This window comes from Dermacentor andersoni, chromosome 1 (assembly GCF_023375885.2).
Source record: "Dermacentor andersoni chromosome 1, qqDerAnde1_hic_scaffold, whole genome shotgun sequence".
Classification (NCBI taxonomy): domain Eukaryota; kingdom Metazoa; phylum Arthropoda; class Arachnida; order Ixodida; family Ixodidae; genus Dermacentor; species Dermacentor andersoni.
The window spans coordinates 121,441,642-121,513,730 of NC_092814.1; the positions used below are offsets into that span (position 1 = coordinate 121,441,642).

A 72,089-nucleotide genomic window follows, 5' to 3' on the forward strand; every position below is an offset into this window, starting at 1 on the left:
GCACTGCCATGTAATTACGCGTAAAAGGCGTCCACTGCTGTTCACATTTCATGAGCAGCCGTACATCCAAGGAAGCCGAAGTGGTAAAAGTCTAGCCACAGCATACGAAGTCACTAAAGTAAAAATTATAACATTCATTGTTATATCTTAAAGGAACACTAAACACAAAATATTTTAACTGTACATGCCAGTATAGTTATACCCTTCTACGATAACAAAAAAGCAATCTTACTGCAACAAGACGTTTGGTAAGCCAGAAAAGACGCAAAATCTATATGGGTGGCGACGCCGCCTTAAAATTCCCTCACCAATTCGCAGTGACGTCATGGATTTTTTCGCCGCCTGCTCGGGTCTATTGAACTTCTTATCGATTAAAATTGACTACATTGTGTATTTCAAAGGAGCAAAAGCCAACACTCAGCAAGTTTAAAGAACATTTACTGAACCACAACGGCGCAAATGCAAAAAAAAAAAAAATAGTTTGAAATCCGTGACGCCACATTAACGTACCGGTACTGGACTGTAGGCGCGAAATTCGAAAAATGGAACTTTGACCTTTTCTTTTCTATTCTAATAATCGACCTATTAAAGTAATCAACGAAAGTAGAGTTCTTGAAGAATCATTTATCAATCTAAACTGATTTAGTGTTTCTCTTTAGTGTACCTTTAGTGTTTGAACCCCATATCATTGTTAGCATACGTCCCTCAACTGTCCACACTGTAGTAAGTGGTTTGAATTATATATACTAGCAGGCAGGAAGTGGTTGAAATCAGATGAAATTTTCTTATTAATATGCACGTTTCTACTGTACTTTATTTCTCAAAGGCCATAAGAGAAGAGGGATTCAATGAACTATGTTTATTACTAACGTTAACGTTATCAAACTTGAGGTAATTTATAGAGTCTTACCCGAGCTTTTCAAGACTGTCGTTTTTTTTTTTTTTTTCTTACTATGCTACACTTTTCGTTTACGCAGCACAAAGTAGCACAATGATGCCTTTCTTTTGCACACTTTCTTTCACATGTGCATTTAGCTGCAATTACTGGGTGTTCGAAAAGTAACTGTGCAGTGAAAATCGTGGTCTTAAAATTTGAAGTTTTACTTACGGCCGTGGAGTGATCACTACAAGATATGCTGAAAATGTCCACCACCGGCTCGAAAACATGTCTGCACACGACGCTGCATACTGTTAAGCACTCGGTGGAGGGTTGCTGGAGTTACCTATACAATGTGCTGGGTAAATGGCTGTCTGTACATCTACACATGTAGCTCCAGCAGTGTGCGAGGATAGTTGATGTACATCAGCGCTTTGAGTACACGCCACATATATTACCAGAGGAACTACAGGTCTTGGGATATCATAACTAGTGCACGGTGAAACTGTAATGTCATTCATAATTATTATCATATTTTGGTTTATCTCCTCACTGCACAGTTACTTTTCGAACACCCAGTGTATCGCAGTAACTTACTTTGAGTGCAATTAGCAATTTACAATGTGCCTGAAAAAGATATTTTAATAAAATTGACAATCCAGAATCAGATTCTTCTTGTGGGAAATGCTTGTCACTTTTTATGTGCACAACACAGGTGCAAATGCATGTAGACCAACGCACTTGCATATTGAAGAGTATATGGATGTAAAATTTCCTTATGATCTGATAAAATTAAATTGGCAAGAGAATGCCGGTAAAGTGTGAAAAGCAACTCGCATTGGAACACAAGGAACCCTACACCTGAATATCACGTGGAGCATGGAGACCAACACCCGAAAATGTACTTTTTCCAATCTTTTGTTAGGATACAAAATGAAGGGAAGCTACATCTAATAGCAGGTAAGTTACGCCATTTCTGTGACTAAGATTCAGTAGCAGCTGTTGCCTAGTGACAGTTGCTCAAGCACGGCCAAATTTGTAGTTTTTGAAGCCCTTCTGCACGACTGTGCTGGATTAGTTTATCAGGTTTAAATTCAACTTTAACCCGATATAATTTTCCTGGAAAACAAACAAGAAATTACATTTTAATTTTAGAAAAACGCATGTCTGTAGCATTACGTACCCTTAGAACTGGGAAGACACCATGGCATCGGGCAAAACATGTGTAAGCATTCAAGATACAGCTTTGTTCAAATTTTCACTGATATGCAAGGAGTCCGACGTAACTTCTGCAAAAATGTAAATATATGCGAGTGCTAGATAGCTGGACCGAATCAAGGTAACGTTGTTTCCCGTCGCTTGGAGAATATTTTTTTTTATTTTGACTAATTACGCAATCAGTGATTGTTAATAAATTTCTCAAATATTATATTCAGAGCAAAATTGACAGTCAGAAAATTGTAGGCCATCATGAAAAATTGGTGTTTCATTTTTTTGTTGCTCAATACATGCAACACAGTTTTTTTTTTTTTTTTTCGACTGCTAGGGAAGGCCCGCAAACACGAAAAAGTACCGCACGACTAGTACTTCTGCGTAAAGAAAACCTAATAAATGTCTTTTTTACATCTCCCTTTTGGTGCAGATATTTCAGCGCAACAGAAGTAGCAGACTTTCAGTTCTGTAGGTTACTTCTGTTAAGACGACCTTCTGATAAGACGAACACATTTTCATGATTCATTCGAGTTCATCTTATTGGAGGTCTACTGTATTTCAAGGACATGTGTCAGGTTCATTTGTCGTTTGACATTTCATTTTTATAAAGCGTTTCACATTTTGATTGAGCGCAATGTGTAATTAAAGTCATAAAGGAACTCAGTGCATGTGACGCGGACAGTTGGTGCTAACCTGCAAACAGCTGCATATAAAGGCCACAAATGGCTCCAAGTTTGCTATGCGGATCGAGAGCTTCGCAACAATCACTTCATAGAGAAGACTGATCTGGCAGACCTACGGTATATAATGTTCCAAATCAGCACATGCTGTTTAAGTGGGGAAAATGCACACAGTATTCAAAGCTAAGCCTACGTGCATGTCCTCCCCCCAAAAGATAATAAAATTAGCAAGCTTCGGTAAATTTCTCCAGCTCTGAGTTCAGTTGATGAGCGAGTAGTTACTACTTCAACTCGCGCCAACGCCCCCAACTTTGTGCAAAAACCTTCTGCAGTCCTGCGCAAATACCCCCAATGCAAAAAAAAAAAAAAAAATGACAAGCAATGACGCGAATATTATGTTATTATTAGAACGACGGCATGACGACGCCAGCAGCATATGACAAGTCGTTGAGACAGCCTCTATGACTACATGTAAACTGAACGTACAGCATGCCGCCACAGCATTAAAACACGCGCACTTGCTGGAGCGACCTCACCAGCAATTAAACCAGCATTTCCTTCCTCCCTTCTTTCTCTATCTTGTCTGTAGATGTTTTTACAATGCTTTATTATACTGACACAACCCTCGGTGTCAATTAAAACATTATTACCGAACAAAAAAAAGCGTCAGCGCAGTTGGTTTGGCTTGCATTGCGATTATATTGACGTCAAAAGCCCACTCTGTTTTTGTGGCAACGACCCTTCATTCGCAACAATGCCGTAGGTGCCGTAGGTTAGCGTACATCCGTGCTGTCAATCTGTCTTTTTTCCAAATGAACAGACAGTTCTCGCTGAGAGCATTGTTGGCACAGGCCCACATGGCATTTGAGCAATGAATTTATTGCTGCGACTTGGACAACCAAACGTTCATCTGCCTGCTCCATATCTGCGCATCTGTCACCACTCTCACCTGCGAGCTTCATTTCTTGCTCAATCGTAGAGACCCACGAATCACCAGCTGGCTACTATACAGCTAGCTTAATACAGCTTGCTAGGCTAGAAGCAGCTTAGCCTGAGTCAAGCTATAGTTTAGACATTTCCAGGATGGCTAACCCTTGATGTATCCAAGCCATACGCTTCTAGCCATTGTGAAGACATTTCGTTTAAAATAATGTGGCAAAATTTCCAAGTCATGGCTAGCATTTGACGTCTCCAAGCCATGCGCTTCTAGCCATCGTGAAGACGTTTAGTTAGAGAAAATATGTCCAAAATTCCGAAACCATGGCTAGCACTTGATGTCTCCTAGCCATATTCTTCTAGCCATTATGAAGACGTGTCGTTAGAAAAATATGGCAAAATTTCGAAAACTTCGAAGCCTTGCCATGGCAGATCCAGGGCAGCCTCGAGCATCATCGAGTGGCGTGTGTGTCTGTGTGTAGGAGGTGAGGTGGGAGGCTTACCAACCAATACAGTGAACGAGGGGGCGGCGTGCTGCACAATCAATTTGCTAAACGCGGAAGTTGTCGGCAGGACTCAGAAAGAGGGAGTGGATAAGCCCTCCCCCTCCCCCTTTATGTATACGCTAGTGGCAATTGCGTGCTCGACTGTGCCAGTCATCGGGTCGGCCCTCTGTGGCACCGTGTGGAGTGTCAGGCGCGCTACAGGTGCCTTACAACATATTCTGGTTATAGACCTTAATTTTTAGCCGAATAGCTTCCAAACTTTGGACCAAAACTAGGTTCGCCTACGGGCCAATAAATAGCATATCGATGAGCACTAATTGTTTTTAGAATACCTGTTTTCGATCATTTGACGACATGAATGTAATCGCCCAACAATCGTAAGCCGATCAGTGTCCTTTCAAACGGCACAAAGAGAATTACTGCTGCGTAGTCGCATAATTTCCGGCTGTAAAAATGCTGCACTAGAACGAATTAAACCAAAGAGAAGGAGGAATTGCGTTAATAGAGTATATCAAACGCCTTGTAGCGTAATCAGCATATATCTGTGCTGATTCTTCATAGCCTTTCACATGCACGCTTTGAAGCACGCACTTCCTCCTGTTAAAATCTGGCGCCACATCTATTACATGCTGTGACTTGCAGCTATGCTTGCAGTTCTCAAAGGAGCACGCAATTTAAAATGTACACAAAAAGCAAGTTAAAAAATAAAACACATACGGTTAAAAAGAAGATATGAGCAATAAAGCTGTTTCAACGGGAAAATATGTAAGCATGAGAAAATATTAGGTAGAGTTATTCTGCAGTAGAGTGGCGCAGTTGGCGCCACATGCAACGATTTCGCTTCGCGCTCAGGGTTGCCAGATTGGGCTATTAATAGCCAAATTGGGCTACCTTTAACAGCGGAGTTGTTTAAGCTTTTAGTTCCGTTGTGGAGCGTTACCAGAAAACTCAGCCCAGCTGTGCGCCGCCTCGCGTTGCCTAGCAACCACCTGCGAGAGCACCGAGTCACGTAACCTCCTCGCACCCCACGCGCGTAGGGCGGAGTCGTGACGTCACAGGCGAGCAAAAGCTCGGAACAGCCGGCGCGGCAACACACCTCTCGCCTCCTCTACTCCGTGCGTACGTGCTGCTGCCATACGAAGACCGACGAAAGTCCGGACGCCCGAAGAAGCGGCTTACCAGGAAGAGCGCCGTACTGCGAAGCGAGAAGCGATGCGTGGCCGCCGAGCTGATTTGGAACACCGCATCGAAGCTGCGGCCGAGAAGAGGCGACGCCGAGTCGAGGATCCCGAGTTTCAGTCCAGGGAAAGCGAGAGTCGGCGCCTGTACGCTCGACGTCGCCGAGAAAGCGACCCCAGCCTGTGACTGCTCGAAAACTTCCAGCGTCAAGCCCGCCGAGGCAACAACTTAGCAAAACCTAGCATAACCTCGCAAAACCTAGAAACAACTGAGCCAAGTCTACCATAACCTCGCAAAACCTAGAAACGACATAGCCAAGCCTACCAACAACTTAGCGAAACCTAGCACAACCTCGCAAAACCTACAAGCAACTTAGGCAAGCCACGTAAAAGCTAGGTGATCACAAGCTCCGCTGTTGACTGCCGCCTTGCACCACCAGTGCTGCGCACGCTTCTTTTATGCGGGTTGGCGTCGAAAATTCCGAGTGGGCTACATGGCTCTATTTGGGCTATTTTAGGCTTAAGGACTTCCGAGTCCCAAGGACACGTCAACACAGACAAAATTCGGGAACGCCAGTTTATGAAAACTTCAGAAAAGTTCATTGCTGCTACAAAAACATGTACACAATCTCGAAGGCTGTATTTTTAGCTCTCTTCTTTTGTTTAGGTTTCGGCGCCATCTGCTGCCGCCTCACGTGTGGTTGAGTAAGAAAAACGGTGGGGCTGACAGCTGTAGAGTACATGTTCCTTGCCCGCTGCTATACTGCAAACTATTACGTGGACTTAACAGCTCAAGTATTCGCACGCATGTCGTAGCGAGTCATTTTCACCCGTGGTCCTTCGATGTTTATCAAGGGTTCTTCGAAGCCTATTGCTTGGTTTTCCCACAAATCACCGCGTTATTTATTTACCCATTAAATTTACGAAAAATCCGCAAATCGCTTTAAACGAGAGACGCGATGGTTCGAGTCTTTATGTACATGCTAAGCGAAGCGCAGTAGTCTCGACTGTCGATCAAAACGAAATATTCTGCCCTAGTGCCACCAAGCATCAGGAATGCAAAAAAGATTGCCGGAAATCCAATGTTCCCCCTGCTGTCTGAGCTTGCTTCGTGCCTACTTTCGCAGCCTTTTTCAAATGCACCAGTCCAACGCTTGTTCAGCCAGGTTACAGTGTACTAGATAGGGGTTGTAGCCAGGTTTCGTTCACAAAGAATGAGTCGAGAAACCGCATGTAGGATGAGACACTGCAAGCTCTCCTTCAGGTTAAGTTTGGTCTGGCATAGAATGAAGACTGCTGCAAAGGTTTTCAGCTAGATGAACAGTTTCTGTCACGTTTCAACTCTGCAGTTCTATAGGGTCCAAGTTGCAGTAGAAGTTAATTCAAATGGGGCCAGATTGTATATTTAATCCATTGGCGTAAATCCCCAGCCTGAGAAGTATCAAATAGGACTATACGCAATGTTTTTTTTTCGTTCTTTGTTTTAGACAAGCAACTACGCATTACCTGAAATTTTCTATTGTTTCGTGGTACTTCTTGAACGTTGGATGTAATTACAATGATAAGCTCTGTAAATATATGAAAAACGATGTTCGTCCACCAGTGGCGTAGCTAGGCCGTCTGGCACCCGAGGCCCGTAGGTCTTCAGTCATCCCCCCCCCCCTCCCCGGGTGTAGTCAGGAAGGCGAGGATATTCGAGAAAATTTTCCGGGGAGGGGGTTGCTGTTTCAGCGCCAGCACAGCTGTCTTGGATACACCTGGTCTTCTGCCGTCCTCGACTGCGCTTCCCTTCTCTTGGTACCCATTCTGTAACCCTAATGGTCCAGCGGTTATCTGACCTGCGCATTACATGACCTGCCCAGCTCCCTTTCTTTCTCTTACTGTCAATTAGAATATCGGTTATCCCTGTTTCATCTATGATCCACACCGCTCTCTTCCTGTCCCTTAACGCTATGCTATAACATTCTTCGTTCCGTCGCTCTTTGCGCGTACCTCAACTTGTTTTCGAGCTTCTTTGTCACTATCCAAGTTTCTGCCCCGTATGTCAGCATCAGTAGAATGCATTGATTGTACACCTTTCTTTTTAATGATAATGGTAAGCTTCCAGTAGGGATCTGACAATGTCTGCTGAATGCGCTTCAACCCATTTTTATTCTTCTGTAAATTTCATTTCCATGATCAGGGTCCCCTGTGAGTAATTAACCTAGGTAAACATACTCCTTCACAGACTCTAGAGGCTGACTGGCGATCCTGAACTCTTGTTTCCGTGCCTGGCTATTGATTATTATCTTTGTCTTCTGCATATTAATCTTCAACCCCACTCTTACACTCTCTCTGTTAAGGTCCTCAATCATTTGTTGTAACTCATCTGCATTGTTGCTGAATAGAACAATGTCACCGGCAAAGCGAAGGTTGCTGAGATATTCGCCGTCGATCCTTACTCTTAAGCCTTCCCAGTTTAATAGCTCGAATACTTCTTCCAAGCACGCAGTGAATAGCATTGGAGATTGTGTCTCCCTGTCTGATCCCTTTCTTTATAGGTATCTTCCTGCTTTTATTCTGTAGAATTAAGGTAGCTGTATAACCTCTGTAGATATTTTCCAAGGTATCTACGTAAGCGTTCTGTAACCTTTGATTACGTAATGCTTCTATGACTGCTGGCATCTCTACTGAATAAAATGCCTTTTCGTAATCTATGAAAGCCATATAGAGAAGCTTATTGTACTCTGCAGATTTCTCGATAACCTGATTGATGTCATGGATGTGATTTTCTTATAGTGTACACTCTTAGGCAAAGTTACACCCTTTGGGTGCCCCTTCTGCCACACAACGATAATCGTCATCTGCCTTGATGCGTTTCCTTTCTTTAACGCTGCGAGCCCGGTACTTTCCAGTAACGAACGGCATGTGCGTTATCAGCATGATAGCATTCCCGACAGGAAAGTAGCGGGCGCGGCGTTTTCAAGAAAGGAAAGGCATCAAGGCAGATTGTAACTTTGCCTAAGAGTGTACGACTCAAAGGGTGCAAACTTTTCTTAGGCATTGCTTAGAGTGTATTTTAGGGCTAGATATTAAGATCATTTGGCTATTTTTGTTGGTGCCATCTGGCAACCCTGTGAATCGCGCTTTTCTGTCGTCAAATCTGAAACTTCCGCTGGCGGTTCGTTCGTGGTTTGTGGTGTGAGTATTCGAGTAGAGAAGTTCTTTATTCTATGGTGGAGAACTTTGGATCGTGTTAGGAGGAACGGCAGCAACAACTTCAGTAAGTGCTTTTATTAAAGCAAAGCTTTCTTTGCCTTTTCCTTCGTCTTTCCCACTGCTGCTGTCCGGCACACCGCGTCGGGGAGTGGTTCAGAGCTTGTGCACGTATACATGGAAGGAGCGTGGCAGAGAAGAAAAGAGACGCGAAGGACTCGTTTGGACCGCACCGCGTCGAATGTGCACAATGCCCCCTGGAGCTCCCGGGTCGTTGCCATTTAGCCTCTTCGACAGCTGTAATTATCCGTGACCCCCCGCAAGCGCTTACCTTTCTACAACGAGCAAGTCCAGAGGGAAGGAAGTTAGAATGGAAGAGAGGAGGGGGGAGAAGAGGCAGAGAATGGGTAGAACCAGTAGAACCGATGCAGTCGCGAAACAAGTGTCTTTCTTTGTTCACAGTTCCCATATACAAAATGTGTTGGGGGGTGGGGGGGTAGGTGACGTGAGAACGCAAGGAAACGCTGGATAAACATAAGTTCAAGGTACGGTACGGTGCGTTTCTGCTATTTCTAAAAAGTAAAACCATGCAAATATGTCTAGTGGACAACTTATGCAGGGCGTGCAGAAGCAGAGCCGTATTAATTAAAGCGCACCACACGGTCTAGGCGACACAATGGAAGCGGTCGCACGTCAAATCAACACTTCAGTCCTATGGCATTGCTCAAGGTCGCAGATTTGACCGAGGCAGCTGCATTTCTACGAGGGCGAAATAAAAAACGCCCTCGTACTTTGATTTAGGGACATGTTAAAAACACCACGGTGCCAAAATGAATCCGGGGTGCGCCCCTATGGCCTGCCTCATAATCCGATTGTAGTTTTGGCACGTACAGCCCCATAATCCAATTCATGTTTAATGCATCTGCCACGATGCGATGTGCCATGTGAGGCAATGACAATGCTCAACCCTCTCAAAGGCTATGAAATATGGCGCACAACAACGTCTCAAGCAAACACCTCTCCCTTTGTGTTTTGTGTGCTATGCAGGCAAACAGCAGTGGTGCACGCAAGGTAACGTTTAACATCAACTCACCACTCTTGTGTTGGACAAAACATTGAAGAAATTAAACATTCGCCGGCAACATCACACTAATTATCGTCAATCAAAACAAACAGCACAGAAAGCTTCGCTTACATCGATTCCCACAGTGCGAGGGATCTGCATAATTTTTATGTCTGAAGTGTTTCTATTTTGCTGAAAACCATGTTGCACGATTTGAACGGACGTCAGTTAATGTTTTGGGTTGTTGTGTTCATGCAGTTATTGACGCAACCTGTTTCAGAGTGCAAGTTTATTAAGTTTGTTAGGATGATATTTTATAAATACCTTTTTGGCGACGTGATTGTAGTACTGGCTTTGAGGCTGCTATGAGAACTGTGTATTCAGACTGTATATGCGGTGGTCGATCATCAGCCATGTCGTGATGTTAAACCGTTGTATTCTTCATCACTATGCACTCTAGTAAAACATGATCGCATAACCATCACATGCAGGCTGCAGCTACTGACGAAAAATACGCGTAAGCACAATTTCTCATGCAAGTCTCCTCAACACCTTACGTTATCCTTTGCAAATCGAGAAAAAAAGATCCTGCTAATGGCCTCACATTTAGCTCATGGAAGTAAAGTGTATCCACTCCACTTTCGGGCATGAAGCTAATGCAAATAAAACCAACGGTCGCCTACAGCTGAGCCCCTCCCCCCGTTTTTTTTTTTATAATGATGCCAGTAAAGAGGAAAGTTTGCGATGCTGTTTCAAGGGCAGCTGCAAGGTAGTAAAACAAAATCCTCAGCAGCTCAGGCTGTAGCTTCACATAACAAGAGTGGTGCACGAGACAGCAAACACAATGATTAATATTGTAAGGTTTTGGGAAGAAGATCCCCCACGTGCTATGAAGACACATTAAACTCTTAGCCACTTTCTTGTGCTGAACATACTTCTAAGTCCTTCAATAGGTTCCTTTCAAATGTCATGTATGTTGAACAGAGACAACAAAGAGCACAGTGAGTGAACCATATGAAAGGTAAACAGACCCAGAGAAAGGCTCTCAAAGTTTCTGATAAGACAAATGATAATGGAATGACGAACTTTATGCTGCCTTGAGAGACATGGCTGGTGTAAGCAATAGTGTTAAATCTCGGCTAGGGCCAGACCAAATATTTCAGGTTCGTCTAAGTGTCAAGCACACCAAACAGTTTTGGCTTTTCAGTTGCACAATTCACATGCAACTTTCATGAAAAAAGCAGTAGTTCAAAAATCTGTCAGGCACTGCTGTTCTGAGTGCACAATAACCTTTCTGCATTAGCTAAATGAGACTACGAGCTTAAGAAATTTAGTACTGTCTGGCCTTTCTCAGTGTTCCAGTGTGAAATATAAAATGCTTATCTGGAAATCATGGTAAACTTTAAATTACTTTTGCGTGTATAGCTTCTGTAGAATGCATACAATTAAAATTTTTTTTAATAAATCCTAGTCTTCAGTTAGTCTTGATTCTATTTTTACTTATAGTTTATGTACTGCACTAACCTGTGTGGCTGTCAAGACAGCTGTATCACTTGCAGTGTTATGTCACTAAGTAATGTTTAATGAAAGTGAATGTAGCCTGTATCGTTAATTTTTGTTGTTCTCAGCATATGAATTTCTCCCTCTCTCTTTCAGAGCACCTGTCTTCACCTGGCAGGTCGCATTTGAAACTCTGTGCAAGCTGTCTTTGTTTAAATCACAATCTGTGCCAAATAGTAAAGAAAGTCTGGTGCCCTTTCTCACTTCAGGAGAAATTGAATGCGAGTCATTCAATGTCAGCTTGAAGGTATGTATGCAGAATTCATTTGGCTGCACAGAAAAGGCAATGACAATTTTTTTCCAGCATGAACAAGGCTAACGCAAGGTGCATTTTCTTTGTAGAATAATGAGCTATCACATTTGCACTGTTCCTTTCAGATTATGCCATTCTAATTTATGTAATCATGTGTACTACCTGCGTGTGTTGATTAGTGTTGTCTGAATTTCAGAGGCTGCTAGGAACGACCCCGCTTGAGCCAGTGTGCTGTCACATTCTGCTATCACAACAGTAGCAGCACGGCTAACAAAACTGCTGCTTGAGTATCATCTGCAACTCAGAGATAAATGTGATGCATTTTATGACCTTAATTACATAGAATGCTTGCTCTCAGCACTGGATTAGGGGGGGGGGGGGCTAAGGGGGCTGCAGCCCAGGGCCTCACCTCGGACAGTAGGAGAAGGGGGCCCATTTATTCTAACCTGCTTAGTATATGGAACCATGGGAAATGGAACTTCGAGTGACATGTATGAAGCGAGAAAACCAGAACGAGCAGACGGGGGCCCCCCGCCTAATGTAACAGCATGCGTTTAGCCTGATCATTTGGGGAGAGCTTGTCGAGCTGCAAAAACAGAAATCCCTCGACACCCCAGCGGGGCCCTCTTTCTTACGAAGCGAAGTGCATTTGCTTCGAAGAGTTTTCGTAGTTTCCTGTCAGTCCATCTGTCTAGTGCTGTCTGGAGAGGAGGGGCAAGGGGGAAACACCTAAAACATGTAATGTGGGATGAGGACCTAAATCTCCCTTGCCCCTCGTCAGCACCACGCCACCCTCCACCTCTCAAATAGTTCCTTTGCTGTCCTTCTCATAGAAAGGATGTGCTGCAGTACCCAACAGTGCCTCCCATTTGACTTTTCTTTACCATGATGGTAATTTGGGCGGGGGAGGATGAGTCCGATAGCGGATGATGATGAGTCTGATGGCAGAGTCTAGGCAAGAAAGGAAAGAAGACGTCACATGTGCTTTTGTCTGCATGCCGTGGGGCATGGAATGTTCACTGTTCGAGCTAGGGTTGTGGAAGAGTGAAGGGGTAAGTTGGAGAGCTGGACACAAAGGCCTGTCTCCAGGGCCCATTCTTGTCTAGTGGCTGCGCACCCTCACGCGCGCTTCACGGAAAAAGTAGGTCAGACTGGCCGCCAAACTTTCCAGAAAGTAGAAAAAAATGACTCAGAGGCAACAAAGAGCGCGTAACTTCGCCCGCGCTAGGAGTCACCCTCTCCCCTTCGTTCTCGCGCTCGGCGTCGACGGGGTGAAAGAAAAATCTAGAACCTCCCAGAACAGACGCTCCCAGAAAAGACGAGACCGGAACGGGAGAAGGAGTGAGTTTGTATGGAGAAGGAGAGAATTTGTACTAGGAACTATATGCATATGTGAACGCCTGCTTTGGCGCTAGTAACAGACAGACGCGGCGCGTGTCTATAAAAGGAAGTTGATCGCGAGCTGCGATTCAGACCCGAGCCGCCGGTTAAGCTTGCATAAGCCCGCCCGCTGAAGAGCTCCCGGGGGACGCACCACTCTCGGCCAGCCACGGACCATCCAGGCAGCGTGCGCCAGTCATCGGGACGGCCACTGTTGGACACCTGCGGTCGCGTCGGACTGACGAAGTGCCCGGTGAACAATTAGCATCCATTCATGCGAAAATGCTCGATCGGAAGCATCAAAGTGGTGCGTCTAAACGAAAGGTGAAGTTAGAAATAGAAGAGCGTGAAAAGAAGCTACTAAAGGTGACAAAGTGCCTACTGAATGCAGCTTCCGCGGAGCAGTATGATCGCTCTACCCAGAGTCCGTGTCAAACTCCCAATAGTACCGACTGTGCTTCTGTGGAAGACTTGCCAACACCATCACCACAGCTTCCTGGCAAGAAGCAAGGTTTGACTCATCTTGGTTGTCTGGATCCTGTGAAAACAATGCCAACCTCGGTCGTCCATATTTCTGAGCAACCGACGCTAACCGAGCCCTGTCCTGTTCCTGAGTCAGCAACGTCTGTGCTACTCGGCCGGGCTCCTGCCACAGAGCTCCAGGTGTCCGGTCCGCCACGCCCGATTTCTACTACTGCTGATCAACAGGTGCCAAATCTCCCCGATGAGCCTCCTTCTACTGACGAGCACCAGGAAACAACACTCCAAGAGCCGACTCACTTGTTTCCTGTTAGTTTGGCTTCAAATAATCATGTTCCCACCCACAAAGTGTGCCTCGAGAGGACGAATGAGACTGCTTCTCATTGCGGCAACAGAGAAGTACAGACACCCCCGCAGCAAGAGGTACATTGCGAGATTCTCTGAAGTGACCCTGCTAAGTGGCCGGATGTTATTACTGACAGCTTTCGGAGTGTATGCCTTGAGAAAGGGCCATTGTATTTTCAAAATCGGGCAGAAAATTTTCCATCTTCCGAAAGGCAATACAAAACTCAGAAACGCTATATGTCACCTCATCTTTTCGTGTGAAAGGCTGTAAATGGGGAGGCGTACGAGCGACACTGGTTAATGTACTCGGAGTCCGATGGTTCCGTTTACTGTTTCATGTGCAAACTACTTTCGATTTCAAGCAACCCCAGTGCTTTCACCACGCACGGCTTTTCTGATTGGAAAAAAGCAGAAGAAAAGGTTTGCGCACATGAAAATTGCGTCGAGCACCGGAACTACGTGGCAGCATGGCTCGCCCGCTCTAACTCTGGCAGCACAATTGACAAGGAGCTGGTTAAGCATCTTGTCACTGAGACCGCTTACTGGACAGAGGTGTTGAAGCACGTAGTCGTTGTAGTTAAGCATCTAGCTGAGTGCAACCTAGCGTTTAGGGGCAGTGAGGAGATTTTTGATTCACCGAGAAATGGCAATTATATGGGCGTGCCTGAAGCCATTGCCAAGTTTGATTCCTTTCTAGAGGAGCACATCAAACGCTACGGGAACAAAGGAAAAGGTCACCCATCGCATCTGTCAAAAGCCATTTGTGATGAATTTATCGAGCATATGGCAAAGGCTGTCAAGGAACATCTCGTTGACGAAGTGAAACACGCAAAATACTTCTCTTTAATTGTTGATTCGACTCCAGACCTTACTCACGTTGATCAGCTGTCAGTTGTTTTACGGTACTATTTAAATGGGAAAGTGTACGAACGCTTTCTTGGATTTGTTCCAATTGAATCGCATACCAGCGTGTATCTTTTCGATACCGTGATGTCCCTCTTGACGACCAATGGCATCTCAATTGATGATTGTAGGGGCCAAGCTTATGATAATGCGAGTAATGTGTCAGGAAAATACAAAGGACTGCAAGCTCAAATCAAACACCTGAATGAATTGGCAGTCTACGTCCCGTGTGCTGGTCATTCACTGAACTTAGTTGGCGCGTGTAGCGTTGACAGTTGCCTTGAGGCAGTCAAATTTTTCACCGTAATTCAGAGACTGTATGTGTTCTTTGCTGCCTCACCTAAGCGGTGGAGGTATCTTTTGGACAGCATGGGTGGAACTGGCCAGCAGCTTGTTTTGAAAAGTCTCTCTGAGACGAGGTGGTCAAGACACGCTGAATCATGTAAGGCCATTCTGAAAAATTTCAATGCATTCTTGTGTTGCCTTGAAGCTATATCAAAGAACGAGGAAGAAAACGGTGACACTAGGAACGAAGCGCACTCTCGGTTCAAGAAAATGACAAAACTAGAGACTGCATTCATGGCGATTTTCTGGAGTGAAATCTTGGAGCGCTTTGACAAAACGAGCGTAGCACTTCAGAAACCAGGCCTAGACATTTGAACTGCTGTAGACCTGCTGAGCTCTCTAGAAGGCTTTGTTAATTCTTTGCGACTTTCTCTTTGATACCTTCGAAAAGAGAGCACGCACACTAAGTACCAATCAATGTTATCAGGATGAGGGCAAACGCATTGTTTTGAGTAAGCACCCGGACGGAAAAAGCGATAGTGCGCTACAAGGTAGAAAAATGTTTATCGTAGAGACCTACAATGTTGTACTTGACAGTCTAGGCTCTGCTTTGCGAGTGCGAAAGGCTGCCTACGCTGAACTCTGCAAAAGATTCGGATTCTTAAAATTGCTGACAGAAGTTGGGAGCGAGGCCTCTCTGGCACAGCAGGCTGAGAAGTTGGTGAAAACCTACAAAAATGATTTGGAGCCAGCATTTTCCGCTGAAATTGTTCAGTTTGCAAACTTTCTGCACAACTCTGTATGCCTGGACACGAGTCCCCTGGGAATGATGAAGTTGCTGCACAAAAGAAAGCTTATTGATGTGTTTCCGAGCCTTTCTATTGCTTTGCGAATGTACTTAAGCATACCCATGGCAAACTGTGAGACCGAATGATCATTTTCCAAGTTGTCGCTGATAAAAAATCACCTTCGTTCGAGCCTCCTTGATGACAAGGTGAACTCGCTTGCTATCATGTCCATTGAAAGTGACCTCTGTGATCTATCCTTCGAACAGACTATATCTGATTTTGCCAAAGCGAAGGCGCGAAAGATGCCATTTTAAAAGAGGACTGTTTGCGCTATACATGAATAGTTCCAATAAGTTCGTTGTGTCGCCTCCTAGCCTCCACGTTGCCAATGAAACGCTGAGCTGTGTAATTCAAGATATCTCAATCTTCGTTGTTCGTCTCATGTTTGTTCTTGGTATATTTAGCATGCTTATAAAGAACTGTATATTTGTTGTTTTTTATAGTGCCACGTTTATTTGGTGTCATCCTTGCTTGTCTTACCTTTAACGAAAATATTTTCAAATAATGTTTTGTTATTACAGTTGGTAATTTTCATCTGTATTCTAGTGCATTTTTATGGTGTTTGTATTGCCTTAAGTATCGTATACATCTATTGCATATTTATAGAGTAACATGTATAATGATTGCTGCAGTCTGGGATGCTTGAATTTTAATAAAGAATGGTTTGGATACAACCACGCGTCTCCTCACGGGATTAAACTTAGTGATGCAAACAAAGCCTAGCTTCAGAAGAATCGACATCTGAGCTGTGTTGTCTTTTCTACATTATTGTTTGTCTTAAGTGCACTAAACTTTTCCTTAAAGCCTAGCTTTTGCTGAAAACAGAATGCAGATTAATCACAAAGTGAACATATGTGTTGGTGTTTACAACAGCACGTGTTTCAAGCAAGTTTTGTTGTTTTCCTTATAATAATAACAATAACGATCCTGTTGATCGCACTTGTTCTTTTTAATTTGGTGAAATTAAAATGAAACGGCATATTTTCAGTAGCGTAGCAGGCGACAGGGGGCGGGGAGGGGTATCAGTATAGGGAAAAGGGGCACGCATGCGCATTAGCCCAGGGCCCCCATTTTTATTAATCCGGCCCTGCTTGCTCTGTTTTTTTACACATAGGGAAGTGAACAATACTTGAATTTATTGAAATAGAGCCTTCCAGCTTTTGATTTAGATGTAAGTACACCTGAATTCTACCTTGCCAAATTGCAATGTTGTCTCTTGAACTGTTATTAAATGCTGTGTCAGCTTCAGGAAAGGAACTTTTGTGTTGTGCTACTTGTTAGTAAGGAAAATGGCCTTTCTTTGTTGAAATTTACCATATCCAATGTGAATATGATATCCAAACAACAATGATGAGCTCATTTGTCATTGTTCTGACAAGAGTACTTAGTTGTTTTCTTTTCTCTTAAAGGGTATGTTGCACAATTTTTGTTATGTTTTATACCAATAATGAGTAGCTGTGAACCCAGGAAATATGCTATGGAACTACAGGAGAGTACGCATTTGAGCTGGTTGGTTCATGATTACGAGCAGAAAATAGCACTAAACAACAGGCCAAAAAGAGGGATGCAGACCACAACGCTGTGGTCGGTGTTTTTTTTTTTTTTTTTTTTTTCGTTTCTTTTTCTCCTAGACAGTCGTGTTCTTGTAGGGCAACTTGGTGGTTCATCTGCTTAGGAGAAGACGTCGGAATCCAGGTTAAGGTCAAGAGGTCATGATACTCAGAGACGCCTCAATCCCAAAGAATGTGGCTGATTCACTGGAGCTCGACCCTAAATTTTGTGAGCATCCTGTTCTGGACAAGACGGAACTGCTCAGCCTCGTCAGGACAGCTGCTGGTAGAGCAAGAACAGATGAAGCTGACAGATGTATCAGAGAAAGTGTTGACTGCCTGCCCCAGCAAGTTAAGAAAGGCAACATAGTTCGGCTCCGCACAGCAGTGACTGTCCTTCGAGAAGCTGGGCTTAAGCTGCTCCTGTCTGACAAAGAAGGTGGATTTGTCGTGATGCTTAGTGGTTTGCACAAGAACAAAGCAGATTTGGCCATTCTAGGCAACTTCAAGGAAGTGCAAGGAGTGGTTCCTGTGAAGGTGAAAACAAGGGCTGTTCAGCTTTGCAAAAAAAGCCAGACTCTCAAAACTGGCCTCCTCTGTAAAGTCCTGCAAAGAAACCAGCCTTTCTGTGTTTTTCAGTGCCAAGACTCACAAGGAACTGTGCCCTTTCTGGGCCATTGTTTCTGAGTGCGAAACCTGGCAATGACAAGTGACAAGTTCCTGCAAAAGTTTTTGTGCCTCCTCGACATCGATGACCCCTTCCTCATAAAGACGCCAGGTACTGTCTCCACCTTTCTCTGTGAAGAATGTCCAAAGGCTGTCCAAGCCTTTTCTGTGGACATCAAAGACTTGTATTACTTATTGCCTCAAGAAGATGTGTGCATCAAAGTTGGCCATTGCATTGACAAATATGGTGTTCTTAAGTTTCAGAATGCATGTGGCATCAATGTCGGCAGGTTTTTAGAACTCTTAAAGTTCTATATGCTTTCCACTTTCATCAGCATGAAGGATAAGCTTTTTATACAAAAGAAAGGTGTGTGCACGGTTCATGTGTTGCCCCTGTTCAAAGTGATATTTTATTGGCCTGCTATGACCGCAATCTTAAAGCTAAACTCAGCCAAACGAACACTGTAAAAGTGATGCGATATGTTGATGACTGTTTAATTTTTCATAATAATAACACTGCTGATGCGCAGCCTGCTCCTGCTATAATATATGATGTGTTCCGCTCAGTATTAGGTGTCTTTGAGTTGACCACGGAGCATCCGTCAGACAATAAGCTGCATTTCTTAGACTTGGAGCTCTTGTTCTTAAACAACCATGTATGTTAAGGTTATTCTCCTCGGTCTCATAAGAGACTTGTCCCCTTTTTCTCAGCGTACTCAAAGATAAGCAAGCGCGATAATAGCAAGATCTTGTATGAAGGTGGCCCTCATCAGATCCTGTGACCACCAAGTAAATGCAAGCTTCGAATCGCAAGTAGCCAGGCTGAAGCTCGCATGTTTCCCATTACCGCTTTTAAACTAGCATCACTGAAAGCCTCGCAACAGGCCTTAAAAGAAAGCAATCGGCAGCCGCTCAATCTGCGAATCACTCACGGCAAATAGTTGCGGTTATCCCATATTTGCACCAGGTTATGCATAATCTCAAAAAGGTTGTCAACAGGGCAGGCATTACGTTGTTCACTGCCCAAAATAAGTTAGATAGCCTTAGCCACCAAGTCATTCGGGTGACCGAGAATTAAAAAAGCAGCACAGGGAGAGGTTTGTTGTTGACTGTTGTGACTGTGTTGTTTATAAGATTCCTCTTTCATGCAAGTGTTTCTATATTGGTCAAACAAGGTGGTGCATCAATGACCGCATGCGCAAACACTCGAACAAGGACCAAAACAAGCTAGAGATAGTCAGTTGTCACTTCACTGCAATGAATGCGGCTGCAAGCCATCTTTTAAGGCTAAACCCCATTGGCGCGATTTTGTGCGCGACAGTGACGAGCGACGGCTTCGCGCGACGGATCGGGCCGTCGCTTGAACAGATCGCTCGGTCTTGTCGCGCGATCGCTCGGTTTTGCAAATCTAGAATCCGTCGCTCGTCGCCCGGAAGTGCTATGAGCGACTAGCCAATAGCGCAAAGCCGGAACTGGACGTACATAACTCCAGCACTTCCGATTGTCGCACGGAACGAGCAAACAATTGAATTTTTATACGTGCAAGGATAAGAATCTACTGCAAGACTTTCAGAAATAGTTATGCTGCTTTTTACAGTAAAATACATCAACTTAAGTTAATAAAGCACGCGTCACGCTAGTTTCGGCGCCTATATTGCTGCCCTCATACCGGCAACACTGGGGAGACGTCGCTTGAAGTCATCGCTCGCATGGGGTGCAACTTGTAGGCGACGAGCGAACGCGACAGCCATCTCCATCGCGTCGCTTGTCGCTGTCGCGTGCAAGATCGCTTGCATGGGGTTTATACTTAAAAGATGTGACCTACTTGTCAAAATACCATGATGACCGTGCACGCCTTATTTATGAAACCTTTCACATCCATAATAGCGGTGAAGCGTATGTAAGCCTCCCCTTCATTTCTCTCCTCCCGAAGGAACTAGCCTACCTATCTCATTGATTACAATTTATTTCCCCTGTGCATGCTGAATTTCTGTTGCTTTTGTGCTTTGGGATAGTGGTAGAGTATATATACATGCTGACTAAAAGAATAAGGACACTTGGTTGTTAGTACAACGCCATGGTCTGTGTCTCTCTCTTTGTCCTGTGGTTTACCGCTGCTTCGTAATCATGCTATGGAACCTCAATTCCTTGTACAATAATATAGTATTATTAGAATTAATAGATTACCTTTTAGTGTGTCTAGGAAGGATATTCGTGGACTGTCCGTCTCATCCACCGTTAATTTGCTGGAGCTGTACCAGTGAGGAGGTGGAAGGCGAGACTTGCTGGGGGCACGTGCCTCCTCTTCACTGGTACCCCAGCCCTAGCCAATAAGCACTTCAGCAGCAGCCAAAATGGACAGTCCACTAGGTGGGTGCTTAAGGAATACCCCCCGCCACCCCCATTCAAAACATATGCCAAGTCTAGTATGGCTTTGGACATGAAACAGAAGTTTATTCATGTCTTCGGAACTTGATGTGGCAGTCTCATGGTACCAAACTTAACAGACGTGTGCACGCACACCAGAGCAGTGCACAGGCCCGGGCCGTCCAAAGTGTTTTTTGGCAGGCCCAGGCTCGGCTCGGGTTCGCTAAATAAAGGACATAAGTCGGGCCTCTGAGCACACAGAAATGTTAAGCATTGCATAACATTTATGTGCTATACTCTGTGCCAAGCTGAAGTGACACATGCAAAGAGCTGGCTCTTAGTATACATCAGCAAAGAAAACAAAAACAGATAAAGTTCCCATTCTTTCTTTCACAAAACCGTATGTTGTTTCCGGATAAAGAAAAATAAATTATGCAAAAACCGCTCTTCATACAGTTCCCCTGTTACAGCTTTTGCGATTGCACTATTACCAATCTCGATACTAAAATAATATTTTAGTGCTAACGTAATGATGTCTCTTTCTACTTGTGCATTTATATTATGCTGTATGCTCGTGAATTTGACTATATATATATTCACATGCTAGAGGACCTCACAGGACAAAATCGTACGATCCAGGTAAATTCATGCTCACTAGCAGAAGAATAACAGCGCAGGCAATGGGCCAGACCACTGATGTTCTCATGAGAGAAACAAAGCTTTCGATCTTTTATTGCTTATATACTGTAGCTGATTAAATCCCATGAAGGTGAGGCTGACACATAAGGTACAGTCTGTAAGTAGCGAACGCAATTTTAGTGCAGCTGGGTATGTATTCCAAGAGGGAAGACCTGCTTGAAGCCGGAGGGCCTGGACAACCTGTTGTTTTTACACAAGAACATGTAGAGTTTTGCTCATTGCTGGCCTTCGTACAGTGCTATTCTTGTGGCATTGTTTTCGGCTGCAGTCTTGTTGTGTCAGCGCATGTTATTTTAAGTGTATTTTCAATCTTGATTTCATAAAAAAGGGAGGAACCTTTTATCTCTGATAGCCTGAAGCATGGTGCATGAAAGCTTGATTATGTAATTCATATTGTACATTGTGATTACATTTCATGTCACAGTCGCAATATGAACTATTTGCATTTCATCTGCATTTGCTTTCTGTTCACCACCACCTTAAGCTTTTTTGTCTTCTGCAACAAATTATTAATCAGGAGCCTCTTTTAAGAACTTGTAATATTATTGTTTCGAACGTGAAGTGTAGACAAGAGCATTAAAGAGAATTTCCTGGGTTTGCTTCTATCCGCTTCTTCATGTTAGTTGTACACTTTGTTTTGAAAACTTTCTTGCTATGTTTTATTGTCGTTATACTTTTAAATTATGGGGTTCTACGTGCTAAAACCTTGATCTGATTATGAGCCACACTGTAGTGAAGGACTCCGGAATAATTTGGACCACCTGGGTTTCTTTAATGTGCACCTAAATCTAAGTACACAGGTGTTTTTGCATTTCGCCCCCATCGAAGTGTGGCCGTTGTGGCCGGGATTTGATTCCGTGACCTCGTGCTTAGCAGCCCAACACTATATAGCCACTAAGCAACCACGGCGAGTGTCACTATGCTTTTATTGTAATGACTTTGCATGTAACGCATAAGCAACATATTTTGTTTATATTCTGACGCATTGCTTGCCAGAACTACGAGATGATTACAATGCATTCCATAATAAGTACACGGGTGTTTTTGCGTTTCGTCCCCATCGAGATGCGGCCGCCATGGCCAGGTATCGAACCCACATCCTAGAGCTTAACAGCGCAACAGCTTAAACGCTAAACTATCATTGCAGGTAAAGTAACATTTCAATGTATTACACACCGCATGTTCGGTCTGATCACCCGCTAAACAGGGCAAGGGACCAATAATCATCAACAACAACAAATTTCCTCCAGTGTGCCTGAGCTGGGCTTGGTCATGCATACAGAGCCCCTGCTAAGCTTAGTAATGAACTGGGCCTGGGCCAGGCCCAGGCTAAGTAACATGGGCCCGGGCTGGGCTTGGTCATGTATGCCCGGGCCGGGCCCAGGCTGAAAAACCAGGCTTGTGCAGTGCTCTAACGCACACTATGACCATGCTGATGAAAGCAAAGACTATTCAACACTCGAACAGCATAACAGGGGAAGGAGTCCTGCATTCCAAAAGAAGTGCACAATTAGAAGGGCCACTTTGAAAGCTTTTAGCAAAACTGTCATCGTAAGACCGTCAACTACTGCATTGAGCCAAATGGCTTGTGCTTGAGTTGTTTGTGGAACCGCATGAGTGTCAGCTGGTTTTGGTAATGTGGATAGTCTCCTGCTTCAAGTCTAAAGTAGTGCTGTACTTGGTGCACATCTTAAACTATTTACATAAAATGTGATGTAATATATTAGTGCTGCTCAAGGAATTGATTGAGGCTCCATGTCTTAATTGTGTGGTCGGCAGCTACCTAAGTATGGACAGCTGGGATAGTTGGTTGTGATTAGCATTATGAAACATCGTTCCATTGCACAATTGAACACGGACGAGAAGAGAAAGACAACACGAACGCCGGGTGTTGTCAGGCAGCTACCTAATAAAGCAAAGAAGTGGGATACAAAATTTTTTGTGTCTGTACTCTAATTTTTCCTAGGTGCACTGCTTGCTTTTAAAAGAGAGCAATAATTCTGATGTGCAGTTTGGTTTACATTTAACGTCTTTCTTTAACTGGTGCAGAATACCTGAAACAATAGCACGCCAGTCCCCGTGTAAGCAGCTGCATCTTTCCCTGACATGGCACAAAGATGGAAGATCCGCACCCGTCATCTCATCGACCAACTTTCTGCGTGGGAATCCCAGTTGTGAATAGAAGAATGCAACCAAGTATTCCAGAGTGAAAATCAAGCATTTCCAGTTAGCAGAAATGGTAGGCCTGCTGATCAAAACATGGCTCCAGGGCCCACAACGAGCTCTTTGCGGTAGACCAGCTGAAGTTCAGTTGTAATTCCAATCAGTAACTTTTGCAAGCACCACAAATCAGTTGTGTGTGTGTGTGTATTTTGAGAAATTGTTCTATAAGCTAATGTGAAGAGTGGTGTAGTTTTCGCAGCCATTATTTAGACAAAATAAGTATTTTAAAACATTGGTTACTGGAAAGACTTATTCAAAAGAGAGCATTGTTAATGTACCTTTGCTGTCTTTTAAAAAAACTTACAATTCTGTCCAAGACTTAGCAATGTTTGCTTTGTCTGAAAATTCAGTGTGCTACATACGGTGATGCTTTCAAAGAAAAGCTAATCAGCCGCTTTACCTCTTTAAGAACATAGCATTTACAATTTTAACTAAAACAATTTTATTTTTGTTGCATTAATAATGTAAGTTCTCTGCAAACTTACTAAGGACCCACTGTGTTAGTCGTGTTCATGGCAACCATACTCCATCACAATTGTATTTATTAAATAAACTGTGTTTTTACTGTTCTCTTAAGTATCTATGAGCTATTATAGAAAGTTGTGTCTGTGTAGAGACAGGAAACAGCCTTTCTGCATGCTGTTTTTCCTTGCTCAATATGCAATCTCACACATTGTTGCACTTGGTTCTGCTGCCATTAGTATTTCATGCAACCATTTATAGTGCAGTTTAACTAAGGCAATAGTGGCATTGATTGGCTGTATTCAATTGCGGAAATTGGATATGTGGATTTTGCATATGAATCCATGCATTTTCATGCCAGTGAAAGTCTGCTGGTGCATAAGATGCACATGCAGTGCAATCTACTCAGCATGTGGAACAAAGAAAATAGAATAGTACATTTGTTGCAGTATTTCAGTTAAACATATTTATTAAGTGCACTACTACGACCAGTATACATGGTATAGTATGCTAGTACTAATCTATTATAGTGTCAAAAAACAATGGTCCTTCAGACTCTGTAAATGCAGAACAATTTACAGGCATGGTGTTCAAAGGTTGAGAATAGCTGAGCAAAATGAGTGGACTGCAATTTACTCTGTGCACTCTGTGTGTGTGCTTAGGATGAACTGCAACATCTGTTTCAGCTGTATCTTAAGTATTTTTACAGTGGAGCTGTCTTAGGCTAGTTTTCAGTGTTTAGTGATGTGCATACGCAAGAACGATGGTGGCATCTATAGAGTTAAAGTAGCTTAAGCATAAGGCAAAATCATATCAGCGTATGTGTCCCAGCTGCATTTGAGGTCAGATGTGTCAAAACCGCTGATGGATGGTTGTTTGATGCATTGCAATCTATGCAAACAATGACAGCACGGCCATAGCGCCCTATACCTTACTGACGACGGGCAAGAGCCTTGCCGTGGAATGTGCCGAGGCATGCACCTTTTTTTTTTATAGTTATATACGGCTCCACTGGTCATCCACCTTCACAGAGTGGAATGGCTCTGAATTATTTTAAATAATGGGGCCTCGTGAAAATTGCTTTTCCTGCCTACATGCATAGCAGCAGATGTCAGAATTTGTATGAAAGTCTCCAATTATGTTTCATTACCAACTTTTCTACACATTATGAAAGTTAGTGAGTGCTGGTGCCCTGTGCTCACTAAAAATCCTTATACTAGCACGAGCTTAGGCAAATTTCTTGGCACAATCTGCCATGGGGCACATACACTCTTAAACAAATGTAAACCCTTTGGGCTGTATATTTGCCACATAACAATAATAATCATCGGTCTTGCTAGCGTTTCCTTTCTTGAAAGCGCTGCACTCGCTACTTTCCTGTTGAGAATGCACTGTAATGCTGATAACACGCATGCCGTTAGTGACTTGAAAGTACTGGGCTCGCAGCGTTAAAGGAAGAAATGCGGACAAGATAGATGACAATTGTTGTGTGGCAAGATACAACCCAAAGGGTGTAATTTTGCTTAAGGGTGTAGCTGTTCCACAAACTGTTTACCTGCAGTTTAAAAGAAGGTGCAAGAGAACAATTTATTGAGCACAAATGCATTTCTTTATAAATCTTGGGACAATTATTTTGATATTCGTGCTGTGTGCTCAGAAAAAATATTCTGTTGCACTGTAGTTATTAGTGCTTATCAGGACATCTGGTATTCGTACAGTATCACAGTGGTATGAAATCTAGGGCTTGACAGCAGCCCACCTGGTTCAGAATGAACTTGGCGCAAGAAAGACACTGACCACAGTCTGAGTGAAAAGTTTACAGTGGTCGGTCCCTTTCATGGGCTATTGTGACGTGTAAGTTAAGAATTCAACCTTCCAGAATCGTACAAGGGCGAATTAGAAAGTCTTTGCACCTATTTTTATTAGCCAAAATAAGGTACATATAGGTAATTACAAATATACATACTATTCTACGTACTTTACACTACTTTTTCACATAGTCCCCACACCGGTTCGGACATCGTCCCATCGCAGCACTAAATTTGAGAGGCCCCTGTGCCATGTTGTCGTCAGTCAGCGACGCACGCGGCCTCCCTGAATGCTCATTGTCATACATGTCTTGACGGCCTTTTGTGAACCTAACACCACCAACTCACACGTCTCAAAGCGAGACACTTTCCTTATACGTGCGCTGCATTTCCCTGTTTATTTAGATGGGCGTTCAGCCCTTGCTCCATAGAAAATTAATCACATTTCGTTGCTCGTAAGCCATGGACGTGTGAAGCACAAACTTGTTGTGAACCACAAGCGTGTAAACCACAACCATCTTAAAGCACAGCTTCAACAACTGACAGCAGCGCCGTGCCACAGAGCTACTGGCAGATAAGGCTGGGCCGGTCCAAGAAAGGTGCACCACTGGGAATAGATGTGTTGGCTTCGCATTTATAGCTGTAATTTGGCTGAAAAAAATATGGGCAAGGACTTTCTGATTTACTCTCGTAAATGTGATAAGTTAAGCTAATAGCACCTGCGAAGCCAAAACAAGCCTGAAAATTAACAATTTACACTGCAGCTACTAGCCGTAAGTGGAGGGAGCATTAGCTGAGCTACCAGCTGGCTTGTAGAGGTCTAGGGCTTAGAATATAGCTTACGAAAGAGAGCTACTCGCCCTGGCCTTAGCTGGATCAAGCCAGGAGGTAGACGTCTGCTAGCTGGGTGCGTGCTTCCTGGCAACGGAAGCTTGCACTGTCTCTGCATGCTCATGAAAAGCTTCAGATGATGCGATACCCGACTTTGCGCACGGCTGAATTGTACTGCCAGTGTTCGCAATGGCATTTCATCCGGGCATGAAGTGCTTGGCCACAGGTCTGAGATGTCTAGGCGTGGAAGGATTGGCCGCATGTGTGCAGTGTCGGTGACGCGCTGATCGTCGGTAAAGGTGATGGCAGAATCTGGTGTGACCAATTGCGAACGAGGAACTGTGTGTAAGTTTTGACTGGCTCTCCATGGAGAACGTAGAGAGCAGAAAATATTTTTGCCACCTTGGATGACCCAACAGATTGTTAGGGTACTACCACGTACTTAAATTCCTAAATTGCCTAGAGAAATAAGCTTGAGAATGGGAGCTAGGGAAATTCGGTCTTGTTCATAGCACATGCATAGGGAGAGAGTTGCAGAAGCTGAAAATCTGAGTTTCAAAAGGTCATCTTCGTTTTCGGCCATTATTTGTGTGCGAAATACCTTGAACGGCTTGAAGTTGTGTTTTTGTGGTGAAGCTCACCGTAGCTTTGTCACTTAATTTACAAGAGTCATAGTTTCTTGGCAAACTATAGTTATATATATAATGTAGTTTTTTGTCATTGTTATGATCACTGTGGGCAGCTTTCACTCTTTGGTCATTTAAGCTATCCTGCATGCATGCAGACGAATGGAGTTGCAAATATGAGCATTTTGCTATTTAAAAGGAATAAATCAGAGTTTATAGCCCTCTCTATTCTTCTTCTGCTCCATACAAATAGAGAGGAAGAGAATTAAAATTGAGGTTTAAAGCCCAGCCCTCTACTACATTGGATAACACAAGAGTGACGCACAAGAGCGACAAGACACCCAGAAATTTTGACACAGACAAGCACTCGTTTGTTTTGCCTTATTTGTGCCTTGTCGTTCCTGAGCTGTAATTTATTCCAATAATGAAATGTCAACTAGCCCAATTATCTATCCTGTATATTGCTGTACTTCATATCCATATATGGCATATTTAACTCCGTGGTTAAGCTCACAATGCAGTGATTGTTGTGGTCCTAACTTTCAACTCAGTGCGGTATGGCTAAAAATAACATATAGCTTCGTTTCCTTTGCTTATAAATAATACTTTTGTAATGATGCTGCGGTTAATCCTGGTCCCAGGGACATGAAAAAGAAACGCATGAATAAGTATATATATACTGATTGGGAGGCAAGCCTTAAATACTCAGATCACAGACAGGAAAATAAGTGGTTTTCATCACATTTCCACTAATAAATGTTTGGACAATTAATAATGTCTGATTAAGCTGTCATTCTAAAGTAAAGGCATAAAGTCTACAGCAAATGTTATTAACCTTCAGTGAAAGCTTATTGCAGAGTGCATGCAATAATCAGTTGAAAAGATCAAACGTTATAATTAGTAGCATATTTTATGGTTTAGAAATAAACTATGCATTAATCAAACAGTCGCAAGAACGACTATTATGGAGCCTATTCTAACAATGTAGTGAACAATTCTACTTTTTTCTGGAAGCGACTAAATAGCCTGATAAAACTGAAAGCTCCAACTTATGAAAGTAACATACTCGGAAATATTGTCATCTGTGGTACAGACCTCCTCAATGTCTTAATGACCACTTCGTAGTTCTAGTGCCTAAAAATTACAATCGAGCAAGCTTTTCTGGTAGTGTGGTGTTTCTTCCAATGACAAAGAATAATGTTAAAAATGTGATCCGTAGCCTAAAATATTTTAGGTCACATAATACAAACAATATGCAGATTTGGCTAATTAGATTTGTTACAAATGTCATAGCGCATACAGTGGTGGTCCAACTGCACCATTTGCACCATTTGGCTTTGCTTGCTCCTGACTGCGCTCACTCAACTGCACAAAAGTACTATATTGCTACGGAACAGTATTTGTGATCACGAGGCGAGCAGTGTGAAGACGACGACGACGATTAGAGGCCAGCACGGGCTGTTGCCTCTTGGCCAAGTGCGGCATATTTCCTTGTAAATATACTTGTATATAGCTTTTCATCTGCGTCTTCCTACGTAACATATCTGGTAGAGGTGGACGTTCCCTGTACCTCGTCACGGAGCTTTGCAGTGGACGGTATGTCAAGCCTTCCTTCGTGGCTCCTGGCGACAACTCGACTCCGCCGGCTCCGACACCTACTGCCACTTTGACGACCTACATCACTCTCCCCGCTTCCCATGATCCTGGCGTATTCTCGGGCAAAGATGGGGAAGACGTCGATGACTGGATCAACCTGTACGAACACGTCAGCCACAATAACCGGTGGGACCCTACTATCATGCTCGCCAACGTAGTCTTTTACCTCGATGGCACACCTCAAGTTTGGTTTCAGATGCACGAAGATGAGCTCACCAGTTGGAATTGGCTTAAGCAAAAGCTCTGAGACTTGTTCGGCAACCCATACGGTCACCAACTTGCCGCGCAGAAGGCGTTATCCAGCTGTGTGCAGACGCCAACGGAGCCCTACGTCACGTACATTCAGGACGTCTTGGCTCTGTCCCGCAAAGTTGACGCACATATGACCAAGTCCGACAAGGTTTCCCACATCTTCAAAGGCATTGCCGATGACGCCTTCAACTTGCTCGTTTTCAACAACGTGGCGACGGTGGATGCAGTTATAAAAGAGTGCCACCGCCTGGAACTCGCTAAAAGCCCACGTATCGACCAGCAGTTTGCCCGTCTGCCCAACACCCCAGCGACATCTTCCTGTGCCGACACTCCTCGTCCCAACCACACTGGCTATGTTACCAGGATCATCCGGCGTGAGATCGAAGCCGCCTATCCGGCTGCCTTCGACTCCAGCCCCACCAACGCACCTGCAGTCACGGTTTCCCTGATCCAGGCAGTTGGCCGCCAGGAGTTGGAAAACATGGGTCTTCACACCATCTGCTCGGCCCATCGCCCTGATACCCGCCCGGCTTCTTCGAATCCGCCCCGTCCCGCATCTTCATACCCACCACGTTTCCGCAATCCATCTGAATGGCGCACTGCTGACGACAAGCCCATTTGTTTTCACTGCCATCGAATCAGGCACATTTCTCGGCACTGTCGCAGTCGCTGGAGTTTCCCGACCCGGTCTTTTTATACTGTCTACTCTCGCCCCCCAGGTGGCCCTTCTCGTCCCTATGCTGCACGCTCCGATAATGCCGCCACTGATTCTCCTGCGCGTGTTTCGTGTTTTCGTGTTTTCACGGCAGTGCAATGTTTTCAATAGGGTTTGTCAATGACCGAGTTGCCGGACACCCGACAGCCAATTTTTCAGAAATTCCCGATAATTCGGATGCCTTCGCAGCGCATTAGTGTCAGAAAGGATTGGTTGGATGTGGAATGCAAGCTTGCTGGCTATCACGTGGCGTTTCCCAAGATGGGGCTTTATTTTCCACGGGATAAAATGGACCGGTAATGCATTACAAGCGCACTTTGTTGCGTGTTGCCCGCTTCTGGAACGGGTAACTTCCCTTCCTGAAACGCTGCTTTCTGCAGACGACGACGGGCGGCGACACATGTTTATACTTGCGCCGTCACAACAGCAGCTCGCATCCCCATAAGCGCAGGCAAATTTGCACTTTTCTTTTTAAATCAGGCAATTAACTGTGCCAAGTGTTATATTAAACGAAGTCGATGCCAAAATGCGAACCTTCTGCAAAATTTGAGTAAGAACAGTGCAGAGGTGAGTGTAAAACCTTTTTCTAACGCGCGCACCCAAATATTCAGGACCCTGTATAGGTTGGTTGCCTAGCCCCAAATTTAGGTTTGCGAGCCCCCAAATTTCAAGTTGGCCCAGCTCCGAATTTGGGTTGGCTGACCCCCAAAATTCAGTTCGCCCACCCCTAATATTCAAGTTGGCTCAACTCCAAATTTAAGTTCTCAAACCCCCAAATTTCCAGTTGGCCCACCTCCAAATTTGGGTAAGCTGACCCCAAAATTTCAGTTCGCCGACCCCTAATTTTCAAGTTGGCCCACCCCCAAATTTAAATTCGCCCACCCCTAATATTCAAGTTGGCCCACCCCTAATATTCAAGTTGGCCCACCCCCAAATTTAAGTTGCCCAGACCGAAATTTAAGTTGGCCCACACTGAAATTTTAGTTTGCCCACCCCTACTATAGACTTCCCCTTGCATTTACATTTGCATCTACATTTGCACTATTATAACTATTAAATGTTGTAACTTCGCAGATTACGCATTTTCGTGCAGATGCAAAGCATTATACTTTTTGCATGACCGACTGGGGTACTCGCTAAAGAATGCTTATGCATTAAAAATGCAGCATTTGGGGACGCTTTGCTACTAACAATAAGGCGCCTTACCTCATAAGTAACACTATTCTTTGTCGGAATAAAGTTCTTTCGGCCAATGTTGTACAGCCACTGCTTCTTGCACAAGCCATCACGTTTTCCTTGTGGTATCAAAAGCTGCATAACCATCTTCAGGCTACATGCTGCAGTTATATGCACTAGAGCACTGCATAGCGCTAGCACAATGCAGGAAACATAGCAGGCAATGTTCGCTGCGCCAAGCCAGCCGAGCTAAGGAAAAAAGTGGCGCCAACGAAAAATAAAAATGCAAGCCAAACGCAAGACCTGTGCGTTTCCAAGGGCAATGGCAGGGAGACCAATCGTAGTGCAGAAAAACAGCCGCAAAATCGGTTCCCACATAGGGGATGCGCAAGGGGCGAGGGGGAGGCGAGGAGGTTGCGCGGCGGCGGCAGATCTGAAACTGCACTGATCGAAGCCACTGCCATTTTATTTCGCTGCTTTGAACTGGTGCTCGTGCGCGCAGGTTCGCTGGCAGCTGTAGCCACCACCACAGCAACGCCTAGGCCTAGCTGCTTCGGCATTTGCTACCAAGCGTCCTTCTGTTCGGTGCTTTTCATTAAAACAATTCGCCACTGTTTGCAATGGCCTTGACTCCGCCTTTGTAATCCTCGCCAATGGCTTCAAAGCTTGGAATGCACGCCACGTTTCATAGTGCTGGTTCCCGAAAGTCAGCTTCTTCGCCTCAATAAAGCTTTGTTGCGCATAGAAGCATACGAAGAGGGGGAAAGAGGCAATTGTCACAGGACACAGTATCTATTCCTTAATTATACACGAGTGCACCCCCCATCTCCTGTCATAGTATGAGCACTGATACTCCTAATAATTGTACTGGCAGGCTTTCAGAGGTATTTTGGACGTTCCTGGGGTGATTTAAGCCTTTAGGGCAGTAAATTAAGGGTAGTGCTTTGAAAGGTCTGTCGGGTATCAGAGACAAAAGTTACGGTTTTATGCTGAATCAACTCGTACCTATTCGTAGAGGCCACATGACTCGCAGGAAGCTGAAAAACTACCTCACAATGAAAGAAAGTATACGAGATGATACGAATATTGTTCTCCACCGGAATCACCATTTTTGCAACACACTGTAAGCTTTGCCAAATGGCTACAGATTACTGCTGTACTACTCCAAGTGTTCCAAAATGACCTATTTTTCTGCTGCAAAACTGCTGCTGGTATAGCTGCTCCTAAACTGCCCCAGAACATTTTTACTGCTCCAATAATTGCTCCAAATCCTAAACTGGCTGGACCACTACTACACATAACTGTTCTAACTCTCCAACATCCTAGTGTGAACACTTCAAGCCGTAGGATGTCCGAATCGTGCCTCAATGTCCGTGCGCCATTTTGGAGACAAATAGGACATCTGCTGGACATGCACTTTCGGATAACCTACCATGGATGTCCCAAGGATATCGCATATGAACCTGTATCGGGCATGCTACCACGCATGTCCCAATGTTACTCTATATGGACTTTTTTTTTACATACACGTACATGAATATTTGTCCCCCATTTGTGGCTTTGTCAGAGTTTCCGCGTAACAGAATTATGTTTTATCACATGTTCGAATTACAGTCCGAAGCTGTCATGTCTTCAGCTCACGCATACATTGTACTTTGCAAATTTTCTGATGCAATTTACTTTGAAAACTTCAGTAAGTTCAATAAGCCACTTGTGCGTGACAGATGGCCTAGGAGAATTAGGAGTATGATGATGCACTTCCAAACATATGCGGGCATGCGTAATGTACACATAGAATGTATCTGTTCTTGATGCATGAGCACTCTCCCCATTGCACCTGTCACACATTGTGTGCCAAGGCCATAATATACATTACGGCAAACACTGTGTAAACACTGTGCAAAAGGTTCTCGCATATGTCCATAAAATGTATGCAGAATTTCCCTACGATGTTGCTCGCAGGCATTTAAGGGATGTGTGCAGGACACGGAAAATACAGCCAAACAGTCATGATAGGGATGTCTGCAGGACATATACGACGCATCCCTAGGATATCTATGTCCTAGCAATGGATAGGATAGCCATAGGAGGTCGTTGTTGACACTGGTTTGTTTTTGTAAGAAATGCGAATAGCAAAGGTAATATAAATGCTCCAGGGTGGTGACATAAATGAGATAAATATAACTTAATTTAAGCCGATTTTAATTCTACTAGTTCTTTCGAGTTGCTTAGAAAAAGTTATGCACAAGGAACTCTGCACTTTCTTTAGACAAATATATTTGGTCATTTCGACAGCACAGCAAATTTCTTGAACAAATCAACCAAGCAGGCCTTACTGATGCAAAAGGTGGTTATAAGTTCTGCGCTTAAGGCGAAAGAGCTAGTTTTAGGCATATGTCTAGATTATTCAAGAGCCTTCAATGTCTTTCACTGTATTCTACTTATAGAAAGGGTTAAGTAGTGTGGAATATGGGCTAATGCAAAAAAATGTCTTGGGAGGAGTTGAAAATGCGCATGCATCGGAGGTTATGTGCGGCAATGTGAATTCCAGTAAAGTACAGTTGAAAGTCCAGCGTCCATACGTGTCTAACGCCTTTTCCTTGTGTGCGCGTCCTTTGTGTTTCGCTGGTACCCCCCTTTTTCAAGTGCAAAAAATATTTAGAGCGCAGGTGTTGGACGCCCGTTCCTGCGTTTGGCGTCGGTGTCCCTCATAACCGAGTGAACAAGTGCAGCAGAGAATGTAAGCGCGAAGACGGAGCGCAGCGGGAGATGAAATACGGTGAGAGCGAAGAGAGCGTGAGGAGGAAAGAGGAGGAGAGTCTGGCAAAAAGGTGAGGAGGAAAGCAGAGTGCCACGCGAGACATGCTCAACAGTGGCGAAGAGGCGTGCGGCGAGCGCTATGGAAACAAAGCGCCGGCATGGGCTGCGCTACTTTGCCTGCACCCCTCCCACTAGAGAATGTGTTCCGTGCACGCCACGCATTCTCATGTTCTCGCTTTCTTTCTGAACAGTGAGTGACACAACTGGTGAAAATGCTTCGTCTGCCAATGCTGCAAAATGAGCTGCCCAAGCAGAGGCTCAGCACCACCGCCGAGAGGACCCTGTCGTTCGGAATCAAATTCTTTGCCACAGTATGTTAGGAATTCAAAACACAAACAGCTGCACTCAAATTCCACATTAGGAGTATCGTAATCGTCAATGAATTCTTTTTTTTTTTTTCCCTATCTCCATCACCAGTCTCAGTACGTTATCGACAACAGTTCGAACTAAAAAATTAAACCGATCTCATACAGTGTGCACCAAGGAAGCACTCTTGAGCCACTGCCCCTTAATTATTGTTTATATTAATGACGTCATTTTTTATTATTTTTTATAAATGGGTTTCATAACCTGACAATACTGCACTTTTCTTTGGGGCACTCTTATTAGTTTCGCGTACGTGGTGCTCCAGAATATTGCACATTGGTGCTTCTAAGGAAAGCTGCCCAAGAATTCATGTGAAGAAAATGCAAGGCATTCTTTTTCGCACTAAACAAGAAGGTTTAACTCTTGAAAACTCTGTGTATAAATAAGGAAGTTAAAATTTTTAGTGAGGTGAAAACACTAGGGTAATATTGTAAGAAAATTTACTTTGGAGTTAACATATTGTACGTACATGTTTGTGCTGCTGTGGACAAAAGGACGTTGAGAGGTGAAGAAAAGGTTGAAGTGTCTCGACGATCGGTAGATGGTGTTACCCTGATTACTGAGCTACCACCTTGTAACTGTATATATTGTAAATACATATATTTTCTTCCCGTAACATATTGGTGGACGTGCGGGGTACTCTCGCCACAAGCCGGCCCTGGATCTTTGTAGCAGGCGTCACATCGGTTCCGCTGTTATGGTTACCGACGCTGCCTCCGCCGCTCAGATGCCAGCGGAAGTAGTGCTAACCCAGCTACGTAACCCGGGAATCTTCATCGGCACTGGCAAGGTCGACGTCAAAGACTGGCTGACGTTGTATGAACGCGTCGGTAAGCACAACAAGTGGGATGCCACACTTTTCCTGGCCAACGTGATCTTTTACTTGGGAGGAAGCGCGAAGGTATGGTTCGAGATGCATGAAGCCGACATTAGAAGCTGGGACTCCTGCAAGGAAAAGCTATGCGATCTGTAGCGGCAGCAGCATCGGCATCGCATGAGAGATGACGTAGACGCTCGCGTCTACACGAGGCACGAGCGGCTGGCACGCTCTGGCAGGGGGCTAGCGTTCCGAAAGAGATTTATTAAAAGAATGCTATGCTAAGAGATCGAGTGTCGGTTCTTCCTCTCCTGCGAGAGCCCGAGACTTTACCGGTCTACGTGGTCGCTCGTCGCCACAGTTTGGTGACCCCGGACGTGATACTGCCATACGCTCCTGTGGTAGAGACGACCATGGACTAGACCAACGCTATGAGAGCTCAAGGCCAGAACCCTTCCGAGGAACGCAGTGAGCCCTCCTGTTCTGCCATCGCTGTCCGCTTACCACAGTACTGGGACCAGCATCCTTCGGCGTGGTTTCTTCAGGCCGAAGCGCAATTTCAAGTCGCTGGTATCCGCTCTCAAGCCTCGAAAGTTCCATTACGCCGTCGCAGCGCTCTCGCCTGCCGCCATTGACAAGGTAGCAGATTTGTTGAACTCCCCATTGTCTGCCGCCGCCTATGACGATCTCAAGGCAGCACTGCTACAGCGCACAGCAGCTTCACAGCGTTCTCGCATCCAGCAGCTTCTGTCCGCTGAAGAACTCGGCGACCGACGCCCTAGTCAACTTCTTCGCCGAATGAGCCAGCTGCTCGAAAACAATGCGAGATCCATCAACGACACGCTGTTGCGCGAATTGTTTTTGCAACGACTCCCGACTAACGTGCAGATAGTCCTGGCAACAGCCTCTACCATGGATCTTACCGGACTTGCCGCTTTGGCTGACAAAGTCATGGAAGTAGCCACCCCAACCATCACAGCCACGTCACCATCTCCGGGTGGCAATACAACCGCTCTGCAAACCCTTCCCTGCTCATCTGCAGTGCAATCTCCGCTCGACTCCTTGTGTGAGTGCCTGGAACGCATCATCTGTGGAGCGGAACATCGCCGCACATCTCGTCGCCCACGCAGCCGTAGTTCCAGCAGATCAAGACGCACGGGCACCCGCAATGAAACCTCAACTACAACGCCTGGCGTTTGCTACTACCACCGCCGTTTTGGAAACGACGCTCGTCACTGTCGGCGTCCCTGCGCTTGGCAGGGAAACAGGCCGGCCGACCTCTAACGGTGACGAGTGGTCCGGCCCAACACACAAGTCGCCTTTTCTACGTGACGGACAGCGTTGCGGGATAACGATTCTTAATCGACACAGGTGCTGACGTCAGCATTCTCTCTGCCCAGCACTCCGACCGAAAAGCGGACCTGTGTCGTTTTTGCAAGCCATCAACGGCACCAGGTTTCCAGTTTTCTCGTCACGCTCCGTCATGCTAAACCTTGGCCTTCGACGAGCGTTCCGCTGGATTTCCCTGGTTGCAGACGTCCGTCGTGCAGTCATTGGAGCAGACTTGCATAACTACGGACTCCTTGTGGACATCCAACGACGCCATCTCATCAACTTCGTGACCCAGCTATCCGTTCCCGGCGTCCCATCATCAGGCACATTGCCCATAGCGCCTATTTCTGCCATGTTGGACGAGCCTTTCGCCGCGCTCCTACGCGAGTTTCCCACTTTGACGCGCCTGCCGGACTGGACGCAACCGGTGCAACATGACGTGTGCCATCACATCGTCACCTCCGGCCCACCGGTCTATTTCCGACCCTGGCGTTTGTTCCCAGAGAAACTTAAGATCGCTCGCGCGGAGTTCAAACACATGCTGCAACTTGGCATCATCGCCCTTCCTACAGTAACTGGGCATCACCACTTCACATGGTGCCTAAGAAGACGGGAGACTGGCGCCCATGCGGTGATTACCGGGCATTAAACAATGTCACAGTTCCTGATCACTACCCTCTACCGAACATTCAGGACTTCACGGTAGCGTTGCACGGTGCGACGATCTTTTCTAAGATCGATCTCCACGCCTACCGTCAACTACCGGTCGCTGAAGAAGACATTCCCAAGACCGCCATCACCACACTCTTCGGTCTTTTCGAATTTCTCCGCATGCCTTTCGGTTTACGGAATGCGGGCCAATCCTTTCAGCGTTTCATCGATTCCGTCACCCGAGGTTTGCCTTTCGTTTTTGCATACACTGACGACCTTCTCGTCGCAAGCTCTTCGGCAGAAGAACATCTTCACCACTTGCGGTTGTTGTTTTCATGCCTTGCCAGTAAAGGAATTGTCATCAACGCCGCCAAGAGTGAATTCGGTCAACCTGTACTCGAGTTCCTCGGTCATATCGTCGATGCTAACGGCATTCGACCACTGCCGTCCAAGATTCGCATCATCGAAAACCTTCCCCGACCGACCACACTCACCAAGCTTCGCCAATTTCTCGGATTCGTCAATTTCTACCGCCGATTCATTCCCGAGTGCGCTCGACTTATGGCTCCGCTAGACGCTCTTCTGGTAAACAAACGCAAACAAGTGCTTCAGTGGACTGAAGAGGCCACCGACGCTTTCACAAGAGCCAAGTCTGCCCTCGCCAACGCCACGCTGCTTAGACACCCAAAGCCAGACGCACCCACTGCCATCATGACCGACGCTTCAAACACCGCCGTTGGTGCCGTTCTGCAGCAATTCATCGACAATGCATGGCATCCACTCGCTTTTTTCTCCAAGAAACTGAAGCCTGCGCAGTCCCGCTACAGCGTGTTCGGCCGTGAATTACTCGCTGTTTACCTGGCTATCAAGCATTTTCGCCATTTCCTAGAAGGCCGTGCATTCACTCTCTTGACTGATCACAAGCCCCTTGTGCACGCAACGAATCGTTCGGCGTCCCGTTACTCGCCCCGCGAGATTCGACACCTTTCCTACATCTCCGAGTTTACTACAACGTCCCGCCACATCAAGGGCACCAACAACATTCCAGCTGACATTCTGAGTCGTGTCAATGTCGTTTCCACGTTGACATCGGAACCTTTCATCATCGAGGCCGACTTACTCGCCAGTCAACAGCGTGACGACACTGAACTTCGTACACTCCGGAATTCGTAAACGTCCCTGAAATTGGAAGACGTCGTTGTGACCCCAGATGGTACGTCCGTCGTCTGCGACACTTCTAACGACACACCTAGACGATACATTCCGGCATCCCTTCGCAGACGTCTATTCGAAACCGTGCACAACTTGTCGCACCCTGGCATACGCGCGACACAGAAGCTTCTTTCCAGTCGTTTCGTTTGGCCTCGGCTAAACGCGCAAGTTCGCGATTGGGTTCGCTGCTGTTTGTCGTGCCAACGTTCGAAGATCCAGGATCACCCCATTCCGCCTGCCAAGTCTTTTCTTCCACCGGATGCTCGTTTTGACACTGTACACCTGGAGCTCGTCGGCCCTCTCCCACCTTCGAAAGGTTACTGCTACATACTGACATGCATCGACCGTTATACACGGCGGCCAGAAGCTACACCTATATCTGACATCTCAGCGCCCACTGTTACAGCAGCTTTCATGTCTACGTGGATCGCAAGGTTCGGCTGCCCATCCACAATAATCACAGATTGCGGTTGGCAGTTTGACTCAGCGCTCTTCAACGAGCTACTCAAACTACTCGGAACGACACGTTTTCGCACAACTGCTTACCACCCGCAGTCCAATGCACTAGTTGAATGTTTTCACCGGCATCTCAAGGCCTCCCTTATGGTGCATGAATCGCCTGAGAAGTGGGTCCTACATCAGCCTCTCGTTTTACTTGGCATCAGAGCCGCACTCAAGAGCGACCTAGGTTGCTCCTGTGCTGAGCTAGTTTACAGCGCTCACCTACGCCTTCCGTGCGATTTCTTTGTCGCCACCCCCAAAACGCCTATGCCATCACCTGCCGAATACGTTGCCGAACTGCAAGCCTTCTTCAGCCAGATACGCCCCATGCCTACACTTTCACAAGAAGCAAGGTCCCCGTATGTTTCTCCCGCACTCACCTCTGCTGCCCACGTTTTCATGCGTAACTGTGCCGTGCGGAAGCCTTTGCAACCACACTACTCCGGGCCATATTGTGTTCTAGAGCGTCGTCCGACGACGTTTGTTGTGAATGTCAACGGCCGATCAGACACAATTGCCCTGGAACGTCTCAAACCCGCCTACATCGAAGCACCCATGCCATCAGCTTCACCAGTATGCGACGTGACCCTGCTGCATCCTTCGCCATCGCCTGCGCACGTGACACCCAAGACCAATGCCAAGACACGCCGCGTTACGTGGACTTTCCATCGTTCGTCGAACTTTCCTCCTCTCTAGGGGGGGGAGCCCTCTGTAGCGGCAGCAGTATCGGCGTCTCACGAGAGATGACGTAGACGCTCGCGTCTACACGAGGCACGAGCGGCTGGCGGGCTCCGGCAGGGGCTAGCGTTCCGAAAGAGATTTATTAAAAAAATGCTACGCTAAGAGATCGAGTGTCGGTTCTTCCTCTCCTGCGAGAGCCCGAGACTTTACCGGTATACGTGGGCGCTCGTCACCACAGATCTTTTCGGAAGACCTGTGGGACATGAAATGGAGGCCAAGCAAAAGCTAGTGTATCGTGCCCAGACATCAACCGAATCGTACGTCGCGTATATTCAAGACGTTCTGGCTCTCTGCCATAAAGCGGATGCAGACATGCTGGAGGCTGATAAGGTTGGGCACATCTTGAAGGGGATCACGGATGATGCATTCAACCTCCTGCTTTGCAGGAACTGCTCTTCGGTTGAGTCCATCATTAAGGAATGCCGGAATTTTGAGCAAGCGAAGAGCAAACGCATCATACAACGCTTCGACCGACTTCCGAATACGGCTGCCACTTCCTCCTGCAACGACCCTCCGGCGTCACATAACGACCCTCCGACCTTGCATCCGCTTACAACGCCAAGCTTGACTGTCGCGAACTTGAGGCTATGGCTCCAAGTTCTCACTGCCCCCATACGCATGACAACATGACCACCTCACTTATTCAAGCTGTTGTCCTCCAAGAAATTTCAAACATGGACATCCAGTCTCCCGTCCGCCCATGTCCCACCCCTACCGCTCCTGTCATTGCCTCTGCTGCACCTCGACAGTCATTCCTGAATCGATATCAGAACCCCTCTGAGTGGCGAACACCGGATGACAGGCCAATTGGCTTTGCTTGCTCCCGAGTTGGTCACATCTCCCGCCACTGCCGCAGTAGTCGCTGGTACTCCTTGCCTTGACCATATGCTGATTGTCGCTTCAACCGAGACTCTCAGCCTCTGTTGCCCCTCTCTGGACCATACCATGCCAGCCTTCCCTCTCGGGGAGACACCACTAGCCGCTCGCCCTCACCACAACGCCGTCAGTCCTGTTCGCCTACACCTTGACGTCCCTTGTCCCCGTCCTACGCGGGCCACTTCTTGAGAAACTAAGCAATGCCGCCCCCGGAGGTGAGGCTGCATTGACGACTCGGACTGCAAAACCTCTGCTGACCCCTGCTATTGACCGAACCTTGTTGAAATGTTTGTTTAGGATGTACCCATTCAAGCCCTCATCGATACCAGCGCTCTGGTGTCAGTAATGCGATCAGATCTTCGTAGCCGTCTTCGTAAAGTCCTGACACCTGTCGAGTTGCCTGCCGTCCGAGTAGCTAATGGCAGTACAACATCCGTGATGGAAATGTGCACCGCCCGTGTTACCATTGTTGGCCGTCCAGTGCTAGTCCTGTTCACTGTACTGGCTGAGTGTCCCCACGAAGTGATTCTTGGAATCGACATTCTGACTGCCCATTCAGCACTTATTGACTGTGCAACCAGCACCCTTCGCCTTGAACTGCCCCATTACTTTGCCGACCCAACCGAGGACCACAAGTCCCGACTTCGTTCTACTGAATTTGTTCGACTGCAACCTGAGGCTGTGACTTTTGTCCTCGTGTCACTTTCTCCACCACTTCGAAATGGCCCTTACGTGGTGTTCCCACTTTGCGACATCCTCCTGGCTCGTCAAATAGCACTACCAAGCTCAATTGTAAATCTTGTCAACAATCAAGCGTGGCTTCCTCTTCTGAACTTTGGTCCATGTCTGCAAGTACTTCCTGAGGGAGTATCTCTCGCTGTGCTGTCCCCTTTGGAAGACTGTGGAGTAGCTGCTCTTACGCCCGAACCATGATTTGACACTGCTGCAGCTTCTGCGCCTCCTACTTCACGCAATAAGTTTACACCAATGATAGCTACTGATTTACGACCTGCTTACGCTGACGTCCTTCGCTGCATTCTGATGTCCTATGAAGACATCTTTGATTTTGGCAATCGCCCGCTAAGTCGTACCCGTGTCGTCACCCATCCAATCCACACTGGTGACGCTCCTCCTATACACCAGCGGCCCTACCGTGTGTCTGCGGCTGAACATCAGGTGATCCAAATGGAGGTGGACAAAATACTCTCCAAAGATATTATCGAGCCTTCCAGCAGTCCGTGGGCGTCACCTGTCGTATTGGTTAAAAACACATACCTGGAGATTTTGTATCGATTACCGTCACCTCAATAAGATTACCAAAAAGGGCCTGTATCCACTTCCGCATATTGATGGCGCGCTGGACTGCTTACACGGTGCCAGTTATTTTTCATCGATTGATTTGCGTTCTGGCTAATGGCAAATCGCAGTGAATGAGCAAGATCGCGAAAAGACCACCTTCGTCACCCCAGATGGTCTCTACCAAATTAAGGTGATGCCTTTCGGACTGTGCAATGCCCCTGCTACCTTCGAGCACATGATTGACTCTCTTCTGCGTGGATTCAAATGGACCACATGCCTCTGCTACCTTGATGACGTCATTGTTTTTCACCGATGTTTGAGAGCCACTTCCACCGACTCAGCTATCCTTGCTGTTTTTCGACGAGCTGGCCTACAACTCAATTCTGCAAAATGGCATTTCAGCCACCGCCAAATACAAGTACTTGGTCACTTGGTTGACGCTGCAGGCGTCCAGCCTGATCCTGATAACGTTTGTGCCATTGGTGAGTTTCCACTTCCGCATTCTTCTACCGATGTCCAAAGTTTCCTAGGGCTCTGTTCCTATTTCGGCGATTTATCCAGAACTTTGCCGAAATTGCTCGTCCTCTCACAGACCTCCTCAAAAAAGACACCACTTTTCGTTGGGGACCCGACCAGGCTGCAGCATTTTCAACGCTTATCAGTCGCTTTATCAATCCACCCCTGTTGGGTCATTTTGATCCATATGCCTGCACAGAAGTTCGCACTGATGCCAGCGGCCATGGCATTGGCGCCATAGTAGTTGCACCAGAGCGCAACTACTCCATAACAGAATGTGAATGCTTGGCCCTTGTTTGGTCCATTGCTAAGTTCCGCCCTTACCTGTTCGGTCGGTATTTCACCATCGTGACAGATCATCATGCCTTATGTTGGCTATCCTCACTCAGAGACCCGGCAGGCTGTCTTGGCCGCTGGGCTTTGCGCCTGCAAGAATACACCTTTTCTGTGTCCTACAAATCTGGGTGACTACATAAGGCCGCCGACTGCCTCTCCCGCTATCCCGTCGACCCTTCCGATGACACTGAAACCGATACAGATACCTGTGTTTTGTCGATCTCCGACTTCTTATGCATTGCCGACGAGCAGCATTGTGACTCATATTCACGATCCATCATCGAACGCCTTACCTCAAAGCAACGGACGTTTCCCTCCGTATGTTTGTTCTCCAGGACGGGACCTTATATTGCCGCAATATGAATCCACATGGTGCTGAGCTGCTTCTCGTCGTTCCCCAGCGTATATGCTCGACAATTCTCTTGCAGTTACACAATGTGCCCACCGCTGGCCATTTGGTTATCACCCGTACGTACGACCGTGTGCGCAAGTGATTTTTCTGGCCTGGGCTATATCGCTCTCTTCGAAGTTACGTTGCTGCCTGCAAACTTTGCCAACGCTGCAAGAAGCCTCCATTGTCTCAACATTGGGCACCTTCAGCCTATAGATATCCCCAGTGAGCCATTTTACCATGTCAGCCTGGACCTCCTTGGCCCAGTTCCAACTTCCTCCTTGGGCATATATATCGTTCGGTCACTCAGTCCGGATCACAGACGGACTCAATCCAGTAGCCTTCAAATATCCCAGTACCCAGTATATACCCAGTAGACTTTCTCTTCTTCTTTTAATCTTTCCGTCCCCTTTTCCCTTTCCCCAGTGTAGGGTAGCCAACCGGGCTCAGTCCTGGTTAACCTCCCTACCTTTCCTTTATCATTTGCTCTCTCTCTCTCTCTCTCCTCCTTGGGCAACAAGTGGGTGGCCGTTGCAACGACTATACCACGCATTATGCCATAATGCGCGCCCTCCCTACGAGCTGCACAACTGATGTGGCTGAATTTCTCCTTCATGAAGTGATCCTACATCATGGTGCCCCACGTCAGCTACTCATGATAGAGGCCGCTGTTTTCTTTCTAAGGTTGTCGACGACCTTCTTCGCTCTTGTTCCACGTCCCACAAGTTCACGACGGCTTACCACCCACAAACGGACTTACCGAGCGTCTCAACCGTACACTCGCGGAAATGCTCTCCATGTACGTGTCTGATGATCACCAGGATTGGGTCTGCACGTTACCCTTCCTGATGTTTTCATACAATTCATCGCGTCACGATGTTACTAGTTATTCTCCGTTCTACCTACTATATAGCCGTGACTCACTCCTGCCTCTTGACTCGCTACTCCCTTCCGATGCCACCACTACCAAGTTCTATGCTCATGACGCCATTGTTCGCGCGGCCACAGTACGTCGCATTGCCCGTGACCGTCTTCTGGCGTCTCAGACTATCCAAAAGCACGGTTACGACAGTCACCGTCGGGACATTCATTTCAGCCCTGGGTCACTTGTCCTGCTTTGGTTACCCTCCCGTCACGTGCGGCTTTTGCAAAAAACTGCTGCCACAATACGTCGAGCCATACAGAGTTCTTCGCCAGGTCACCAGCCTCACATACGAGATATCACCTGTGACTTCGACGTCTTCTACCCCACCAAAAACTGATATTGTGCACATTTCGAGACTAAAGCCCTATAACTCACACACTGATTCGACACCCACCCTAGGAAGCATCGAGACAATGCTTCTGACGCCGGGTTTTAATGTCACGTACGAGTTTGTGCTGCTGTAGACAAAAGGACGTTGAGAAGTGAAGAAACGGTTGAAGTGTCTCGATGATCGGTAGATGGTGTTAACCCTGACTACTGAGCTACAGCCTTGTAACTGTATATATTGTAAATACATATATTTTCTCCCCGTAACAATATCGAGCTCCCTTGCAATAAGCTTAATAGAATCACAGGACTCTTACTGGGGCATCGACATATTTTGTCCACTACTGTACCACACACTGTTTCTGTCTACGTTATTATTGCCACCTAATATGGGCGGCAACTTCTAAACAGAGCAGTACTAAATTGTAAGTATGCCAAAACATGTGATTCATGCTATAGCTAATACAGTCAACCAATGATTCAGACTCCACAGGGAACGTAAATAAGTCCGAACTGTCGAATGTCTTAAAAAAAAAAACTAATGTATCCAAAAAGAAAGATCATTTATTTATGTTTTAAGGCCCCTGTACAAGGAATAAGTGGTTGTTTCGTTGCTGCATGCACTTCCCCTTTCATGCGACCAAGTTCACCTGTATTTCTACCAGTATTGTACTGTCGCTGTATGCCGATTCAAGGACTGCAAAGGTTTGAGTCCGCAACTGAAGGTTCCGGAGCACACGGCACATAATCAGTGTCTGAGTCGCTGTTTGACAATGGGAGAACTTGCTCAATTATTTCATCATCATTCAGTTCAGCACGCGACAACACTGTGCTGTCGACATCTGCTAAGTCTTCAAATGTAACGGTGGCAGAAATCGGCACACCGCAGCCTAGTAGGTCAGCAATGACGTGCGCATTTGAGCACACTGTGGTAGGTGGCACGTTCAGCCTCTTCTGTTGTGGAGTCATTCAGACTGCGACTCAAGACTCATCCTGAGTCAGACAGCGAGGGCACCGTGGGTGCCATTTGATGCAGCTTGTCAATAAGTTCACGAGAAAGACTTCTTGGAGCCAGCAGAGTGCTGTCTGGAATCTAAATAAAAACTAAACATACAAGTACAGAATAGCGTAACGCTGTCTGAAAGGCAAACTTGACAAACAATGGTGAGAGCAGGCCATGTGCGGGATAGCTGGAATAGGATGGTGATGATTGCAATGTTGATGCGACCTATAATTCAGGCAAAGCCTCTAAGATCAGCATTTGCGGTTAAATCTCTGAGGCGTAGTGCTGCGACCAAGACAAGGCCTCACACATTGGATTACACATTGGATTACCATCCAATGTGTAATCTCTGAGGCCACACGTGATGTCTTGTCATGGTTGCCAGAGGAGATGATGGTGGCAGAGTCGGCGTACGCTACAGCCATGGATGGAGTCCGGATAATCGAATGTAGAGCTGGTGGCTGTCCAAAATATCAGTCATCTTTACACATTAAGTCTGCGAGTCCATTGGCAGTGTTGCAAAGCTGTCCGAATTACCGAGTATGTCCAGATTATCGGTGTCCGATTTATCGGTTGGCAACTGCATTTCTTCTAGAGAGCACAGCTCTAATTATCTTATTGAATACAAAATGATGTCTGTAGCGTTTATGTAATTTCATCTGACATATGCTTACAAATCTGCATTATTACCACAATATACACTCGTGGGACTCTAGCGCCAATCACGCCATTTTGATACAAATGCTAATTCCCACGCCAAACTGCACCAAACACAGAAACTTGACCGAAATTGGACCATGCTGCATCAGAACGGCTTTGGCATGTGTGCTATGGCTGTGAAGTATGAGTGCATTCGTTCTCCAGAAAAGAGTGCAGCTGTTCAGATTCTGCATAATTTGTTGCAATTGTCAGGCTTATAACACTGCACTAGCCGGAAGTGGCTGGCGTAGCCACTCCTGGCTGACGTCGCGGCTGTCGGAATGGCCAGGGCGGCTGTATTTAGAGTGTACTAAAATATGGTTGAGCGGGTCGAGCGGCACGGTGCTCTGCAGCCGAGGCTCAAAACAAAGAAAAGTAGGCTGACGGCGCTGCAAGTGAACTAGATATTAGGGAGGCGCGCGCTGCAATGGGTTCAGCTGGCGGGTGTTGCTGTGCAAGGCTGGTATAGCGTAAAAGTATTTCAATCTGTTTTTATGCCCATATGGGCGAGGCCTGAACCATTTTGACCTATCACGAAGGGCTAATGGTGGATTTGGAGTAAAACAGATTGGAATAGTCTTACGTTATACCAGAAAGTTAAGCATTGGTGCTTTGGAGTAGAATGCCCCCCTCCCCCTTACCCCAGTGCCTTACACATGATAGAAGATGGGTGCTCTTTCTCCCCACTGTCTTGCGTGTGCCTGATTGAGCTGCCATCTTCAGATTACCGTCACACGATTTCACTCGCGCATACAGCATACGGCGCACGGCAACTATGTTATTACCCTTAGACTTTATACAGAACACAACGGTGATGACAACGGCAAAAATGTGCCTGGAGTGTCCATATAATTGCTATTGCAATGATAAACCACCACAGTTCATAACTCTCGCTTCTCTGTACATTCTGTTGGTGAAGCGCATTTTCAGGCACTTCACCCACACTGTCGAGACATGAAAGAAAAATGCATTATAAAAAAATGTCTTGGGCTACTTTTCGAAATTTCGGACACACTATTGCAAAATGCATGTTTTTGTGATTGCTGCCACAAATTAAAAATCTACATGTGCTATTACCAAAATTCACTTGTACTAGAGGGTTTCAATCTCAGGGTAATCTGCTTCAAAATTCACCTTAAGACAGTTGCAGTACAGTGTTGGCGTTGGTTTATTCTGTTTCGTCGTGGTTTCGAAGCCTGCTGCCATTTTCCTCATTCCATTATTCTACCAAAATTCAGATTGGCCTGCTGCAAGCTGCTCCCAATTGCAATTTTGTCTCCAAAATGCAGTTTTACTTGCTCCAAAAATTGCTCCCAAATGACTTTAAGCACTCCCACCCCTAAATATACTAGCTACTTGGTTTTATAATAATTAACCTGATTCATTGCAAACTCATATGTATGTCATATACAGACTTTTGGATAGATCACTTTTGTTGTACGTCTTATGGCCGTCAGTCAGTGTTGTATTGCATTGCTGCTGCTCTGTTAAACACCTTTTCTTCCATTGCACTGAACCTGGAAACCACATCTGAACATTCCTTATTCACTCATTTTTTTATCAGAGGGAAGCCTTAGATGATTTTCTTTTTCGCTCATTCACTATCAAGTTGAATGATTATGATATGCCTAACCTTTCTAATTTTTTGTTTTGTTATGCTCTTCTAGTTATTTCTGCAATATGAATGCCGAGAGCATTTACTACTGTCTTTAACACGTTTATTACTTTTTGCATTTGGTTTACATGTCACTTGTTGCCAGTTGCTGCATTCATTGCAAGTCAGACCTTATGCCTTGCTATCCGCTGTCACACTTGTATGTCTTTTGTTTTTTGTAACTACTAAACAATAATTTTTTTCATAATTTTTCATGTTCCCAATGCAGTGCTCAGATTTTTGTGTCAAGCCGCCTCATACAACTGCCAGTGGTATGTGCCAGTTCCATAGGCACATACTGCCGAATAGTTCCATAGAGGGCCGGGTGTTGTCATTTTGCTGTTTTTGTGGCTTTTTTCTGATACCATCTTTCTCTCTGCAAGATAAAAAAAATTTTGATCGATTGACTGATTGAAAAAAAGAATAATGTCATATTTATTAACAAATTGTATGTAAAAATGTACTTAAAATATAAGCTTAAGCATGTTATAATAAACAAATTATGCGTAAAAAGTCAGTCCTTCAGGCACATTGAATGGAAATGAGTGTAGATAGACATCAATATGTATAGCTTCAATGCACCAATAACGAGAAGAAAGTGCCCCGCAGGGGCGTCTGCGTCAGCACGCCTTTGGTGTGTTGTGACACCACATACCTGAGCACATGAGGGTCCGACCCTCCCACGTGTAGCCGTGCACAGCTTAGCAGTGTCTGGGGAAAGGGGGATCCTGGGAGTTGAGCCGATACCGGGTGTTCGGACCTTTAAGGCCCCCCGGCGGAGGCAACACACCTCTTTGGCCTCTGCTTCACATAGACGGCACCTCCAGACTGACCCACCTGGGGGAAATCGGTAGTAGCCTTTTCCTGTCTTCCGCTCCAATCTTCGTCTTTCTTTCTCGCCTTTTTCATCTTTCCTGTCTTTTCACTTCTCCTCACTTCCGAATTTCTCGGCGGCAAGGGTTAACCTTGTGTGGCTAGACAGCCTTGGTTATGCTGTATTTGGTTATAGCAGCGATGTACGGCTGGCATTTGCAGGGTTTCTCTTGCAGGGACTTCTGCCATTTCCCCCTGTTCGGCTCCATGGCAGGTGGTTGGCATCGCGGCCGAAAACCCCATCTGTACTTATGGAAAACGCTTTTCCTAAACTCCCTGATCACCCTCAGAAACGAGGGCACACCGAAGATGTCTTTCACTTTTTCGGACGCCAAGTTCACAACTTCCCTCGTTTCCATGTAATTAACTCAGAAAAACCAGACAAACCAGTTGAAGTTTTTGGTCCAGGATGTAAGGCGTCGAGCATGGCAAGCGGTGATCTCCTCTTGGAGCTCCGTGGTCAGAAGCAATATGAGAAACTGCTGAAACTAGTATCATTTGGGGAGACCCAAGTAACAGTAACCCCGCACCGTACGATGAACACAACCCGTGGCATTTTCACGGACGATGACTTGCTGGAGCTCACTCAGGCTGAACTCTTGAAGGGCTTCAGTGAACAGAATGTTATCAACGTCAAAAGAATTAAGATGAGGAGGGTTGGCAAAGAAATCCAAACCAAGCACCTGATAATCACCTTCGGTTCAAGTGACCTGCCCGAGTCAATCGAGGCCGGGTACATCAAGCTCAGTGTTAAACCATACGTGCCAAATGCCCTCCGATGTTTCAAACGCCAGCGTTTCGGCCACAGTTCGCAGAGCTGCCGAGGCCGTCAAACTTGTGCGAAATGCAGTGCCCATGAACACACCTCCGAAGCTTGCAAAAACTCTTTCCACTGTGCAAACTGTGATGAGGAGCATGCCGCATACTCGCGGTCGTGTCCATCCTGGAAGAAAGAAAAAAATTGTGACGATAAAAGTAGAAGAGAATATTTCATTCAAAGAAGCACGCAGGAAGGTAACTACCTGCCAAAGAGCAGCTTTACCAAAGTGGCGTGTCAGGGGGCGGCACCACAACGGTTTCCGGCTGCTGTCCAGCCCATACGGGGTGAGCCGGCAGTGAAGCCATCTGCCCCCTCGGCAGTTGCAGCTAGCACTGTTCCGCCACCCCAGCAGAAGGGGCCATCGACCTCTGGGCTGGTGGCCTCGGCAGACGAGACCTTCAGGTAAAACCCTGCGCTTAGCCCGTGTCCAGTGCCTAAGGAGCGGCAAGCCTCTCTCGATCGCTCCATAAAAGACAAAACTCGCGTCACGGTGCCTGGAAAGGGCCCATAAGCTAATATCAGTCTCACAGCACACAGCACAAAACACATCATCATGGAGACACAAATAATACAACTGAATGCTAGAGGACTTCTTTATAACCTAGACGACATTACAGAACTTCTACACAAGCATCATCCAATGTTGCTGTGTGTTCAAGAGTGACATCTCGAACCCACAGACACAAACTTTCTTCGTCAGTGCACAATCTGTCGTAAAGACGGCAACGAGGTGAACGCCTCGTCTGGCGGTGTAGCAATAGTTGTCGGCAAGTCAATAGCTTGTCATCATGTCGCCCTTCAGATGCCCCTTGAGGCAGTATCAGTTTGGGCAATTCTTTTTAACTAATTAATCACTATATGTTGCATATACATACCCCCAAATTTTTATAACCTAATTGATCAGCTCCTGGACCCCTACATACTCATAGGCGATTTTAATGCCCACAACACCATGTGGGAAGACTCGCGTTGCGACGCAAGAGGTCGTACTATTGAAAATTTTCTTGTTAACTCCGGTGCATGCCTCTTCAACATGATGGAGCCAACGTGTTATAATATTCATCATAATTCATATTCGTCAATAGACCTGTCGATTGGCTCTGCTTCAATTTTCCCTGACTTGTAATGGCATGTAACCAAAAATCCCTATTGAAGTGACCACTTCCCTGTAATGTTAAATTTAATATGTCAATACGAATGCCCTCCACACGCCCCCGGTGGAAACTAGCCTCCACTGAATGGAATCATTTTAAGGAATTAACTTACTTATCACGACATCTTATCACTGATTTTAGCATAGATGAAGCAGTGGCATATTTTACTTGTTTTATACCTGACGCAGCTGAACAGTTCATTCCACAAACACAAGGTGTCTCATGTAAAAGACTCGTCCCCTGGTGGAATGAGCAGTGCAGACTGGCACAAAGGACACAAAACAAAGCGTGGGGTTTGCTGCATCGCTCCCCGACTGCAGAAAATCGTATGGAATTTAAACTAGTAAAATCACAGGGAAGGCGCACACGGAGACAGGCAAGGAGGGCTAGCTGGGAGAGATTTCTCTCGGGCATCACTTCCTACGTCCAAGAGTCTAAAGTATGGAATGGCGTAAGAAAGCTAAAGGGGCAGCAAATCCACCCATCGCCCTTAGTTGACGACCAAGGGACTACCTTAGAAGACCAGGCCAACGCTCTGGGCGAACACTTCTAGCGTGCATCAAGCTCCACACATTACACAAAATCATTCCTCAAATATAAACAATTAGCTGAACTTAAGGCACTGGATCATAAATGCTGTCCGGATGAACCATACAGCCGTCCTTTTAATATTGCCGAGCTTAAAGCTGCTTTGTGCACATGTAGAAGCTCTGCACCGGGAGCTGATAGAATCATGTATGACATGATTAAAAACTTACACACCGACACACAGATGACACTTCTGGTGCTTTTCAACTCTATCTGGGCTGGCGGATACCTCGCATCCTCATGGAAGGAAGCTATTATTATTCCCGTCTTGAAGCTGGGTATAGACTGTGCCTTGGCGGCAAGTTATCGCCCGATAGTTGCCTGTGTAAGCTATTTGAAGAAAATGATTAATCATCGATTCATACATTTCCGTGAATTGAACAATATGCTTGATCCCTATCAGTGTGGCTTCAGAGAAGGACGGTCCACGACTGATCATCTTGTGCGCATTGAAGGAAATATCCATGATGCATTTGTACATAAAGAGTTCTTCCTATCGATATTCCTCGATATGGAGGAGGCGTATGACACAATGTGGCGATACAGGATTTTGCAAGACTTGTCGGGAATGGGCACTTGCGGAAATATGTTAAACATACTAGAAAGCTATTTGTCTAGACGTACCTTCCGCTTGAAAATCGGCAATGTATCGTCCCAACCTTTCATACAAGAAACTGGTGTACCCCAAGGAGGTGTGCTCAGCTGCACGCTCTTTAACATGAAGATGAACACGTTTCGTGCTTCATTACCACCAGCCATTTTTTATTCAGTTTACGTAGACGAAATACAAATAGGTTTCAAATCCTGCAACCTTGCAGTGTGTGAGAGGCAAGTACAACAGGGCTTGAACAAAGTGTCCAAATGGGCAGACGAAAACGGATCTTTTGTGTGCTTTTGTGTGATTTTCACAAGAAACAAAGGGCTCATTGCAGATCCCAATATCAAAATGTATGGACAACAAATATTTGTGAACAAAGAGCACAAGTTCTTAGGTATTATACTTGACTCTAAACTAACTTTTATTCCACACATAAAGTATCTCAAGGTGAAATGCTTAAAAAAATGAACTTACTGAAAATTTTATACCACACAACATGGGGTAGCGACAGGAAGAGTTTAATGAATCTTCCTGTCGATCCTGTTCCGATCATGATTGGACTATGGTGCCGTGGTCTATCATTCTGCTACCCCAAGCACGCTAAAGATGCTAGATTCCGTCCACCATCTAGGGATCCGGCTGGCCACTGGCGCTTTCAGAACAAGTCCCATTGAAAGTTTATACGTAGAATCAAATGTCACTCCATCTGCAGAGAGCATACATCAGTCTAACGTATTTTCTGGAAGTTCACTCTAATCATCAACATCCGTGTTCTAATACCGTTAACGATATGACATGTGCTACACCCTTTTGTAATCGTCCCTTTGTAAGACAGCCCTTTTCACTGCATGTGAAAGAGCTTAGCGTTGAAATGTATGTCCCATTCCTCAAATATCGCTTAATGCCTCCAGCTAAGCTGCTACCACCTTGGGAGTGGCAGCTGATACAATGTGATATATCTTTTCTACAAGTTACAAAGCACGCTCCAGAGATTGAAATCCAAATGCATTTCCTGGAACTCCAGTACAAGTACTCCTGCACGGAGTTCTACACAAATGCATCGAAAGTGCATGATGGGGTGTCCTATGCAGCCGTCGGTCCATCCTTCTCGGAATCCAATGTACTGCATCCGGAAACAAGTATCTTAATGACCGAGGCCTGCGCATTATTGTCGGCTGTGACGCATATAAGGAAATAAAAACTGCAAAAATCTGTTATATATACAGACTCCCTAAGTGTCGTGAAGGCCTTGATGTCGTTCGGTAAGCACAAAAAACCAGTATTTAATGAGCTCTATTCCATCCTGTGTAAAGCGTATATATCTAACCAGCATGCCATTATATGCTAGGTGCCTGGCCATAGGGGTATCGAGGGTAACGCTGTGGCAGACCAGATGGCCACGTCAATTGCACTGCATGCTGTTAATCCTACCGCTGCAGTCCCCGTCTCAGATCTGAGGCCTTTCTTCTGAAGGAAACTGCGAAACCATTGGCAACGCTCGTGGGACGTGGAAACAAATAATAAGCTGCACATAATAAAGCCACAATTGGATTTCTGGCCCTCTGCAACAAAATCACGCCGAACAGATGTCCTATTCTGTCGTCTCAGAATAGGACACACATTTGGCACCCATAATTTTTTACTCACTGGAAATGAACTTCCAACCTGTGGTAGATGCGGGGAGAGGCTGACCGTCCTCCCCGTCCTCCTGGAGTGTCGGGAAGCCGAATCTGAGAGAAAGAAACATTTTCCCCTAGCATACTGGCAGCACATCCCCCTTCATCCTGTAATGTTCCTCGGCCCAGAACCACTCTTCAACACCAGCACAGTCCTAGGTTTCCTGAAAGATGTTGCGTTACATGTTAGTAACTCCATACATTCGTAGCGCTTCCTCTCTTCAGAGGATGCCGCTGTGATAGTTGTTTCGTATAGCACATGCCTCTAGGCCTTTGTGTTTCAAGGGCTCTGGAGAGGCAGTAGTGCTACAGCCAATTTTAACATCTGACATAATTTGTATATTGTATCATTCTTTCGCTATGCATCTTAATGCTCATATTACCTGTCATTTGTCACCGCCATAATCTTACTACACATAGATTGTACGCACTTTATGGTGAATATTTTTAAGGACCCTTTACAGCCGCGTCACATCAACTTCATAGAAGTCATAACTCCACTGCAAACTCATTAACACTGGCGTGGCGCTCTTTGGTCATACCTGGCCCTTGCGCCACTAAACACCACACATTTATTTATTCATTCGAGAAGAAAGGGCAGAAAAATTAAGGACGAAACAAAGACAAAGCTACTTATGTTCAGGGCAGCTTTTTTCAAGTCACTCAGAAAAAAATGCAAGCTAGCTGCTTTGGGAGGAAAAAATTTTGATAAGATAAAGGGAAAGAAAGTATACTTAGCATGTTTTTGTAGGTAGGGAAAGAAATTACTTATTTACTTTTTCACAGAACAAATGCATTTGAAACTTTTAGAAATACAGTGAGCTTTGCATGAACAAGGCTTTCCTCCTGTAATTCAGTTAAACATCTCTACTATACTGCCCCATAAGATCACAAGTCCTCATGTAATGCCAGTCAGTCATTTAGTCTGTCATCACAAAATGCCATTGTGAGCAGAAAGAGAGCTTGTCACTTGGTAGGGTTCATACTCGTGGCTTTTTGGTTGTGAGCCAGGTGTTCTAGCCTCTGCACCATGACAGTTTTTCTTTATTGCCAAACTTTGGCATGTAACTGCATTTACAGATGCTGAACAAGATTAGCATGCTATGATTAATTCAGCAGCTGTTGTTGGCTGACTACCAGTGGTTGAAATATTGGCATTCATATAGTGGTCAAATCTTGGAAGCCACTCTATCACACCTCTGCGCTTTCTGCATCACAATAAACTGGAGCGTAGACATGCAAAAATGTTCTCAAACAGGTCTGGCATCAATCATATAGTATACACTGCACAGCCATCAGAGTTCACTGTATAAGACCCAGGAGCATAACAAGATCACAAGGCATGCCATCCTTGCTAACTACCAAAAGATGACAAATTCCATGTAAATTTATCGACATCCCTTTTCTTTTTCTTCCTCTTCTTCCTTACACACACACACACACCTGTCAAATACCCTCCAAAATATGCCCCACCCCGCAGTCTTGCTTCTACACCGCAGCAGCTAGTTCTAGGGAAGTGATGGAACACTAGGATAATCTTCTGCAGCTAAACAAATATGCGGTAAAGCAATTAGATACAGCACTTTGCATGTTATTTGCAATAGCCCACAGGCTAACATTGCAAGCATTGATTATGCACTACAGTGGAAAGGCAGCTAAAACTCTCTGCTACTCGCTCCTCTCTCATCTCGGCGTGCTTTCGCCTTGCTTTATTTCATAAACTGTATTTCCACAATTCCTACCTGTGCGATAATCTTATACCTATATTTCCTCTCGCATTGATCATAGCCAGGTTGGAATCATGCAATGCCGCACCAGAACCTGTAACGAATCGTTTATTCCCAGGACCTCTCAGGAATGGAACCACCTTCTCGGCACAGTTGTTGCAATCAAGCACAACTCAGTTTCATTCGGCCTTATCAGACATCATCACTCCTGCATACAATTAACTAATCAATTTTGCTGTAATAACTAACCATTTTTTGCTGCATTGTTATTTATTTCTATATGTTTTCTACCCACTCCCCTCTGTAACACTTCGGTCTTGAGGGTACAATAATATAAAAAAAAATGACCAGATGTGCCACTTTGTGCATGCTTCATTGAGGACTAGAGTCTGGCGTTGCAAACACAACAGTGAAAAGTTAACTTCTTTGTTTATGCAGCCAGCAGTCTCTTCATGTGATGAATAATAAGACTATCATTTATCAGATGAAATGTCAGTAAATTAGCAGTCCCTGCACAATGTAATATAGCGTCAGCATATTGTAAATGACATAATTCATTTCATTTAATTATGCATTTACATGCAGTACGAAGTGCTTGTGTAAATGCATTTATCAATGGAAGCAGCGAAAGCATGGGTTTTCCTCTGCTGTAACCATAACATCTCGTTTGTTCTCATTAGCCAATAACCTGGCTTTTTCTTTTTTTTCAGACACTGTAATTTTTTCTTACTTTCTTTGTTTATTGTGTATGTGTCTTATTCCTGATATAGGCTTTGATAAGATTGTTATTATAGTTAAATTAATGAATAATATTTCTTACTTCCCTTTTCATCTGAATGAAAGCTTAACTAAACTCAGCATGATTTTAATGCTCTTTAAGTTTCATTTATAATCCTCACAACACCTCAACCAACATTACTAGATACTTTCAGTTGTAAAACCCCCTGCGGTGGCCGTCGATGCATGCCCTTTTTCATTACCGCTCAACAGGTGGCGCAGTGGCCGCTGTTAGCCCGGCCGGGCTCTGTGCCCTGTGCTTTGAAGCACTGGTAGTTTGCCTAGTAAGTGGCACGCTTTTACTTAAAATAGCCAAATATTGTTACGTGTGGAAAGACACAGACGAAAGAGGCTATTTACAGACTATTTACGCTGGAACCAGACAGCCATGCCAGCACTCGCTCGCGCCAAGGGCACCGACCAACTTCGTCGTTCTCGCGGCGGCCCGTCTCTTGAGCAGCGCTCGATGTTATCGTAATACTACCCCCCCCCCGGCGGCAAAAGCGCCGTCACAGCGCTATTAAATATCTAAGGTGCGAGGAGAGTTGTAGGGCTTGAGTCGTGCGATGTGGACAATGTCACTGGTTGTCACAGCGGAGGACGTAGTGGGCGTGGCTAGAAAGATTTCATCGGTGACATCGGTGTAACAGGAAAGCAGTTTTCACAAAGGCCAACTTTACGCGATGGTGACCAAAGCAACATGAGGGTGCCAGGCACAAAATGGACATCACGGTGACGGAGGTCGTAGCATTACTTCTGTTTGTCTTGAGACACTTGTAGACGAGCGAGTGCAAGTTGGCAAGCATGGTCAGCATGGGCGATTGCATCATGGGCATAATTGCTAGTTGAAGTTGTGGCGGACGGAAGCACAGTGTCTAGTGGTAACGATGGTTCTCGGCCATACAAGAGGTAAAACGAGGAAAAGCCAGCAGTTTCGAGACGGGAAGAGTTGTATGTAATGTAAGGTAGAGCCAGGTCCCACGGTGGTCGTCTGAAACGTATTTGGATAGCATGTCTAAGGGTGCGGTTTAAACGCTCAGTGAGGCCGTTCGTTTGGTGGTGGTAGGAGGTGGTAAACTTATGCTGTATTGAGCAGGCACACATGATGTAGTCAATGACTTTGGCTAAAAACGTACGGCCACGGTCTGTTAGCAATTGACGCGGAGCACCATGCATCAAAATTATATCATGTAGGAGGAAGTCCACAACAACAGTTGCGCAACTGGTCGGAAGAGCGCGGGTTACGGCGTAGCGGGTCACATAGTCCACCGTGACTGCAACCCACTTGTTTTCTGATGTAGATTCCGGAAATGGGCCGAGAAGGTCTAAGCCGACACGATGAAAGGGCTCGGCAGGGATGTCGAGCGGCTGCAGCTAACCAGCAGGGAGCTGGGATGGCTTCTTGCGTCGTTGGCAAAGTTCACAAGCGGCAACGTAACATCGTACGGAACGGGCAAGGCCCGGCCAGAAAAAACGACGACGTACACGATCATAGTTTTGAGATACGCCAAGGTGTCCAGCCATTGGTTCGTCGTGAAGCTCCTCTAGAACGGTGAAGCGGAGGTGTTTAGGGATTACAAGTAGGAACTCAAAGCCGTCTGGATGAAGGTTACGGCAGTACAGAGTACCGTCGCGTAGGACAAAGAGGTGTAGAGCAGCATCAGCCGGAGAGTGTTCAAAATAGTCAATGAGTGCTCTGGTGTAGGCGTCACAACATTGCTCGTCGGCGAAATGAAGCAGCTGTAATACAGAGAATGCGCAAGCAGCACTGGCAATATTGGAGGAGTCAGAGTCGTCAATAGGGTAACGCGACAAGCTGTCAGCGTCATAGTGCAGGCGGCCAGACTTGTACACTACTGAATATGAAAATTCTTGTAACCTCAAAGCCCATCGACTACGCCGGCCTGCAGGATCTTTTAGGGATGAGTGCCAGCAGAGAGCATGATGGTCAGTCAGTGACTACAGAAAAAGGGCAACCGTAAGGGTAAGGACGGAACTACGCAACTGCCCAGACAACAGCAAGGCATTCTCGTTCCGTAATGGAATAGTTGTGCTCCGATGGTGCTAGGAGGCGGCTTGCATAAGCAATAACGCGATCCTGGCCACGCTGACGCTGGGCTAGGACGGCACCTACGCCATGACCGCTGGCATCTGTACGCAATTCTGTAGGGGCATCAGCGTTGAAGTGGGTGAGAATGGGTGGTGAGGTTAGAAGAGTGACGTGACGAGAGAAGGCGGCGGCTTCTGCAGTACCCCACGAGAATTGTACGCCTTTCTTCAAAAGATTAGTGTAGGGTCTAGCAATTGCCGCAAATTCTGGAACAAAATGACAAAAGTACGAGCATAGCCATACAAAACTTCGAACGTCTGCGGCTGTCTTCAGAACCGGGAACTCTCGGACAGCGCGAGTTTTGATGGGATCAGGCTGTACTCCAGAAGCGTCGACGAGATGGCCCAGAAGAGTAATTTGGCGGTGGCCAAAACGACAGCGATGCCTTTTAGCACATGTGCCACTTTATCTGCTTCGGACATATTATCGCCAGCTTTGCGGCATAGAGCCAAGACGTCGAGGATGTATGAAACGTACGGCTCTGTAGATGACTGAACACGAGACGCAAGAGCCTTTCTCACGGCAAGCTTGCGCCCAATGGGGTCGCAAGACAAAACTGTCCCAACTGGTTATCTCGTCGTCATGCGTTTGGTGCCACATGCGTGGGGTGCCGCCGAGACAAAAGTTGACATTGGCAAGCATATCCGTTGGGTCCCACCTGTTATTAGCACTGGCGTGTTCATAGAGCTTGATCCATTCGTCGAAGTCCTGTCCCTCCAGGCCAGAGAATACACCAGGGTCGCGATGTGAGGCAACCGTGACGATAGGAGCAGTCGGACAAGCCGAAGCCGTTGCAGAGGCTGGCTCGTCACCGGGAGGCATGGCGACAAGCTCGATGTGCTGCCCACTTCGGAGTTCCGTGGCGAGGACTGGGATCGCTAACCTCCACCAGAATATTACGTGTGGAAAGACACAGACGAAGGAGGCTATTTACAGGCTATTTACAGGCAATTTACACTGGAGCCAGACAGCCATTCCGACACTCGCTCGCGCCAAGGGCACCGACCAACTTCGTCGTTCTCGCAGTGGCTCGTCTCTTGAGCATCGCTCACTGATATCGTAATATTTACAGCGCGTCATTAATCTATTTGCAGCTATTACGGACCTATTCCGAAGTTGGAAAAAAGCCATGACGGAGCCCACTGAACAGAGAAAAGCACTTGCAGCCAAAGCTGTGACGGACTGCCCTTCACTGTGACTGCTATTTGCGTCTGATAGAGTTCCTAGTAATTGAAAGAGAAAAAAATTAGACAAGAGCTTTGCTTCTCGCAATGAGTTCAAAAGCTTCTATTACAGGAGCTGCACACGGCTTATGAATTTGCAGCGTAGCTTCACAAAAAACAAGCTTTCTTGTTAGCAATGGCTACTTTCTCTTGTGTTTCTAAGCGATGGTTCGCATCTCTCACATAGAAATGCATTCGCGTGGCAATGAAAAAGTTCAGTATCTGGCACATGATTGGTCACATGTGCTCATCGCAACCCAGCTCGCGCAAGACTGCACTTATCTAACTCATCTAGGACTTTCCAAAACAGGTCACCGCAGAGACGTGCCTGATCAAGGGAAAATGACATGGAGTCATTTGCAATTCTTACGAACTGTAGCATCCTGATTGTTGGATGCTTGAGGCTCTCTTCCTTAAAAAGCTCCAACATGTTGTCATGTATGCATCAGTACCGACGAGTGGAACAGTTGAGCTGATGTCGTTCAGGCACAACTCACAAGCTGTGTGCTTGCTCACTTTGTGTATGACATATCCACATAAGTAGTATTTCACGGCATCATCTACACCACCTCTGAAATAGCTGTGTTCATTGCCCATTCACTCAGGAGAGCTTGAGAGACCAGAAGTAATTTCTAACAGCTAGCCTCAATCTCACTTCGCAGACTAGCTCTGTTCAAGCAATGGGCTGCTCGAGCGGTGTTCAGTGCCTCTGCCACACTGACAAATACAGCACTCGGTTCGCCTTCGACACTTCTACGTAGTGCTGTCTTGAAGGGTGTGTAGAGGCTCAACAGACAAAATATCTGCGGGAAATTCACCATGGTGGGGTGTGACTCATCTCTTCCAAATGATCGTACAATACCAAAATGCTGCTGGAAGGAAAATTGTACACATTAAAGTGGATATGTAAAACATCTGTAAATTATATATTATAAAGGAAACAAGGTTATTTTGACAGGTACTTGTTGGGGTCTTGGTTGAGCTTCACAGTGAGCACATAAAGCGCTCCTTTGTTGAACAGATAATTTATATCTTGCATCGACAACAATGTGACACATAAGGACTGCGTCGTTAGTTGCGAGGCAAACAGCTTTGTACCTTTCTCGACTGCATTTTGCTCAGTCACATTCAAGACTTCTAGGAACTGCTTGATAATCTGAAAAAGAAGTTTCAACAATTCACGATAATGTGAAGCAAAATGACGGCATATATAAGATGAAGCTTAGGCACCAGGATGAGATTTGGCTACTTGCCTGTATTTCTTTGGAGTGATGCCTGATCCCCTGCATGGAAGCTTGACGTTGAGTGCATCGGGAACATCGTTCAGCATTCTTGTGAAGGTTTATTTCAGTCCCTTCAGAGTCAAGCCAGGGGCATTTGCTTCCCTGTACACATGTATTCCAATTGATGTTCCATGGCTAAAAAGCTGTGGAAAGAAGAGATTGCATTTTTTTAATTTACAAACAGAAAGGCAACATGCTTTGACAGCAACAAGATATACCTGTGTAACCAGCCTGATGCTCATTTTGCGCAGGTTGTCTGGGGAAACATGTGCTTCAGTAAGTTTTGGCACAGCACGTACATGCTTCTTTTTTTGTTTCGTGTAGGGTCACATAATGCTGAAAGTTGATGCAAAGGTCGCCAGCCTGGAAGTAATAAAAAGAAACTGTTAAACTCTTCGGAAAATTCACACATTTTTTTCCTTACCATTCCGTAAGTGTTGTCAGGATTGGGGGCTCAACCCCATCGCTCGTGATCCATTGTCAAGATTGGAGTTGGGCATGAATTAGAAGGTAGCTGGCCCATGCCGTCGTCCAACTTATCCACGCTGAGGACGTTGATGAAGGGAAGGACTGCTTCTCATCGAGAACGAGGGATATGGGTTTATTTACAGTATTTATATCAGTCTAACATGACTGTTTGAGAAAGTACATCAGTCTAACATGACTGCTTGAGAGAGAGTGTCCTGAGCAGCCGCACAACAGCGGTTTTTAAACACTCGGTCCTCTCCCGATACAAGGTGATGCGAATGTTCGTTTAGTCATCGCAAAGTAGCCGCCTCTCCGCGGCACGGTTTACACACACACACGCATACACACAGGGCGATGGTCCGGAGCCGACGTCAGAGGGGCTTCGTAGAACTCGGGAGCCGTTCCGGGTAGTGCGTTGTCTTGCGTCTTGGTCTGTGCGTGGGAAGGAGTGCAAAACGGCGTTCCCACGGCAACTCGCACACCCGTAGCAGATCAGGTCCGCGTTGGGGAGTTTGGTAACAATAGTTGGCCCGCCGAACTCATTCCGTCACAACGGCAATGAGGCTAGAGGTTGGCGGCGGTTTCAGCACAAAGCCTGCTTCATCGAACGCATCCTAGCTGAAGCGACGGAGAGTGGGGGATGCGCGTATTGTTCCCCGACACAAAGTCGATTTAGTCACGCCGTGGCTAGAGTTTGGCGGCGATGCTCCCGGGATGTTGCCTCCACTGTTGCAACGGGTTGGCAAAACTTTGCACTGCAGCTGGCCGTTCTTAACAGTGTGCTTCATCGATTAGCATGTCGCGACAGCCAAACCAGTCAGACGGCACCTTGATGGCGACATTGTAGTTTGCCTCGGCAAGGTGGATACCTTGAATTGCCATTTTAGCTGACCTGGATAGGTACGTTGGCAGATGTTTAAATTTGTCTGTCTTGGATAGCAATTCATCGCCATGAATGCTTGCCTGGTACTGGTCCTAAAAGCTGTGCCGTTCATACTGCTCCCAAGAAAAGTTCAGGATGTGCAGCTTTGGCAGGGCAACGCAGGAGAAGAACACCACGGGCGACACTCTGGGGGAGGCAGAAGGGGCAGCTGGGTTCGGTGGCAAGGCAAGTTGCACTGTACGACTCATGGTGGAGTCGGCAGAGAGAGGAAGGATCGGTGGACCCAGCTCAGTAGTGAGGCGTACACTTGTCTTGTTAAAGCTAACCTTTTGTTCGTACTCGAGAGCTTAACAACTGAATACTGGTAGGCGCAGTTCCAAAGCGGGACAAAAGAAAGACATAAAAGCAAAGAACAAGTGCTAACTTGCAACTAAATTTTATTGTCAAGATTTCGCCTACTTAAATACACAGCAGACCAGGATTGTGCAAGCACACTGCCCATCAAGCCAACCAGTGCATCATATCAAGAAGCGTATAGATTACAGCATCATTTCTAAAAACTGCTTTTCTTTGCTATGCAAAACAACCAACGTACCGCTAATACAGGCACTTTTTTCTTCTTCTAATATGATATGCCTCCATGATTTCTATGGCCAAAGCATTGCCACTCCTGCCTAGAATTCGAGTACCAGAAGAATAGGCTCAGAGAGACAGGACCTACAATGCATAGGCAAATGAAAAGCTTTGTTAGCTACAAATCACTCGTGTTCCTGTGCCCGATCACTGACACATCGGCCGGTTTGTCCTATATATACCTTTCCACACTTAAACGAGAAGGAAGGGGATTAACCGAGGGGCCCGATTTTTTATTAGTCATAAGAAGCCAACAAACACTGACACCAAGGACAACATATGGGAAATTACTGGTGCTTAATAAATGAATTAAGGAAACGATAAATTAATGGAAATGAAAGTGGATGAAAAAACAACTTGCCGCAGGTGGGGACCGAAGCACATATTTCCACACTTAAGTGGAATCTCGTACACAACGCCAGCGGCGCATGTGTCGTATGGCATGATATGCTTCTTTCCATGGGCAGGTTTCCTCGGAGGTCCCAAAATGCGTGGGCACAACCCAGCAAGTTTGCGTGGCACAGAAAACCCAATAGGCACGTCATGCCTTTTTGCCACATTCTTCAGGTTATGTGTAACCCTGTGAACGTAGGGCACCACTTCCGGCTTTCTTGTTCGTAGAACCTGCCGAGGTACTTTCTTACCGTTCAATTTCTGAAGGAGGGTCTCGGACACAGCTGTCAACATCGAGTTAGGGAAGCCAGCCACCTGTAGGCGCTCAATCTGGCAATTGAAGCTATCCTGAGCCAAATGAGCACAAGACTTCCAGCACTGACTCAAGACATTGTGTTGCGATCGTTCGTTTTACCACCTTACCATGTGCTGAATCACATGGCAAGAGTTCTTTACTAGCTCGCGGAGAGTATTTCCAGCAAATGTGCAGCCCACTAAAAAAACATGTTAATATCTATAAAAACTGCAAGGTGTCGTTCTCTGGAAGTTCATGAGTAAAGACTAAGCCTTTTCCATGGAGTCTAAAGAGGCTCAAAATTTCATAGACAACACAGGTACTCGTCTGGAAGGGATTAGTGTTTAAAATCATGAGAAAGTCATCTACATATCTAAAAACTCATAGTACTTTCTTGGTGTCTAAAAGGTTATTCAAGTCGCGGTCAATGGAAGCTAAAACAATATTACAAAGAACAGGGGCAACACATGATCCAATACAAATTCCCTTTTGCTGGATGTACACATCACTGCCAAAGAACCAAAGTTGAGCACAGGTAAAACTCCAGTAAAACTAGAAAATTGTCAACAGAAATCTCTGTAGAATTCTGAAAAGCCATCTATCCATTTGCCTCTATACAAGAGCGTACCGTAGGCAGTACCACATGCAGTACCACATGCGGTACAGTACTACACGCGGTCTTGGTGCATGCAGTACACTGCTGTGTCTGCAGCGACACAGCAGCAAATTTAGTTGCGGGTTAGTGCTTGTCCTGTGCTTCTGTGTCTATCTTTTGTCCCGTCTTGGAACTGCGCTTACCAGTATTCAGTTGTTAAGCATGAACCAACTAGCCCAGCAACAAATTTTGTTAACATACTCTAGAGCTGTGGTCGGGTCTGCCTTCAGGTCTGCATGTGTGAGTATATCTTGTGTTGCGTGATCGAACTCGAAGAGCTCTGCCTGCTTCGCTAAGGCGAGATCAAGGTGCTGGTGCAGCACCCGCACAGGGGTGGCCTCATCTGTCGGCAAGCTGTCAATTGTAGAAATGGCCTTGGTGATGGCCCTCTGGACAAAGCCACACTTGGTGCAGAGTTGCTCCATTGCCGCAACTTAAGGGCCAGACGATAGGGTGGGTTTTGGCACCGCTTTAAATGTATTAAAATAAAAACGACAGGAATTAGACCCGAAAGCGCACCTTCTTCTTTATTTGCAACCATGCAAACGTCATCAGCCTGCAGGGTGCATCCCCCCTGGTGGAACAGAGCTCAATCAGACATACATAGAGCCAACATAGCATTGTAGCAAAGTGTATTCTACTTTGCTGCTGGCGTAAATTTTCGGCAGCAGTGTAATCATTAACAGATCTTTTCAAATGTCTTACTCTTTGTTACAGCAATATTAGCTCTGTGTTTGGCTGGTTAAGCTCTGCACCATCAGGTGGTTGCACCGCTCGGGCTGCTCACATTTACACTAAAGCCTCTTCATTACAGCGGTATTAGTATGGAGTGGCTTTAGTTAACACTTCCACTTATCCATCAAAACGCCCAGCTCACCAGCGTTTATCACAATGCCGGACATGCTCGGTGCTGCGACAGAACACTTGCAACGCATGCTGCTCAGATAGCTCTCACTGGGGATTGATGGCCAGGTGGCTAGCAGAGAGATTGGAGAGGCTTCGTCCGCTGGCTCCAAGACACTGGAAGGAGACGACATGATGTCACATTACGACGCAGAGCCAATGAAGGCAGAGCTTAGTCCTGATCACTTGGCGAACGAGTTGAGAAAAAGCATGGCTAGGGAACAAGGCAACTTGTAATCATTTGTAGCTCTCTTAATACAAGGCCAAGGCGCTTCGCATAAATTCTGGTACCAATGTTTTACTGTAGCTGTACCCCATGTGTCTACAAAATTGCTCCAAACCATTTCAGGGACCGTTTAATTATGAACTGCCTACTTCATTCCTTCGAACTTTATCGAAAAGGTTCTTTGGATTGTAGTGTACCTCCACTGATGCTGTGCAAACAAACCACTGCAGTCTACCAGGGGTATGATAGCACTCAAAACACTGTACTAAGAACTATGCTTTCTCACACCACCTACACCAGGGACAGTATCCTTGGGTGATTACTTTCAAAGATACTATCTCTTTCGCGAGGTTTCGCATGACTTGGCACCAGACGCATTGAAGTACGTGGCCAACAGCATTTCTGGCACTTTGTGAAGATAACAAACGTAGGACAGCATCAGAAACGCTGTTGGCCACATACACTGACATTGTATTTGAATGCATGAAAGAAGCATTCCGTCCTTTTAACCAACTCAAGTAGGACACTATTCAATTATTCAATATAAAACTTCACCACGTACCCGAGCACATGAGGGTTGGACCCTCCCGCGTGTAGCCGTGCGCGGCTTAGCCGTGTCTGGGGAAAAGGGGATCCTGGGGGTTGAGCCAATGCTGGGTGTTTGGACCTTTAAGGCCCCTCGGCGGAGGCAACACACCTCTTCGGCCTCGGCTTCACATAGACGGCACCTACAGACTGACCCACATGGAGGAAATCGGCAGTCGCCTTTTCCTGTCCTCCTCTCCAATCTTCGTCTTTCTCTCCCACTTTTACATCTTTCCTGTCTTCTCTTCACTTCATATTACTTCCTTTCTCCACTGCGGCAAGGGTTAACCTTGTGTAACTGCCCTCCCTTGGGTATAATATATTAGGTTATAGTGGCAATGTACGGTTGGCGCCTGCAGCCTTACGCGTTAAGGCCTGCAGCGTCCCCATGTTGGGCTCCGTGGTGGGTGGCTGCCATTGCTGCCGAAAATGAAACAAATTACTATGGGAACACCCACATTTCCCCGCCTACTTGATCGTCACCCTCAGAAGAGGGGACACACCGAAGACTTAAGCACTTGTTTCAACCGCTCGAAAGAGACCTACCCAATATACCACGTAGTACACAGTGAGAATCCTGAAAAACAAGCTAGATTCATCTCGCCATTCACAGTAGCAAAATCTTTGACTGAAGCCTTAGGGTCAGGTTATAAGGTAACGAAAATGGCTAGCGGGGACCTTCTCCTTGAGATCCCTCAGAAACATCAGTACGAGAAGCTTGGCAGTCTTGTGACGTTTGGTAACATACCAATTTCTGTTACACAACACCGAACAATGAATAGCTCACGGGGAGTCGTGTCAGAGGCAGACCTCCTAGACTTGACAGAAACTGAACTCCTGGAAGGGTGGAAAGAACAAAATGTTACTGACGTAAAACGTGTTATAATTAGACGAGACAACAAGGAAATCCCCACTAAACATCTTATCCTAACATTTTCATCCAGCGTACTGCCAGAAACCATCGAAACAGGATACATCAGGTTAAATGTTCGACCATTTATCCCCAACCCTAGACAATGTTTCAAATGTCAGAGGTTCGGCCATGGCTCGCAGAGCTGCCGTGGTCAAATAACTTGTGCAAAGTGTGGAGTCCAGGACCACCCCTCAGACAACTGCAGTGGCACACCTCACTGTGTGAACTGCAGTGGTGACCATCCAGCCTACTCACGCCCCTGTCCGAACTGGAAGAAAGAAAAAGAAATAATTACCCTCAAAGTCAAAGAAAACATTTCGTTTAAGGAAGCCCGTAAAAGGTGCTCTCCTTTCCACAACACACCTTATGCTGATGCGGCGTGTTGGGGGGCGGCGTCGCAGCGGCCATTTCCAAGTGCCCAGCCCGCGTGCAGCGAGCAGGCACTTTTGGCTCCTGCCCCCAGGGTGGAAGTAGGTAAGCCTACTCCATCCAACCAGCAAACAGGCCAGGCTACCCTTGGGTTGCCGGCCCCACAAGAGTTATCTGCGGCAACCTGCGCTACACGCAGCGATCCCGCAGTACTGATAGTGGCCCCGAAGGTAGGCGCAGCCGAGGCTGCCTCAACCTCCCCGACCCCTCCCAGCACTGGCAACAGCCGGCGCAGCCAAATTCCACAGGGAGCCCCATCGACCTCCGTGCTGGTGGGCGCAGGGGTCTTGCCTTCCGAGGTGAGACTCTCCCGAAAAACTTCTCGCTCGCAAGAGCGCGTGTTTGGCGCCTCACAGGAGGCAGTGGACACAACACCTATCCCCACGGTGCACCAAGCGCCTAAGGAGCGGCAAGGCTCCCTCGAACGCTTCAAAAAAGGCAAAACCCCGGTTACAGGGCCTCGAAAGAGACACAAATCATACAATGGAACATCAGAGGTCTCTTTAGAAACCTTGATGATTTGCAAGAACTCATCCACAAACACAATCCAAAAGTGCTGTGTTTACAGGAAACACACTTAAAACCAAAACACACAAACTTTCTTCGACAGTATGTTACTTTTCGCAAAGATCGCAATGATGCCGTCGCATCATCGGGCGGTGTTGCCATTGTCATTCATAGAAGTATTGTGTGTCAACCTTTACAGCTACAAACGCCCCTTGAAGCAGTGGCGGTTCGAGTTGTCCTACTAAACAAACTCATCACCATTTGCTCCCTTTACATACCCCCGCATTACCAACTGAACAAACATGAATTTCAGTCCTTGATCGATCAATTGCCAGAACCTTATGCTGTTCTTGGTGATTTCAATGCGCACAGCTCCCTCTGGGGTGACTCTCGTATAGATGCGCGGGGTCGCCTTGTTGAACAGTTCCTTTTTTCTTCTGGTGCGTGCCTGTTGAATAAGAAGGAACACACATATTACTCTCTTGCAAACTGAACCTATTCTTCAATAGATCTTAGCATAGTCTCCACGTCTGTACTGCCTGAACTTGAATGGGAAGTTGCCGACAACCCTTACGGCAGCGACCACTTCCCTATACTGCTAAGATCACATAAAAAAAACGAATATCCACCACACGCTCCTAGGTGGAAGATTGAGACAGCTGATTGGGAGAAATTTCGATCTCTTGCTAGTATCTCATGGGCTGACATGTCTTCGTTAGGAATTGATGCGTCTGTGGAGTTCTTTACAGCCTTCATAATAGATGTCGCATCTAAATGCATATCAGAAGTAAATGGCTTGGCGTGCAAACGGCGTGTCCCATGGTGGAATGACGATTGTAGGATCGCTCGTAAAAATCAGAATAGGGCGTGGGGGTTGCTACGCACTTCTCCCACTGCGGAGAATCTTAGCAACTTTAAAAAAGTAAAATCCCAAGGTAGGCGAACCCGCCAACAGGTCAGACGAGAAAGTTGGCAGAAGTTTCTATCGCGTATCAACTCGTTTACTGATGAGGCCAAAGCCTGGGACAGGGTTAATAGAATAAGAGGGCGGCAAACATATTCACTGCCTTTGGTAAACACAGAAGGCGATACCCTGCAAGCTCAGGCAAACTCACTTGGGGAGCACTTTGAGCACGTGTCGAGCTCAATTCACTATTTCCAATCCTTTTTGAAACTTAAAGAAATAGAAGAACGTAAGCCAATCTTACGAAAATCCAGAGAGAATGAACCGTATAACCAGCCTTTCAGTATTGCCGAGTTGAGAGCTGCATTGAACACATGCAAAAGCACTGCAATCACCGGGACCTGACCGAGTCATGCATGACATGATCAGAAACTTACATACTGACACACAACTTACACTTCTCACACTTTTCAACACTATGTGGGCTGCGGGATACCTCCCATCCACATAGAAAGAAGCGATTGTGGTCCCTGTTCTTAAGCAGGGTAAAGACCCTTCCTTGGCAGCAAGTTACCGACCGATAGCTCTTACAAATTGTCTCTGTAAGCTTTTCGAAAAAATGATTAATCGCAGACTTATACACTTCCTTGAACTCGCCAATATGCTCGATCCCAATCAGGGTGGATTCAGAGATGGACGATCAACTACCGATCACCTTGTGCGCATTGAAGGAAATATCCGCGATGCATTTGTTCATAAACAGTTTTTCCTATCAATATTCCTCGACATGGAGAAGGCGTATGACACAGCATGGCGTTACGGGATCTTGCGAGACTTGTCGGGAATGGGCATCCGTGGAAATATGCTGAACACTATTGAAAGCTATTTGTCAAATCATACCTTCCGAGTAAAAGTCGGTAATGCACTGTCACGTCCTTTTACGCAGGAAACTGGTGTACCCCAGGGAGGCGTGCTGAGTTGCACTCTCTTTATCGTTAAGATGAACACACTACGTGCTTCACTGCCACCGGCCATCTTTTATTCCGTATACGTAGACGATGTACAAATAGGCTTCAAATCCTGCAACCTCACAGTATGCGAGAGACAGGTACAGCAGGGCTTTGAACAAGGTTTCCAAGTGGGCAGACGAAAATGGATTTAAAATCAACCCCCACAAAAGTTCCTGTGTTCTTTTTACTAGAAAGAGAGGCCTGGTTCCAGATCCTTGTGTTCAAGTCTGTGGAAATCAAATACCTATCAACAAAGAACACAAATTTCTAGGTATTATACTAGACTCCAAGCTTACTTTTATACAGCACATTAAATATCTCAAAGAAAAATGTCTAAGGACAATGAACTTACTTAAAATTCTATCCCACTCAACATGGGGTAGCGACAGGAAGTGTTTGATGAATGTTTATAAGAGCCTAATTCGATCACGATTGGACTATGGCGCCGTCGTATATAACTCTGCCGCTCCGAGCGCACTAAAGATCCTAGATCCTGTCCACCATCTAGGTATCTGCTTAGCCACTGGCACTTTCAGAACTAGCCCGATTGAAAGCTTATACGCGGAATCAAATGAATGGTCCCTCCATCTACAGAGAACTTACATCAGCCTTACATATTTCCTGAAAATACATTCCAATCATCAACATCCATGTTTTCACACTGTTAACGATATGACATGTACTACACTTTTCCATAACCGTCCCTCTGTAAGACAGCCTTTCTCGCTTCGTGTGAGGGAGCTTAGTGATCATATGCGTGTCCCACTCCTCGAGCTTCGCCTAATGCATCCAACCAAGGTGTTACCACCTTGGGAGTGGCAGCTGATTGAATGTGACATATCCTTTTTAGAAGTAACGAAACATGCACCAGAGATAGAAATCCGAATGCATTTTCTTGAGCTCCAGCACAAGCACTCCTGCGCAGAGTTCTACACAGACGCTTCGAAGTCAAATGCCGGGGTGTCTTATGCTGCCTTCGGCCCATCCTTCTCAGAATCTGGTGTACTGCATCCGTAAACAAGTATCCTCACGGCCGAGGCCTACGCAGTATTGTCTTCTGTAAATCACATAAGAAAATCGAAACTTCAAAAACCAGCGATATATACAGACTCCCTAAGCGTCGTGAAGGCCTTGGTGTCACCCTATAGACACAGAAATCCAATACTTAATGAACTCTACACCGTCATGTGTAAAGCGTACGTATCTAACCAGCATATCATTATATGCTGGGTGCCTGGCCATAGGAGCATCGAGGGCAACGTTCTGGCAGACGAGATGGCCACGTCTATCGCATCGCAAGCCGTTAACCCTATCGCTGAGGTGCCTGTCACAGATCTGAGGCCTTTCTTGCGAAGGAGGATGCGCGGCCACTGGCAACGCATGTGGGACGCGGAAACAGATAATAAGCTCCACCTAATAAAGCCACAGTTAGGACTCTGGCCCTCTACTACAAAATCACGCCGAACAGATGTCCTATTCTGTCGTCTAAGAATAGGACACACATTTGGCACCCACAATTTTTTACTCACTGGAAATGAGCCCCCAACCTGTGGGAGATGCGGAGAGAGGCTGACCGTCCTCCATGTCCTCCTGGAGTGTCGGAAAGCCGAATCTGACAGAACGAAACATTTTCCGTTAGCATACCGGCAGCACATTCCCCTTCATCCTGTAATGTTACTCGGCCCAGAACCGCTCTTTGACACTAACGCAGTCCTAGACTTCCTGAAAGATGTTGTGTTACATGTAATTAGCCCCATACGTTCGTAGCGCCTCCTCTCTTCAGAGGATGCCGCTGTGATAGCTATTTCGTATAGCACATGCCTCTCGGCCCTTGCGTTTCAAGGGATCTGGCGAGGCAGTAGTGCTCTTAGACAATTTTAGGATCTCGCATATTTTATATAATGCATCATTCTTTCTTAATGCATTTTAGTGATCATAGTACACATCATTAATCATTGCCATAATTTTATAATGTGTAATTTTTATGCAATTTACACACTCTTTTAGGCCCCTTTACAGCCACGTCACATTAGTCACAAAGCCCATCAGACCACAACATATTAATTACCACTAGCATGGCGCTCTTTGGCCATACCTGGCCCTTGCGCCACTAAACCCCAACAAAAAAAATATATATATATATATATATATATATATATATATATATATATATATATATATATATATATATATATATATATATATATAAAAAACTTGAGAACTTGTGTAATGGAGCAGGCTATCTCACTTGGGTAGCCATACTTTACACACTATACAGCAATCATTCGCACTCTCTGAAGAGTACTGTATATGCAAAGAAACTACTTGTTTGTTCCTAATGCTCCAGTTGTGCCTTTAATAAACAACACTTCATAACATGCTGTGTAATGACAGGAACATGCTAATTTTAAGAATACTAGGATGTGAACATTCTTTTATATTAAGTGTGACAATGGCTGTTGATTATTTGAAAAATTTCCTATATTCAATTCGATTCTCTTCTGGTGCTATTCGATTTGGTCTCAAAAATCGCTTTTCACACACCCTTACTCTGAAGTAGTCCTGCATCCACATTCTCGCTCTCAATAAACGATTGCATATTTCATGTCTGTATCTTACTTTCATTGCTATATATTGTTCACATCTGCATATAAATCATCGCTATGTGTCTGTGTTGTTGTTTTTTCTGGATACGTGTTGTCTGCACTGTATCAAAATGCCGACTCCAATATTAACCAGTGCAATTTTGTACCTATACTTACGGCGGGCTTTGCAGATGGTTTACATTTACACCCTGGCATTCAGGCGCTTTCGTAAGTGCAAATATGGAAGTGTAAGTGTGGCTTTGTATGTGGTGTACAAAATTTCCCTGACATGCAAAAAAAGAACTGCCACCAGTTTGCATAAAGCAACTGGATGTGAAACACCATGCACACTTCCTGAGCTCTACAAGCCACAGAAACGAGCACTGATTTTAGATTTTGTGATGCGAAAGCTTTATGTTAAGCAAATATGTTGCCATTTTAATGCATTAAGCTGCTAAGATTCAGAACCACCCAGTTTCTTACTGATCCTCTTTCTGGTGAGCTGTTATGCCATCGTGAATAGAATTCTACTTGCCCAACTTATTGTCCTACTTCAACTTGGAAACGTGCATTTCTTGCCTAGGTCATCAACCAACTTCCTGTCAACATGTGTAATGAAAGTTGTCACTACTGGGCATGCAGTTGTCCATCCATGAGCATCTCCCAGCACCTT

At 45.8% G+C, this 72,089-nt stretch overlaps 3 long non-coding RNA genes and 1 pseudogene across 3 annotated transcripts; 2 read left to right on the top strand and 2 right to left on the bottom strand.

The window, feature by feature from the left end:
- Positions 1–8,507: 8,507 nt before the first annotated feature.
- Positions 8,508–23,775, top strand: LOC126544047 (uncharacterized). Its single transcript, XR_008608714.2, has 3 exons — positions 8,508–8,651; positions 11,304–11,454; positions 23,033–23,775. It is a non-coding gene; the product is annotated as an uncharacterized lncRNA (long non-coding RNA).
- Positions 23,776–35,075: 11,300 nt separating this feature from the next.
- On the top strand, positions 35,076–36,019 carry LOC126544030 (uncharacterized; annotated as a pseudogene).
- Positions 36,020–48,106: 12,087 nt separating this feature from the next.
- LOC129380577 (uncharacterized) lies at positions 48,107–59,903 on the bottom strand. The gene is made up of 4 exons (XR_011893193.1): positions 59,843–59,903; positions 52,879–53,071; positions 49,094–49,385; positions 48,107–49,014 (listed from the first exon to the last, which is right to left on the bottom strand). It is a non-coding gene; the product is annotated as an uncharacterized lncRNA (long non-coding RNA).
- Positions 59,904–60,003: 100 nt separating this feature from the next.
- Positions 60,004–63,432, bottom strand: LOC129388224 (uncharacterized). The gene is made up of 3 exons (XR_008615254.2): positions 60,452–63,432; positions 60,246–60,390; positions 60,004–60,170 (listed from the first exon to the last, which is right to left on the bottom strand). It is a non-coding gene; the product is annotated as an uncharacterized lncRNA (long non-coding RNA).
- Positions 63,433–72,089: the final 8,657 nt, after the last annotated feature.